At 50.9% G+C, this 60678-nt stretch overlaps 2 protein-coding genes across 6 annotated transcripts; one reads left to right on the plus strand and one right to left on the minus strand.

Annotated features, from left to right (window-relative positions):
• Window positions 1–651: 651 nt before the first annotated feature.
• Window positions 652–13053, plus strand: Pcif1 (phosphorylated CTD interacting factor 1). Of its 3 annotated transcripts, XM_051143791.1 has the most exons (17): window positions 652–774; window positions 3829–4000; window positions 5074–5216; window positions 5303–5427; window positions 6529–6666; window positions 7000–7127; window positions 7239–7393; window positions 7970–8117; window positions 8199–8282; window positions 8487–8586; window positions 9927–10089; window positions 10711–10883; window positions 11001–11087; window positions 11167–11351; window positions 11988–12081; window positions 12174–12349; window positions 12451–13053. In XM_051143791.1, the coding sequence occupies exons 3-17, from the start codon at window positions 5093–5095 to the stop codon at window positions 12677–12679; spliced, it is 2109 nt and encodes a 702-aa protein (XP_050999748.1). In that variant the 5' UTR covers window positions 652–774; window positions 3829–4000; window positions 5074–5092; the 3' UTR covers window positions 12680–13053. The 3 variants fall into 3 exon arrangements, with proteins under 3 accessions (XP_050999748.1, XP_050999746.1, XP_050999747.1); XM_051143789.1 differs by having other exon boundaries at window positions 3829–5216; XM_051143790.1 differs by lacking the exon at window positions 652–774 and adding an exon at window positions 1244–1400 and having other exon boundaries at window positions 3829–5216.
• Window positions 13054–13278: 225 nt separating this feature from the next.
• On the minus strand, window positions 13279–35725 carry Znf335 (zinc finger protein 335). 3 transcript variants are annotated; one of them, XM_051143793.1, is made up of 28 exons: window positions 35567–35725; window positions 34660–34910; window positions 33145–33382; window positions 32006–32083; window positions 31484–31789; window positions 31260–31403; window positions 29420–29566; window positions 26558–26807; window positions 26280–26457; window positions 25374–25486; window positions 24483–24501; window positions 24260–24376; window positions 24099–24175; window positions 23855–24015; window positions 23225–23442; window positions 22087–22180; window positions 21889–21983; window positions 19067–19323; window positions 16804–16915; window positions 16352–16726; window positions 15443–15585; window positions 15217–15359; window positions 14982–15085; window positions 14473–14550; window positions 14241–14324; window positions 14095–14160; window positions 13932–14013; window positions 13279–13842 (listed from the first exon to the last, which is right to left on the minus strand). In XM_051143793.1, the coding sequence occupies exons 2-28, from the start codon at window positions 34858–34860 to the stop codon at window positions 13715–13717; spliced, it is 4008 nt and encodes a 1335-aa protein (XP_050999750.1). In that variant the 5' UTR covers window positions 34861–34910; window positions 35567–35725; the 3' UTR covers window positions 13279–13714. The 3 variants fall into 3 exon arrangements, with proteins under 3 accessions (XP_050999750.1, XP_050999749.1, XP_050999752.1); XM_051143792.1 differs by having other exon boundaries at window positions 31260–31406; XM_051143795.1 differs by lacking the exon at window positions 14473–14550 and having other exon boundaries at window positions 31260–31406.
• Window positions 35726–60678: the final 24953 nt, after the last annotated feature.

Genomic DNA, 60678 nt, shown 5'->3' on the forward strand with positions numbered 1-60678 from the left:
TTAGGAGGCCACAAGTGGGTGGAGCTAGTAGCTGAATTCCGGCAGGGAGCATAGCAAGGGCCCCTGGCAGTTGTCTCCAGCTAAGCTAACTTGTGTAGCCATCACAACTTTGCAAACGCTCAAAGCCAACTCTACTGTACCAGCACTCCTCCGAGAGCTAGGATTATTCAAGAGCAATTTGTGATCAGGTTATTAACAGGAAAAGGGTTCGATTTGCACGTGATCTAGCTTCTAGGTAGAGAAAACATTCCAAGACCTTTATAGGACAGAGGCTCTGAGGGAGGGTAGGACCCAGGTGCCCACGACGTGCAGGACCTATGTCATTACTCCGCCTATGCGTCCGCAACTGAGCCAAGTGCCCCCAGAAAATTACAAACCAGTTTCATGTCTCCTAAATAGTCCGAGTAGACCCTCAGAGTTATGTCCGGCAGGGAAGTGCGTATAGATTCATTCCTTCCCGCCTACACGTCAAGAACAGTAAATTGCATCCCCCCACCCCTCGGGACCACACGGGACAACAGGGAAGGAGGGGAAAATGGGGAGGGGGGCCGAAAGCAATCAAGGGCTGGGGAGCCAGTCAACATTGCCACACTCAAGATGGCGGCGCCGCCGTGGCGAGGTCCCTCAGAGGCGGTACCAACGCATGCGCAGCGCGGAGTCCCGGCTCGGGACACAAGATGGCGGCAGCGGCGCTGGGGAGGGCGAGGCGGAGGCGGCAAAACGGGCGGTCGAGCAGAACGTGTGGCCGCATCCCCTCGAGTCCACTTCAGGCAGGTAAGAGCCCCAGGAAGCCATGGTCCCGCCGCGAGCCGCGCCAGGGTCCCGGAGTCCGAAGCAGAACGGTGGAGGCCCCTCCGGCGCTTCCCGCTCGGGGCTGCCGCTCGCCCGGTCTCCTTCGTCGCCGCCATCTTAGACCTGCGGGTGGGCAGCAGGGCCGCTGGCTGGGGTGAGTGCAGTGGGCCCGGAGAGCACGGGCGGAGCGGCCTCTAGGGTCCCTCCGCTGCTGCCGCTGCCGCCGTCGCCACCGCCTTTGTGTCGGGCTCCGACTCTGAGTCGCCTCAGCCCGGGGGCGGGAGCGCGCGGCAGGGCGGGGGGCGGAGCCCGGGAGATAGGCCTGCGCGCGCGCACGCCGAACATCCCGCCCCGCTGTGTTTGGGGGTGGGGTGCGCGGGAGCGCGCTGGGGGGGGGGGGAGTAGGTCCCGTGTGCACGCCTGCGCACTTCGCATGCCCCCAGTGGCTCCGCCTGCCAGAGCCGGAGCTTTACGATTGGTACACTGGGAAGTGCTCCCGCCCGAAGTTCCTCCAATCCCGGAATCGGATGCTTTTTCTTGCACGGGTTCCGCTCGTTACGCAGATACAGTTGTTTGTCCCCAGACTACGCTGCGCTTCTCCGACTTTGGTATGCGTGGGGGGTCCGGAAGGCACAGGCTGAGTGAAAACCTTAACGTACTGGGAGCAGCAAGGAGAGCGCACCGTGTGCCGGGGTCAAGTGGGTCTGTCTTAGAAATCGGGATGGAACTTGGGTCTGGCCAACTTCCGAGCTGATGTTTTGGACAGAGACCTGCTGCACGCACCATCTAAGAGAATTTATCTCGTTTTATTTTTAAGAGACAGGGTCTCTTTGTCTAGCCCTGGCTATCCTGTAGCTTACTATGTAGACCAGGCTAGCTTCGAACTCACAGAAATCCGTCTGTCTCTAGAGTACTGGGATTAAAGGCTTTGGCCATCATACTGGCTCGTTTAATATTTAAATTATTATTTGTGTGTGTGTGTATGTATGGGGTGCTGGGGCTATAACATATGCCGGGCAGTCACAGCATTACGTAGCTTCACAACCAGCCTTTAAAGTCTAAGTTGATAACATTTTCAAGCTGTGTAAAGTGAAAACAATTAGTCATCCTGCCTCTCACTCCCACCTGGCTGCGTTTAAAAATTACAAGGTCGTGTCCAGGGTGATGGCACAGACCTGATATTCTAGCACTTCCAGATGGAGGCAGGATGGGATGACCAAGGGCAGAAACCTTAACACTTGGAGATAATTGGTAGGATGATTGCAAGTTTAAGGCTAGTCCCAGCTATGGGAGAGCCTGTCCTAAAGTGACACTTCTTCTGTAGCTCCCCTTCCTGTTTCTGACTCCTAACAGGTGTAATGGGGTACAGCAATCTGCCCCACACGAATCTGGTGACAGCTGGTTTGGGATTGCTGCAGTGTCCTATTTGGGTGGCACTGGGCCAGGTTGCTTCTGCCTCCTCTAACAAATGCATCTACGAGGTGCATCCTTCACGTTTTCTGGGATACACAGTTTTCAATAAAGGTGAATGAGACGTGCTATACGTATTTGCATGTTTTAATTTTTTAAAGACATTATTCGAAGAATTGTGTCTTTTACTAGTTGGGGGTGGCTTGAGATAGTACCCCAAATCTTCCATATGTGTGCTGTTCTCTTTGGTCTATAGACACTTTGGTTGGCACAGCTGGCTGTGCAATGTATGGGGGCTCTAGAGTGCAAAATGAAGACATTGGCATGTGTCTATATCCCACCTAACGGAAAAGCTGAAATGGAAGGATCTTTTGACCCCAGTGGTTGAAGACTAAGCTAGGCAACACAGGAAGATCCAATTCAAAAAAGAAAGCTGATGATGGTGGCTTCTTACCTGTAATCCTAACACTTGGGAGGTCAAAGAAGACAGATTGGGAGGTCATGGCCATACTCAACTGCAAAGTGAGTCTGAGGCCAAACCTAGACTATTTGAGTCCCTATCTCAACCCAGCAACAATCAAAAAAGAAAAAGAAAAATGTCAGTAGGGTGTGGTGGTACATGCCTTTAATCCCAGCACTCAAGAGGCAGAGGCAGGTGGACCTCTGTAAGTTCGAGGCCAGCCTGGTCTACAAAGTGAGTCCAAGACAGCCAAGGCTGCAAAGAGAAACTCAGTCTTGAGAAGAAAAAGGGGGGGGGGGAGTGAGAGTGTTTGCGTGAGAGTCAATTCCAGGACCACAGGTGGGATTGCTTATTGGAGCACTTACTTATCCTCCTCAGATCTGACTTTGATCTCCAGTAAAGCAGTTTTGTTTTTTTCTTCTTCCAGTCCCTGTGGTACAGGCTGTAATCTCAGCTAATCCCAGAGACCAAAGCAAGAGGATCCTATATTCAAGGCCTTCTTGAACTACAGATTAAGTTCAACAACATTCTTGTCCATTTTTTGAGACCCTGTCTCAAAAGTTAGCGAGGTCTGGCTCAGTGGTGGAGCGCTTATCTAACATGAGCAAGGACCTAGCTTTATCCCTAGTCCCTCATGTAGGTATTTGTTGACCTATACATAGTGGTCTCAATCAAGGGCACTTGCCTGCCATGTAGGCTCTGGGTCCCTAGCACTATAAAAGCAGCCAACCAACTTCAAGGTGATAGGGAAGCATTAAGCCAAGCTCAGAGCTCTGTTGACGAACCAAGGTCAGGACCCAGGAAAGCAAACTTTGTTGGTTGAAAGCTTGAGAAGTACATAAAGCCAGAGATGGTGGTGAACATCTTTAATCCCAGAACTCTGGAGAAAGAGGCAGATGGATCTCTGAGTTTGAGGCCAATCTGGTCTACAGAGTGACTTCCAGGACAGCCAGGCTACCCAGAGAAAGCTTGTTTCAAAACATCAAACCAAAACCAACCAACCAACCAACCAAAGGGTCTGTTTTCAGCATGCTTATTTAGACAAGATCTTGAACTTTGGTTCCTTGAGCCTCTAACCCTCCCAGTGTGTCCTTGTCCCTCTGCTGTTGTCCTTGCCAGGCAAAGTTTCATAGGCCAATGACTCTTTTCTTATATTTGCTCTCCAGCTGCTGATGCACGGAGTCCCCTGGGTCCCTGTCAACTACACTGCTGACCAGCCCACCCACCTGTGCTGCGCCTTCCTGTGGGCCTCCCCCCTCTTCTGTGGGACCCCGTGACGTGGGTCCAGTCCAGTCAGAGAAGAAAACCCTCTCATGCTAGTGTTGCAGACCCCAGAGGGTGAGAGAAAAGGGAACCTTATTCAGCCTTGAAACCCATGGGCTCAGCCCCTCAAGAAGTCATTCCAAACCTTTCTGTAATCAAGGCCCTCCCTCGTGTTACATGTGTCCTGCTGCCCTGTGATTTTTATCTGCCAAACTGTGTAGATAAAGTAACTATTGACTTTTCCCTTTCCAAATTATCAGATGTCTCTTGAGTGTACAATAAAATAAACGTTCAATGATTCCTATGATGTTGTCAACAACCAGTCAGGGCTCCTGATCAGCTTGCGAAGAAAAATCTGTGAATCATCAGCCTTTGTGGTCTTACTGTGGGCAAGGGTTTCTTGTGGGATTTGTAACATACTAAAAACAATACACGCATCATCAGTCTGATCCCAGGCGGCCCCTTAGTGGTACCAGATCCAGACTGGGACACTTGTGGCTTCTGAGGCCTCTGCCGAGTGTGCTTCGGGAGTATTGGGGAATACAAATCTGAAGAAGCTGGCTTCCTGCTGGTGTGTTTACCTGGGACTTCTGAGGGACTGAATCAGACAGTGCTCCTCTGTTACACCGGTTCTTTTAGCAACAAATTGCAACCAGCTAAGAGTCCACACTTCCTCCCCAGCTGTGCTACTAGCTAGTGGAAGCAGTAAGTTTTCCCAAGAGAAGGCACTGAACCTTGTAGGAACAGCTTCTCAGGGGCTGACCCTGTTCTATTTTGTAAACATCTGCAGGATTAGTAGAGCTCTTGGGTCCAGGGGCCATTCTTAGCTCTGGAGAGCAATGCACTGGACTCAGTCTAAGGAGGCAGTCCCACTGTCTTGTCTAGGCATCTAAGCGCTACAATGTATTTTTTCTTGGTACTGGAAGAGCTTTGCCTTGCCCATCAAACCTGGGCAGGAGGGCCATAAAGGAAGGTTCCTGGAGGATGTGAGCCCATGGGCAAGCTAGGCTAATTAGGAGGAAATAGCCTGTGGGCACCTTACAGTTGAAAGGACAGCAACCTTAATCTCTATTGTTCCTCTGGCACCAGAGCCCTAGCTTGTAATTGGTGGGTGGAATGGAGCTGACACTCTTGGTCCTGTGTGGCAGGTCCCGTGTGGGTGCTGAGATGGCCAATGAGAATCACGGCAGCCCCCGGGAGGAAGCATCCCTTCTAAGCCACTCTCCAGGCACCTCTAATCAGAGCCAGCCCTGTTCTCCAAAGCCAGTTCGCCTGGTACAGGATCTCCCAGGTACTGGAGGGAGTGGTGTGGGCTGGCAAGATAGCAGGGGGTGCTATGCACAGCCCTGACTCTCTGGGTTATACTCTTGTTTGCAGAGGAGCTGGTACATGCAGGCTGGGAGAAGTGCTGGAGCCGGAGGGAGAGTCGTCCCTACTACTTCAACCGATTCACCAACCAGTCCCTGTGGGAGATGCCCGTGCTGGGCCAGCACGATGTACTTGTGAGTGCCAGCGTGGGGCAAGGGTCTCAGAGCGGGCCTCTAGCCTTCCACAAATGCTGTCCTGAACAGCTAGGTGTCTAGCCCTGTGCTGGTATCTGCAGGTAAAATGTCAAGCAAGATAGTCCCTAACCTCACAGAACCTTCAGTCAGGAGAGACTTGACAAGTGAGCAGATGGCTAGTTTAGCATACTAAGCAGGCACTGTGTGAAGGAGATGGCCACCAGCAAGACAGACATGTTCCTTGTCTTGGTCTCTTGTTTGTTCTGTGGCAGACAGATTCCAGGTGTGGGCTTAAAGAATGCTACTGAAGCTAGGCATGGTAGAGGCAGGTGGATCTCTGTGAGTTCAAGGCCAGCCTGGTCTACAAAGCAAGTCCAAGACAGCCAGGGCTACACAGAGAAACCCTGTCTCAAGCCCCCTCCTACCCCCAGCCCCCCAAAAAAGTGCTATTGAAATCCCCTGGGGAGCCTGGTCTGAGGAAGAAGAGTTTCCCTGAGAATCCAGGTTTAGGGTGAGGCTAAGTAGGAAAGGAAGAGTGTTCTAGGTTTCTTACCTTACCACAGTTGTCAGGTAGGAACCTCCACTCTTGGATCCCTTCCTCACTTGGAGCATCCCTCCCTACCTAGTTAAGCAGGGGCCTCTTTATTCTGCCAGTGAAAACACTGAGGTTCAAAAGGAGGTAACTGGCTCAAGGCCATATGGCTGCTTGTAGGCAGAGGGCATTTGCAGCAACTCTTGGTGTTACTAAGAGGTCTATGCAGAGCCTTGCTCTTCTGAAAATAATTCTCTTGATTGCTGACTTCTGTTTTGTTAAGGCACTGACCTAACACTAGACATCATGGCACTGACTTGTGTCATAATGTCATGGTGAGGTAGGGCTAACAAGGCCTTCCTGAAGGTAAGGGAACCAGGAAGCAGATCGCTCACCCCTGGCCACAGTGGCAGGTAGCAGGCACCAGTGAAGCCCAGGGTTCTCCATCTGCATCCCAGGCCTCTGGCTTCCTTGAAGAACCAGAGCTGGGTGGGAAGGCCAGAGGCTGAAGTGCTGGGGCTCCTAAGCCACTGGCCTTGTTTGCATTTCTGCCGTTTTCCCTCCTCTAGTCGGACCCTTTGGGGCTGAATGCAACCCCACTGCCCCAAGACTCAAGTTTGGTGGAGACTCCCCCAGTGGAGATCAAATCCAGAAAGCGGCAGCTCTCAGAAGAGCAGCCGAGTGGCAACGGTGTGAAGAAGCCCAAGGTTAGTGTCTGGGGTCCCAGGACATGGCTGCCAGTGGTTATCCTGGACATGTGGCCAGCTGTGCCCTGTAAGGGCTGGGTCAGGAGGGACTCCCAGGTTACAGCTGGACATGATCTGGGCCTGGCTGCTGACTTGATGTCTTGTGGTTTCTTTTTTCTTTTTTTTGGTTTTTCGAGACAGGGTTTCTCTGTGTAGCCTTGGCTGTCCTGGACTCACTTTGTAGACCAGGCTGGCCTTGAACTCACAGCGATACGCCTGCCTCTGCCTCCCGAGTGCTGGGATTAAAGGCATGCGCCACCATGCCCGGCTGTCTTGTGGTTTCTTTCCCTTCAGATTGAAATACCTGTGACACCCACAAGCCAGTCGGTGCCCAGTTCCCCCAGCATCCCAGGAACCCCAACACTAAAGATTTGGGGTGCATCCACTGAAGATAAACAGGCAGCTCTCCTCCGACCCACTGAGTGAGTCCCTGCTGATTGCCTTGGATCCCTCCATTGTTGATGGGCAGCTTGCCCAGGACTGTGTAGTGGTGGTGGGCAGGCCATCTTCACAACTGCTGTCTGTGCCCTTAGGGTGTACTGGGACCTGGACATTCAGACCAATGCTGTCATCAAGCACAGGGGTCCTTCAGAGGTCCTGCCCCCACACCCTGAGGTGGAGCTGCTCCGCTCTCAGCTCATCCTGAAGCTCCGCCAGCACTACCGGGAGCTGTGCCAACAGCGGGAGGGTGAGGGCCCTGCAGCCTCTCCTTGGCTCTACCGCTTGGGCTCGTGTGGGAAGGGGGCCTGGTGGGTCTCAGTGCGTGCTGGGGGAAAGCAGACCTGTCGGAGCCCAGTTTGCAATGCTGAGTGTATTGCTCGGCTCATCTGCAGTTTGCACACCTGTGAGCTGAAGACCCAGAGTCTTAGAGAAAGCATGCTTGGAGCCCACACCACCCAGCTCTGGGGAGGTTCAGGCAGGATTTTGAATTCTAAGCTAGTCTGGGATGCATCACCAGGCCCAGTCTTAAAATACAAAGCACTTGCTGCGCATGGTGGTACAGGCCTTTAATTCCAGCACTTGGGAGGCAGAGGCAGGCAGATCACTGTGAGTTCGAGGCCAGCCTGGTCAGAGTGAGTTCCAGGACAGCCAAGGCTACACAGAGAAACCCTGTCTCGAAAAACCAAATAAATAAAACAAAAAGCACTCATGATTCTCAGGATATAGTTTGGGAAATGAAGTCTAGGAAAGACGCAGCTGAAACACACTAAGGGCTGTGTGTTTTTGTGTCTCAGTGGACCCCTAGCAGTTCCTTGTCCCATAGGCATTGAGCCACCCCGGGAATCTTTCAACCGCTGGATGCTAGAGCGCAAAGTGGTGGACAAAGGATCTGATCCCCTGTTGCCAAGCAACTGTGAACCAGTTGTGTCACCATCCATGTTTCGTGAAATTATGAATGACATTCCCATCAGGTATGCCATAGCTCGGCTGCTTGGTCACTACGCCAAGTCTCCTGTAGTAGGGTTCTAATTCTTGCCTATTTTCTAATGCAGGTTATCCCGCATCAAGTTCCGAGAGGAAGCCAAACGCCTGCTCTTTAAATATGCAGAGGCTGCCAGGCGGCTGATTGAGTCCAGGTTTGGCTTTCTCTGCCCCACACAATCAAAATGGGGTGGGAGAGGGGTGCATCTGGCTAATGCTCATTTGTCTGTGTTGCCAAAGAGGGATGGGAGGTAAGTCTAGAGGCCAGTGCCTGCGATGGTAGAGAAGTGGAAAGAAGGGGCAGACAGCCACCAGCTGGGCTGTACACAGAGCAGTTTTCTTCTGCCATCAACCTGCAGGAGTGCATCCCCTGACAGCAGAAAAGTGGTCAAGTGGAACGTGGAGGATACCTTCAGCTGGCTTCGGAAGGACCACTCAGCCTCCAAGGAGGACTACATGGTGAGAGGGCCCCAGGGAGAGGTCAGTTGATAGGCCCTGCTTGTCAGGCTGGCTTCAGAACGGCCTGTTGTATAGTGTGGCCGACCTTGATGCCCATCAATTCCCAGAATCACAACTACTGAGATGCTCAGGCCCATGGCTTTCTCTCAAAGAACAATTCCATTAGCATTCTTTCTGTAATCTTAAGCTCAGATACATAAAACCTGGTAAGCATTTGACATGTCACCTAAGTAGATCTTTGAGAACAGATCTGCCTTTTCTTGTGTGTGTCCATATTACAAATAAAAGCTACCTTTAAAGCCAGGTGTGGTGAGGCACACCTTTAATCCCACCATTGGGGAGGCAGAGGCAGGCATATCATTGTGAGTTCGAGGCCATTGTGGTCCATTACAGAGAAACCCTGTCTCAAAAAACCAAAACAATAATAAGAACAAAAGCTACCTTTAGAGGGCTGGAGAGATGGCTCAGCAGTTAAGAGCACTAGCTGTTCTTCCAATGGATTGGGGTTCACTTCTAGCACTTACATGGTGCTTACAACTATAACTGCCATTACAAGGGATCTGATGCTCTCCGCTTCTGTGTGGTCACCAAACACGTTTGTGTTATACAAACATAAATGACAGTAAAACATTCATATATGCACACAAACAAAATAAATATTAAAAAACAGCCAGCCACCATCAGATTCATTCCCTACTCTTAGTATATCCACAGCCATGCTGTTCTCTGGCCCGTGCCTATCACTCAACCATCTCCATCAGCACCTCCAGTGGGCTTTCTTTTCAGGACTGTTTTTCACACATTACACCAGTAAGTGTACCTGACACTTGGTATCAAAGATAGGTACACTCACTATCCGGAGTTAACAGGTTCTCATGCTGCAGTTTCATGGGTATATTTCTCTTTAGAAGTACTTAAAGCACAGCCTTTAACTCTGCACAAGTTCCCAGAGCTGTAGCAGCCCTCCCTCCCAACAGACAGCAAATGCTATAAGGTGAGGCCTGCCTGGTTTGCCTCTTTCTCTACCAATTATCTTGGGTTCTGCCAATATAACTGCAACAAAAAGTGCAGCCATTAATTGGATGCTTACATGACAGGTTTTTGGTGGGTCAAGGGGAGTGACACTGACTATTCACAATGGCCTATGTGCTAGTTTGAATTGCCTTGTTAGGAGTAAGAGTCAGAGAAGCCAAGAGATCTGTCCAAGCAACATGCCTAGTAAACAGTGGAGCCACTTTCAAAACTGGGACATGTGGGATCCAACAGCCCCACAAGAGTTCCACCTGCCAGCCCCACAGAGGCCCTTTTGCCACCAATGTCTGACCAGGGCTTTTCTCCAGGACCGCCTGGAGCACCTGCGGAGGCAGTGTGGGCCCCACGTCTCTGCTGCAGCCAAGGACTCTGTGGAAGGCATCTGCAGCAAGATCTACCACATCTCCCTGGAGTATGTCAAACGGATCAGAGAGAAGCACCTTGCCATCCTCAAGGAAAACAACATCCCAGGTAGGGCAAGATGGAAGCCAGCTGGCATCTAGTCTGTGCCCTAGACCCTGGTTGAAAGAACACATGAGGCAGTACCTCAAGGCCAGTGACTGCACTGATTTGGGGAACCCTGTTTCTTGAAGTAGCATTGGGTAGAACCTGCTATTCCTCTGGCTCTGGGTTGTTAGTGCTCCCCTGGGAAATGTGGCGATGAGAATGGAAGAGCCAGAAGCTGATGAAAGATGGGCCAGTTACGTAGACCTGGAGTATTCCCTCAACCTTTGCTTTCCCCAGACCCAAGTGTACTGAGAACCTGTCATGGCAGCATGAGTGTTCTTAGCAAACAAACTGCACAGGCCCAGAGATCCGTACATAAACTAACTTAACTATGCAGGCAGAGCTGCCATCTTCATACTTCTGATTTGTCTGGCAGGCCTAAGGCATTGCAAAAGACTGCTTCAGAGCTAAGCACGCCGATACAAGCTACCAGCTAATGTCAGTTGACTGGTAGCATTTTTTAATGGCCTTGTTCCTTTTGTTATGGAAACTGTTTCAGTTTCCTGCTCCATGTAAGCGCTGGCACAATGGTTAGGAAAGGCTGTCCAGAGCTGGACAGCTTCTCACTGCTCTCCTTGCCCACAGAGGAGATGGAGGCCTCAGAGTTGGAGCCCCGTCTGGTGTACTGCTACCCCGTGCGCCTGGCTGTGTCTGCACCCCCTATGCCTACTGTGGAAATGCACATGGAGAATAGTGTGGTCTGCATCCGGTATAAGGGAGAGATGGTCAAGGTCAGCCGCAGCTACTTCAGCAAACTGGTAAGAGTTAGGGAGGCCCTTGCTGACGGCCTGAGTGGAGGCTTGGGATCTTCCTTGACCAGCACCAAGCCAACGATGAGGTCAGGAGATCACTGCTGAATCCCTCTCTGTCTACAGTGGCTCCTTTACCGCTACAGCTGTGTAGATGACTCTGCCTTTGAGAAGTTCCTGCCTCGAGTCTGGTGTCTTCTCCGTCGATATCAGGTACAACTCTGGGGTCAGGAAGGGCTCCCTTGGGAGGGAGCAAGGAGACAGGCTCACATTGACTAAGGCTAATCTGCAGATGATGTTTGGCGTTGGCCTCTATGAGGGGACTGGACTGCAGGGGTCACTGCCTGTGCACGTCTTTGAAGCCCTCCACCGACTCTTTGGCGTCAGCTTCGAGTGCTTCGCCTCACCCCTCAACTGCTACTTCCGCCAGTACTGTTCTGCCTTCCCTGACACAGATGGCTACTTTGGCTCCCGAGGGTGAGATCCAGGGGTTGCTGGGCCCTTCTACCGATATAGATGTCCTCTAGGGCACAGGTCCCACCTGAGCCAGTTACTTCTTAATGCTTAGGGCTTTGGGATAGGGCAATCTGGGAGGTAGCTCTCACACCTTTACTATTTACCAGCCGCGTGACCTCTGACATGCTACATAAGCTCTGGGAGCCTCAGTTTTCTGGCAGCATGGAGGCACATAATAGACACTGTCTAAGCTGACCTGTGGACTTCTTCATGAATTGGCCTAGGTTTGAAATAGGAATCCCTGGTTCCAGGCACTAAGGGGTAAGGACAGTAAGGCAGACCTCAAAAGTGGCAGGGTAAGGAGCACAGACACCAGACTGGCTATGTCCAGGAGGAGGAAAGTACTCAGAGGAAGAAGAGAGCCCCAGCCCCTTGCTGTGGTGGCTTTGGAGTCTAGATCCTAAACTTAGTGGACATAGGCACACACACCTAGCTTCTACTTAGCCTCTGTGTTCAGGTTACCTACACAAGGGACAAGGTCTTTTCCTGCCTGCCTGTGGTCATCTGTTCATTGTGGCTGCCTAGATGTGGGGACAGTATCCGTGTCAGTGTGAGGGACTGGGTGCTGGTGGGGCTACGATGCTCACCTTTCTGTAGGCCCTGCCTGGACTTCGCCCCGCTGAGTGGTTCCTTTGAGGCCAACCCTCCGTTCTGCGAGGAGCTCATGGATGCTATGGTCTCTCACTTCGAGGTGGGTATGCGGCCAACTGATGGGGCAGGCAAAATTGCAAGCCTCCTGGGGGGGCAGTACCTCATGTCCACCCCATACTTTCCCTCCCACAGAAACTACTGGAGAGTTCAACAGAGCCCCTGTCCTTCATTGTGTTTATCCCCGAGTGGCGGGAGCCCCCGACACCAGCGCTCACCCGTATGGAGCAGAGCCGCTTCAAACGCCACCAGCTGGTCTTGCCTGCCTTTGAGCACGAGTACCGCAGTGGCTCCCAGCACATCTGCAAGAAGTAGGTGCCCGGGCAGCAGGGGAAGGAAGCCAGGTCCAGCTGGCAGGCTGGGTGAACAGGCTGGCCCGTTCCCTGCCCTGAGCAGCTGCCTTTGCCCACAGGGAGGAAATGCACTACAAGGCCGTCCACAACACGGCCGTGCTCTTCTTGCAGAACGACCCGGGCTTCGCCAAGTGGGGTCCAACTCCGGAGCGGCTGCAGGAGCTCACCACTGCCTACAAGCAGTCGGGCCGCAGCCACAGCTCCAGCTCTTCCTCCTCCTCGTCAGAGGCCAAGGACCGGGACTCAGGCAGGGAGCAAGGTCCTAGTCGAGAGCCTCAACCCACTTAACATATCCTGCGGGGAGGAGGAGCCCCAGGGGTGCTGTTACAGACTGCTGGGATTCAGTCCTCAAGGCTGAGCAGGCCCTAGGCACCCCCACCCTGGGGTGGCAGCAGGACTTGAGCTGCCAGAAACATAGGAATATGATGGCTCTACCAGGGCTCCCCCTTCCTGCTCCCACATCTTCAGACTCACCAGGTCCCTTGTAAATAGTCCTATGCCTTCCCAGCCCCATACTGACCCTGTTGCTGCCTTGTTTCATTTGTAAAAGTTAATACAGAAACTTCCCAAGAGTGTCTGGGGGTCTTGGGGCGGCTGGCTCTCTGACCACTCCCTATCAAATCCAGGTGCCCCCTATCAAGATCCCTGGGCCTTCATACCCACCCCTGCTTGGATCCTTGCAAGACAATTCATAGAGGCTGCTATCTGAGCTCAGCAGGTGGAGCCATCGAGAGCACTACTGCTGTGCCTGCCTACATACCTCCAGTTCCTGCCTAAACCAGACTTTAGGCTGCTAAGTGTTTTATGTCTAGCTCAGGAGGTTTAGCCTCAATGTACAGTACCTACCCTCTGAGGCCCTAGAGACAGGGGGCCCGTGGAAAAGGCTCTCTAGCTCAGCCCTCTCCTGAGATAAGGCTGGTTTGGCCTGTATTGGGGCCACTGTTCATAAGAGGCAAGGTCAGCTGACTGTAGAGCTAGGTAGCCAGCCTCCACTTGTTGAGACTTCTGCCCTTACCTGGTTCAGGTTATTATTAGCACATGTACAAAGACAGCTGCAAGGGCTGGACTCTGGTCCCTTTATTGAGACTAAGGAGCCAGTGGGTCCATCAAAACAAAATAAACCTCTCCCAAAGCCTGCCAGCAGGCTAAGGCATCCAGCATGTCCTGGCTGGAGCCCATGTCTGCCCCCTACGAACACAAGTCTGGCTCCTTTGGAGTCAAGGGATACTGACTGCAGCATCTGGAGGCCCGAAGCAGGACAGGACGTCCCTGGTCTCAGGAGAGCTGGCCCGATAGCCATGATGAGTGTTGTGCCCTTGAGGCTCAGTCATCCGTGAGGGTAATGACGTCGTACTCGATGCCCTGGTGTTGCAGCTGTTGGATGTGTTCGGGCACTGCCTCCTCAGTGCCAAACAGGCCCTGGGCTTGGGCCATGGCAGCGTCAGCCACCGCTGCCAGGGGGAAGGAAAGGCAGAGTAAGCCTGAGATTCCAGGAGCTAGGCCTGGCATCGTTTCCTGGCCGTCAGGGTCAGTCCCATACCTGTAACAGCAGAATGTGCTGCAGCCTCTAGCTGAGCCTGGGTGACAAGCTGCTGGCCTGGGGACACAGGTACATACTGGATCTAGAGAAAGAAGCCGGTAAGAATACAGCCCTACAGGAGCCTCACTACCCGCAGCTCTGCCTGGTCCCCCAGGTACTCTACCTGGGACTCCTGCAGGAATGGAGTACCTTGCTCATACTGGATGTGTGTGATCTGGCCCTCCTGGACCTGGAGATAGGAAGCTGGCCAGTGATCCTACAAGGCTACAGCCTTCCTCCTAGCCCCACCCGGCCCCAGGCCTGGCCTACCTGGATATGATGGCCATCAGGGACCACAACGTACTCCTGAGGCAGTAGGTGCTGGACACCATCCTGAGAGATGATATACTGAACCTAAGAAAGGGAGAGGAGACAGGTACTAGGGGTCTACTAAGTGGAGCTGAGGTAAGAGCAAAGTAGAAGACAGCTATAGACAGTGGCCCTGGTGGTCTGAAAACTTCTGTTCAAAGTGAGTCTTGTGGGTAAGGGGACAGGAGTTTACCTGATTATCTGAGGTCACCAGGTGTTGTACTGTCTGGCCATCGGCTGTGGTGATTTCTTGGATATAAGCAGCTTCCTCCTGTCAAGGCCAAGCCAGCTCAGCCTCAGCTCTTTTATGTACTCATATGATCTGTGCTGTGTTAAGTGTTTTTGGTGTGTATGTGCCCCTGACTCCAAATGGAGACCAGGCGCTCACAACAGGGTGCCAAGTCAAGCATTGTTCTCCACTTGGTGCCTGTTCTGTTGAGGCAGGGTCTCTCCATGAACCTGGAGCTCCTGCTCAGCTGGAAGTCACACAAATCCTAGGGATCCTCTTGTCTCCACCTCCTTGGAACGGGGCTTACAGCAGTGCATGACACACCTGGCTTGTTAGGTAGTGGGAGCTGGGATCCAAACTCTGCTCCTCACAATTGTACAAGTGCTTCTAAGCCCAAGACACCTCTCTGGTCCCTCTAGCCTCAGTTCTGTCTGTCCCATCCTTTCAGCAGGGGCTCCAGACCTTGCTCCTACCTGATTGGTCACTGTCTGTTCCTGGGCTACAATGATGTGTTCCTGGTTCAGTGCTTGCTGTAGCCGGTCTGGACCCAGAACCCCATGATTGGACTGGAGGGCAGCTGGGCAGAGAGAAGGGGGCTCATTAGAGGATGCAAGGAAAACTTGACTGCCCTATCCCTGGGGCTCCCTTGGGCTGTGGTTCTCATCTTTGGACCCAAATGGTCCACCCTGTGGCCCAGGGGCAGCTCACTGTGCAGTGTGGCCAGTGTCTCTTCTTCACTGTTGAGGATGATGGTCTGGGCTGGGGGTCGGGCTGGAGAAGTCCCAGTCCTCCTCCCATCGCTGCTATGTAGCCGCTGGATGTGGAATTTGAGGTGCCCATTCCGGTTAAAACTGAGGAGAGGGAAGATTCAGCATGAAGTGGCTCTGCTGGGCGTGTGCATGGAAGTCCCCCTACTAGCCGTTTCCAGCCTCACCGCTGCCCACAGAGGTGGCACGAGAAAGGCTTCTCATTGGTGTGCGTTAGCATGTGCCGCCTCAGATCCTTCTTGTTCTTGGATGCGAAGCTACACTGGTTGCACTGGTGGGGCCTCAGGCTTGAGTGCTGTGCCATGTGAGCCTACACAGGGTAGAGACCGAGCACCAGTGGGCCAGCATGAAAGACAAGTCTTCACAAAAACCAAACCCATGACGTGTCAGTAACAAGCTGGACCAAAAGCATGGACTGATTGGGACTGGTCTACCACAGACAGAAGTGACAAGCCAGAGGCTGCGCCATTACACCACTTGGGCAATTCTGTCTCGGTCTGTAGTTCTGTATTACAACTTGGAGGTGCTGCCAAGGGAACTCCTGCATGTTAGGGCTTAGTCCTGCCTCACTGGGCCTCAGCGGTCCCATTGGAGGGTGGGGCTTGAAACTCTGGCCCCATAGAGAGCTAAGAGGATGAAGTACTGGGTTAGATCTGGAAACTAGGAACTCTCTGGCAAGTAGAAAGAGCTCAAGATATTGATCAGAAGCTATCTACTGTCTTCAACCATCCCACACTGGCCTTGAACTTCTGTGCCCTCTACTATCTGTAGTCACCACCCACACTCATGCTGTCACCCTATGTGCCTGTGCTCCACTGTTGTCTCCCTAGCCACAATGCCTTGCTGCCCCTGCTCTACTCTCCACCCTTCGCACTGGGAACATAGTCTGGCATTAGTCACTTCATATCTGGCTGGTTTCCTCACCAAGTGGCTCCCACAGTTGGGATCTTGCCGAGTCACCCTCTGGCTCTAGAGAGGACCAGAGGACCAGACTTGAGGAGATGCTCAACAAAGAGTTCTTATACCACTGAGTGGCCACAAGAACGAAGGCAGAAGCATGGTGGGGGAGTACCTACCCGGACCTCAGGCCATTGGCGAGCACTGAAGGGACAGTCCGGGCACTTGAAGGCAGCAGGCCCAGCATGGGCCCGCTTGTGACTCTCCATCTCTGCTCTGCCAGGGAAGGCCTCTGAGCACACCTTGCAGGAGAACTTCTTTGCTGATGAAGCTGCTGCAGATGGTGGAGATGGGGGTACTACCAGATCTATTGTGTGGCTGGCTGAAGGGGGTGGCGTGGAAGAGCCCTGGAGACCTCTCATGGGGTGGGTCTTCACTGGAGACAGAACCTCAGGACCACCTCTGGGTGGCCCTCCACACTGCAGCAGGGGCCATTTGGTTCCAGGGGCCAGAGTATCTGGGCTGGGGAAGGAGATGGAGCCATCTGCTGTCAACTATAGAAAAAACACAGCATGAGGTACTGAGGAGAGACAGGGAGGCAGGACATTAGTTAGGGTATCCCAAAACTCACCTCGATGTGGTGCAACTGGGTCCCATCAGCTGCCATGATGTAGTGGGTACCAGCCTCCTTGAGAGTGTCACTCACAACTACAGCCTGGGCTGCCTCCCCTGGAGGCTCTTCACTGAGGGAACAGAGTAGAGGGATGAGGAAGGGTTCCAGAAAAGCATCAAAGGCTACAAGAATCCCTCACGAAGCAACAGTTAAGCTGGAAGACCCTGAGTGAATGTAGGGCTCAAACCTGGGCCCCCCTATCTCTTCCATAAATGATTGCCAAGAGCTCAATGTTTCACCCGACTCAAGGGGTGCCCCTTACTTCCATTGGTAGGAAGAAAACAGCACCCCAGGAATTCAGTTCAGGTCTGGCCAAAAGGGACAGGAGGAGAGGGCCAAGCCAACAGGAGTGAACAAAATGGAACTAGTACCAGACACCCAGTAAGATACAGCCTAGACTAAGGCAGCCTGTCTAGATGCTGCCTCAGAGCTCCTGACCCTCATCATAGCACAGGCCAGAGCTCCTCAGATGGCACAAGAGTTTAGTGAGTGGAGAAACATGTCACAGATTTGCAGCAGAGAGAAGCCACACACAGACTCCTTCAGTCAGCAGGTTAACAAAGGAGGCACATGTACAAGCAGTCAGGACCTATGAGCTAATGGAGGCAGGGGATGGAGCGATGGTGCAGTGACTGAGAACACTGGCTGCTCTTGCAGAGGACCCAGGCTTGGTTCCCAGCACTTGCATGGTGGCTCACAAGCACTTGTATGGGATCCAATGCCTTCTGCCCTTTAAAGGTTCCTGGATGCACGTGCTGCACAAAAATTCCCACAGGCACTCACATTGAGAGAGAGAGAGAGAGAGAGAGAGAGAGAGAGAGAGAGAGAGAGAGAGAGAGAGAGAGAGAGAGAGTGTGTGTGTGTGTGTGTGTGTGTGTACACCAGGGGTTCAGAGCCTCACCTAAGTACCTGACCTCACTAGTAAAAGAAGAAAGAAGAAAGTGGTGTGTGTGTGTGTGTGTGTGTGTACACCAGGGGTTCAGAGCCTCACCTAAGTACCTGACCTCACTAGTAAAAGAAGAAACGTGCATCTTGGGAATCTTGTGGGAGTTAGTGAGGTAAATCCATTAGAGCTAAGTTCCCAGAATGGCAGCTTCCCACCCTGCACAGGACAGTCTCCTATTGTCCTGTCACCGTACAGACCAGGATCCTGCCTCCTGCTGACTGGATTGGAGTGAAGAGCCCTTTTTAAAGATCAAAAGCTGTGGGCTGGAGAGATGCTCAGAGGTTAAGAGCACTCCTGCTCTTCCAAAGGTCCTGAGCTCAATTCCCAGCAACCACATGGTGATTCACAACCATCTGTACTGAGATCTGTTGCCCTCTTCTAGAGTGCAGGCACACATGCAGGCAAAACACTGTACACTTAATAAATAAATCTTAAAAAGATCAAAAGCTGTAGTGAAGTTTTGGTTTTTTTTTTTTTGAAAACTCGGTTATGTTTTACTCTCAGGTGTATGGGCTGCTTTAGTTTGTCCACAGCTGCTAACTATGATATCTTGTGCTCTGCCAGGAGTGTAATCTTTGCTAGCTGCCCATAGTTTTGTTTTTTTGTTTTTGTTTTTCAAGACAGGATTTCTCTGTGTTAGCCTGGACTACCCTGGACTCGCTTTGTAGACCAGGCTGGCCTCGAACTCACAGCAATCTGCCTGCCTCTGCCTCCCGAGTGCTGGGATTTAAGGCGTGCGCCACCATGCCTGGCTCCATAGTTTAATTCTAAGGACTCTGAGAGGGTATAAATACCATAACTGGGAGACAGCCAGGGGACCCAAAAGAAGAGGCTGTTACTCCCCATGCTCCCGTGTTGTTGCTGGTTTGCTGAGTATCATGACTGAGATTGGTATTGCCCCAAAGAACCCAATGACTCTAATGAGCAGGAAGTAGTAAAGAGACCTCTGCCCTTTCTCCCCACTGACTTTCTTTTTCTCCTACCCTGTATTGGAGTGTTGTGATAAGGGATGGCAAAGGGAGGTAAAGGTATAAGGAACACAAATCAAATAGTTTTAAGAAAGCACTAATAGGGGCTGGAGAGATGGCTCAGAGGTTAAGAGCACTGGTTGCTCTTCCAAAGGTCCTGAGCTCAATTCCCAGCAACCACATGGTGATTCTCACAACCATCTATTATGAGACCTGATGTCCTCCTCTGGCATACATGCAGACAAAACATTGTATACATAACAAATGATTTTTTCTAAAAAGGCACTAATAGAAAGGGTCAAGTTACCTATAAGGTGTGCCAGCTGATGTTCTCTCCTCCATTGGGGGCGTTGTGATGACACTGTAGCTGGCCCCACCAAATGGCCCAGATGGCAAGGCAATCTGCTGTAGGTCAGAGGAGCCTAGCTGGCTCTCAGTTGCCACACTGCTCCCTGGCTCTGCCACATGAAGTGTCACCACCTGTGGGGTGGCGTCCTCGGAGGAAGACTGCCTACCAGTAGATGTCAACTCTGCCTCCATGCTTTCTGACTTCACCACAGCCACCTGCAATGACACCAGTGGGCACTTCTGGAAAAGAGCTGCTGTCCAAGGTTGTTCTTGGGGCCTTAAAGCTTAGCATCCTACCAGAGTCTCTGCTGTCACCACTCGTTCACACATCCCAAGTACTTCCTAAAACACCCTTGAAGCTAGGTGTGGTGGCTTGTATCAGGGATGCTGCAAAACAAAGTGCAGGGAGGCCTACACAACAAGGCTTATCTGGCTTAAAATAGCAGCAGTACTCTGACCAAGAAACCTTGGGGAGAAGGCCAAGTGTTAAACCATTAAAGCCACAGGCAGGTGTGGTGACACACATCTGGAATCCCAGCACACAGGCAGCAGCACTAAGATCAAAGTGCAAAGCCATTTGAGGCCATTTAAGGATACATGAAAAAGAAAAACAAAACAAAATGTATACAAATATTTTATAGGAGATTTTTGTAACCATGACTGAAAAAGAAAATCTACCAAAACAAACCATGAAATGAAATAAGACAACAGAATTGGAGGGGAATATCCGTCAACTACATGAAGGAAGAGGTAGCCGTCCTTCATACTCAAAGAGTTTTTGCAAAGCAATTAACAAAGGCCTAGCAACTAGATAAGAAAAGTACTAGGATTCTGACTGAAGGTACGGACAGATATCTAGCCTCTATGTATGTAACAGAATTATAAAGTAGTTCCATAAACTGTACCTCCATCAATTACTCTTCTTGAGAGACACAACATGATGACATCATAAAGAATGATACGTGTACACAGTGGCCAATCTGCACACCACCTTCTGCACAACAGATCACTGAGGAGCAGAGCAATGAGCCTATTCTTTATTATTATTTGTTTTCTCCAAACAGAGTTTCTCTGTGTAGTCCAGGCTGTCCTGGACTCACTTTGTAGACCAGGCTGGCCTCGAACTCACAGAGATCCGCCTGCCTCTGCCTCCCGGGTGTTGGGATGAAAAGTGTGCACCACCATGCCCAGCAATGAGCCTATTCTTAAAGGAGTATCTAGGTTTTAGTTTGCACCTGAATGAAATCCTGAAGAACCCTTGTCAGCCCATTAACTTGCTATCTGAGGGCAGGGAAGTCATGCTCCAGACTTTTCACTTTCAGAATTGAACTTTAAAATTTTTTTTATGTTAGGGGCTGGAGCGATGGCTCTATAAGGTGATCTGATGTCCTCTCTTCTGGCCTGCAGGTATACATGCAGATACAGCACTCACAGACATAAAATAAATACATCTATAAAAAAATTTTCTAATGTGGGGCTAGAGAGATGGTTCAGAGGTTAAGAACACTGGCTGTTCTTCCAGAGGTCCTGAGCTCAATTCCTAGCAACCACATGGTGGCTTACAACCATCTATAATGTGATCTGATGCCCTCTTCTGGTGTGTAGGTATACATACAAGCCAAACACTGTGTACATAATAAATAAGTAAATCTTTAAAAGTTTATGTGTACAGACGTGACTTCAGAGGCTAGAAGAGAATGCTGGATCTTTCCCTCGGGAAGAGCACCCAGTGCTCCTAACTGCTGAGCCAACTCTCCAGCCCTGTTGTTGAGACAGGGTCTCATGTATCCCAGGCTGGCCTCAAACTCTTTATATACTGAGACTGGCCTTTAACTCCTTAGGCTCCTGTCTGCTCTGCCCAAGGGCTGGGGTTACAGGTACATGTTATCCCAGTTCATGCTTTACCTTTCCAAGAGGCCAGGACACAAAGGTAGTGTGAGCTTCCTTGTGTTTTGAAGATGAGTTGGGTTGTAGAGATGGAGGAATGATGAGCCAGGGGAAAGAGAGAGAGAGAGAGAGAGAGAGAGAGAGAGAGAGAGAGAGAGAGAGAGAGAGAGAGAGAGAGTTATGAGATAGGGTAAAGGTGGCTCAGAAGTGAGAAAGAGCTGCTTCTGAGTGCCTTGGGAGTGCTCTGACTGCAAGCAGTGTATAGGAGGGTACTTGCACAGGAACAGTAGACATATTGAGAAACTAAGCAATAGCAGGGAACTACAGGCATAGGGCCCTCAGCACAATGGTGTGGTGATTTGAGTAAGAATGCTCCCTAGGCTCATATATTTGAATGCTTCCTCACCAGGGAGTGAAACTCTTTGAGAGGATTAGACAGATTAGGAGGTGTGGCCTCATTGGAGGAAGTGTGTCATTAGGAGTGGGCTTTAAGGGTTCAAAAGCCCAAGCTAGACCCAGTCTCTCTGACTCCCAGTTGGCAGATCAGGATATAGGTTTCAGGTATGCTCAGCCCATGCTCCCTGCCATGATGACAACAGAATTAGCCTCGCAAACTGTAAGCAAGCCTTCAATTAAATGTTTTCTTTTATGAGAGCTGCCCTGGTCATGGTGTCTCTTCACAGCAATACAACGGTGCCTACCTAAGACAAAGGGTCACTAGTATCTTGAGAGTGCCTGGGAAAGATGGCCCTCCTGGGCTCCTTAGAGCCAGATTCAAGTTTGCCCAGCAGGTTTAAGTTGATCTGTTCCTGACAGGGTAGGATGGAGTCATCTACTCCATGTCAGCAGAGCTGGCCTGTTCAGTAATTGGGCAGGGAAGTCCTGGGTGCTTACCTGCAGGGCTGTGGTCCCCAGCTCCCGCTGGGCGCTCATGTTCAACAGCAGATCCAAGGCTGTCTGAGTGGCCACTGCAGTGGACTCCTCAGCTCCTGAGAGGGACGGGACCTGGGCTTGAGAAGAGGCTGGGCACTTGGCACCTAACGCCACCCCTGCCATTTTCCTACCCTACTCCCTGCTTTCTTCAAGGCTCACCTGGCTGGTAGATGATTGTAGCAGCACCTAGGGCATCAGGACAGAGGAGTGGGGGGGTCTCAGGTGACTGGAAAGGTGCTGGCTGTTGAGGGGCCTGGGGAAGGGAATGGATCAAGCCTGAGAGGGGTGGCCAGAGTACATCTCCCAAGTACATCTGTTGCCATCACTCCCACCAGTCCCTGTTTATCTGACCTACTATTTTTAAAGTATTTAACAGCTCAGTGCTCAGTGGAATGGTGAGGCTCAGAAAAGTGGAAGGGCTGGGATTTGAACTCAAGACTACCAACTCCAGAGCCCATGCACTATCAGTGTGATTGTCCTACTAGGGCCACTGGGAGCTCCCATGATGGAACAATAGCTGCTTATCCCAACTCTGCTTACCCCAAATCCAACTCATCCTCCTCAATACTAAAATTACATTTGTGTGCGTGTATAGGCATGAGTGCTACAATGCACATAAAGGACAAGCTTGGGAGTCAGTTTTCCACTTCCACCATACAGGACCTTGGGGATCCAAATGAAGTCACCAGCTTGTTGACAAGCATCCTAACTCGCTGAGCCATCTCACGAGCACCTTCACCTTCTTTCTTGTCATCAGTATTCTTAGTTTCATTAGAGAAAGCAGCACACCTATCTACAAGACTACACTTCTCAGCATTTCATGACTCTGAGTGTGGCCACACTCAGGGACTTCCAGTAAGATTTGTAAGGAAGACATGGGTAAATGACTGCAAGCATCTTTTTTCATCATCTCCCACCCTTTCCTTTGCTTCTGGCCTGGAATGCAGCTGGGATTCTTGCAGCAGTGCTGGACTATGAGGGTAACCACAAAGACCAAAGTCAGATCCTGGGATGTGTGAAAATATTCAGAGAGTTTGGTGACGTGGCAGCTCAGGACTGCTGAGCTTTGCAATTATTTCACATGTAATGATAATAAACTGTTTATTACTTATTTATACCACATTGTTGTTGGTACTTATACTGTAGACCAGCACTAGTCCTCTTCTAAGTTTAGAGCTGCATCCATGACTTGGCTGGTGTCTCCCACTGCCATGGAGGCAGTTCATCTTCCTGGACCAGTGTGCAAATGAGACACGGCCTGTTCCCACTGTGTGTGCTGCCTCCCAGCAGGGCCTACCTCAGGTCCTGGTGAGCTGGGGGGAGCGATGTGCTGCTGTTTCAGCTCTTCTATCTGTTGCAGGGAGAAGAAGGGGCGGCGGCGGGAGGGGGGCTCCTCAGGGTGGCGCCGTCCCCACTCCTCAAAGCTGCTTGCATGTCGGCATCTCACGTGCAGGCGCAGGTTCTTCTTGTGGCGCGTGCTGAAGTGGCAGTACTCACAGGCAAAGGGCTTGGCCCCTGTGGGTACAGCGGATGCTTGCACCCAAACAGCCCTCAAGAAGGCCCTCCCTGGCCCCAGGGCCCTTAGGCTCACGACAGCAATTCATTTACCACGCTTGGCCAAACACTGCTGTCCACTCTGGTGGACTAGAGCAGACAGGACCAAGCTACCTCCATATTTAGCCTTCCTTCGAGGGGCCATTCTCAGGGTGACTTTCCTAACCATGACACAGTAGCTACCTCCCAATTTCCTTTTTCGTAACTATGGCAGAGAAAGCAAGCAACCGGTGCTGGGCTCAGGAAAGAGGGAATGCCACAGGAGTCCCTTTATAGCATAAGGAAACTCCTTATCTGTGGCTCCAGGCTTGTTGAGAGGGACAAAGAGGGCTGAGCTCTGATGCGGTGTAAGGCCTGCAAGGGCTGGCCTGACCTGTGTGCTTGACAGCTACATGAGACAGCAGGAAGTCTTCACGGAAGGTACGGTAGGGACAGAAGCTGCATTTGAAGGGCTTGTCGCTAACGTGGGACAGCTGGTGGTTCAGCAGCGCCTTCTTGTCCTCACAAACAAACTCACAGAACTCACACTTGAACCTGGAGGCAGTTTGAAAGGGGAGAGGAGGCTCAGGAACATGAAGGGTTCCTTCCTAACCCATGGACTTCTGGTAGTGACATACCTACGGTTGGCCACAGCCTGGATGTGCGTGAGCAGGTGCATTTTGAAGGTGTAGCGCTTCTTAAAGGACTTTCCACACTGAGGGCGGGGAAGGTGGAATTAGACGGGGATGGCCCAGAGAAGGCTCTGCCTCCAGCCACAGCTCTGCTCTGTCCCACCCACCTTGTCACACATGTGTGGCTTCTCAGTGCTGTGAGTCTTCATGTGCTGCGTTAGTCTCTTCTGCATGGGGTACACACGGCCACACACTGGGCAAGGGAAAGAGCTCAGCTTTGGGGTCTGGAACGGTATAATGAGACGTCAGGGGGAGAGAGGAGGGGAGGCAGCAGGCAGCTCTTGCCTCCTGTCCCACCACCCTATCAGCAGGCCAGAGTCCCACACTCACCGGATCCGGCCTCTTCTTTCTGGGAAAGAAGAAACCAAGTGTTATACCACAGCTTCCCTATGGCTGCCCAGTCTCAGTCCTGATCACCCTCATTACCCTCTTCCAAACCCTCAGAAAACCAGTGGGTGTCTACCTAGGAGTGCGCCAAGGCTCCACAGGTGGTGCTTTGTGCTGGTTAACCTGAGACATGGTCTTTCCCCTCTACTCACAGAATACATTTCTACACTAGAGGCTCAAAAAAGTCCCACATGAAAAAGCCCTAAGGAACAGGCTTCAGTCTGGGGACCAGAATCCGAGCTGGCTACACAGCTCCTTCGCTTTAAAACTATAAGATGTCCCATTTCCAGGACCTCAGGGATCTTGACCCACCTCTCACTGGTGCGGCTTGGACTCTGCACAGGCATTGGACGCACACCCTTCCCCCACCCCTAGATCTGATGGCGAGGGTGGTAGTGCAGACTCTGGAGGGGCTGCCGGGAAGACATGGCATGGCTCAAGAAGCCAACTCTTTGCTGAAGCCACAGGCCAAGCCTGAAAACATCTGATTTGCCCAGCCCTCATCTGTTCTCAGCACCAGGGGAGGGACTGGCAGCTAACCAATGTGACCTTCTGATCACATAAGAACTTCTGTAGTCACATAAACTCCTTGGCCCTTCAACAACTGTCTCCATTTCCCAGACGAGAAACTAAAGCTCCCACTTGAAGGAACCTCAAGGCCTTGGCCCTGAGGAGTCTGGAACAACTGATCGGGGCAGTTGATTTTGCATCCTGAATGTTTTTAACACAGTATGAATGACAGATCCAGAGTGTGTGTGCTACGTGAGGCCTCAAGTGCTTCTGGCCACGTGCTCTCCCTGTCTAGTCTCCCATGCCCCAGACCAACTCACTGACCGGTCCTGGCTGTGCACTGCCGCGTGTCGGATGACATCCTTCCGGTAGACACTGGTGTAGCTGCATTCCTCACACTTGTAGGGCTTGCTGCCCACATGGTTGAACATGTGCTCCTAGGAGAGACAGACAGGGCTGAAGGCTCAGCTTCCCCTCCCTCTCCCTCGCCTGTCAGAGTCTTGGGGTGAGAGTAGAGAGCAAAGCCTGTACCCTGGCTGGGAATTCTCCCCAAAGAGGACACGTGGTACGCCGGCTTACCATCTGACCAAAAAGGAAATGAAGGCTCAGAAAGAAGAGACCTTGCCAGAGCAGAGTTTGGAGCTAGGCAATGTGGCCCTATAGCCCATGCCTTTCCCACTGCACTATGGGACAGTTCCCTGAGGAGCCCAAAGAACAATTCCAGGTCTGTGTTCTGTGTGGGAGGAAGCAGCAGCACAAGGAGAAACAACAGGACTGTCCACCAGAGTCTGAAGGATGCACACAGCACTGATGTGGCCAAGCTGCCATGTTCTGCAGTAAATTGATACAGTCGATACCTGGAACCTCACTGGGGCACACAATGACAAAAAGCAGCTTGTACTGCTGTTGGCTCACACCCCTGGGGTAAGACTGGGAAACAAAACAAAACAAAACAAAACAAAAAAAAACAGAGTCCTTTCCTGAGACACACCACTGCCACCTGTTGGAACGACCCACCGGCCAGTCCTGCAGTGAGAATGAACACGCCTAATAGGAAGTGAACCTTGAAAGTGAGCTATCACTCACTGGACACCCTGTCAACGGCCTATGGTAGCCCTCCTCAGGCCCCATGTCCCAGCATTCTTCACAAGCTAGATGGCCAGAGTGCATAGGCAACTCCACACCCTCCTGGGTGATTCTTGGGGGCCTGTGACCTCCTGAACAGCACACCTTGAGCGAGGACCAGCGGCGAGAGCGGTAGTTGCATTGTAGGCACTTGAAGAGCTGTGGGTCACCAGCCTCGTGGGAGTTGACATGGAAGCGAAGGTCCTCGTGGGACAGGAAGCGTGAGCCACATATGCGGCACAGATAAGGCCTGAGCAGCGGCTTGGGCGACTTGTAGTAGTACCTGCCAGGAAGGGTGGAGGCAACTGGCTGGGTTGCAGGCCCAGGGAGGCCCCATGCCCACCCCGAGCCTGTCAAGCTCACTTCTGCTCCACTCTACTTACTTTCGGTATTTCTTCCCTAGGAACCGTCTGGAGGGCCGTCCTCGGCGTCGGGGTGGGGCATCAGGTTCATCTTGGCAAGAGGGGGCTGCATTCTCAGCATCTGACTGACTCACACCAGATTCCACCAGGCACCTCCCCACCTTGCCCAGGGCTCCTAGGCATCCTGGGCCTGAGGAGCTGGGGGCCTCGAGATCCTGCAGCTCTGGAGGGCTCTGTGTGCTTTGGGAGCTCACTAGAGGCTCTCCTACACCTGTCACAGACACAAAGACCACAGGCAGTCACACATGCAAGCCCCAAAGGCTAGTCAGCTCTCCGAGCTAACCACTGATGGATGGGTAGGTACACAGGCAGTGTAGATGCTACCCTGCTGCTGACCTGACCTACTTGGCATAGCAAGACAAATGCAGTAGTGTCTTAGTGACAGTCTTGCAGGTGAGGCTCTAGATTTAGCACCCTCACGGGGTGGCTGTGCATCCTCAGGCCCTCTCCTCCCGGAGTCTCATCTGCTGACTGGTCTAGTGACCCACAGGGACACTGTGAATTTTGTAGACAACAGTGGCTTTGATAACGGCACACCCTTGTGAGCCTGATGACCCAAGGAAGGGTCCACGGCAAGAGGACTTCCTTCCATGGACAGCTTACAAACTCTTTGAAGTCTAATCTGAATGTGGTATCTTTTCTTTTCTCTTTCTTTCTTTCGTTTTTCAAGACAGGTTGTTCTCTGTGTAGCCTTGGCTATCCTGGATTCATCTGTAGACCAGGCTGGCCTCCAACTTATAGAGATCCGCTTGCCTCTGCCTCCCAAGTGCTGGGACTAAAGGCAAAGGCATGTACCATCACACCCAACTTTTTTTTTTTTAAAGATTTATTTATGTGCCTTGGCTGTCTTGAACCCCTTTGTAGACTACACTAACTCAGCGATCCACCTGCCTCTGCCTCCAGTGCTGGGAGTAGATTAAAGGTGTGCGGTACCACACCCAGCTGCTGTATTTTGTTATTTCTACATGCTTGTGTGTTTTACCATGTGCATGCAGTGTCTATGGAGGCATCAGATCCCTGGAACTGGAGTTAAAGACAGCTGTAAGCTGCCATGTAGGTGCAGGGAATTGAATCTGGGCCCTCTGAAAGAGCAGCCAGTGCTCTTAACCACCAAGCCATCTCTTCAGCTCTTGAAATAGTATTTTTAAAAACACTGTTTGAAAAGCTATCACAATGGGCTGGAGAGATGGCTCAGAGGTTAAGGGCACTGTCTATTCTTACAGAGGGGCTGAGTTCAATTCCCAGCAACCACATGGTGACTCTCAACTATCTATAATATGATCTGATGCCCTCTTCTGGCATGCATGTGTATATATAGATAGAGCACTCATATACATAAATAAATATTTTTTGTTTGGTTGGTTTTGTTTTGTTTTTTGAGACAAGGTTTCTCTGTGTAGCCTTGCCTGTCCTGGACTCACTTTGTAGACCAGGCTGGACTGGAACTCAGTTATCCACCTGCCTCTGCCTCCCCAAGCGCTGGGATTAAAGGCGTGCGCCACCACACCTGGCAGGAAATACACTCTTAAAATCAACTGAGATGTAGCCCAGTTGACAGCATCAGGGGTAGTGGGGGTCAACTAGTGTGGTAATCATCTTTAATCCTGCAGGTGGGGGATCTTTCTACATAATGAGTTCCAGACCACCAGAACTACACAGTGAGACCCCGTCTCAAACAAAACACAACATAACACCCCACAACAAACCAAACAAACAGAAAGAACTGAGTTGGTATGATGGTTTAGTGACCAGACAAAGGCCTTTGCAACCAACCCTGAGCTCATGGGCTCAATGACCGGGGCCCAAACGGTGAAGGGGAGCACTAGCTCCCACAAGTTGTCCTCTGACCTGCACAGGCTGCATGTGGCATGCTTATTCTCTCTCTCTCTCTCTTACACACACACACACACACACACACACACACACACACACACACACACGCTAATTTTCTTTAACTTAAGCATGATACAGACTGGGAAAGAATGTCTCCTTTGTGTGCACTGTACAAGTGTGACGTATGTGGGTGGTACCTGTACCTATTCTTGTACCGGCAAAGGAGCCTCCTGCTCCTCCTTCTTTGCCTTATTCACTTAAGACAGGTCTCCCACTAAACCTGAAGCTTACATCTTGACTAGGCTGGATGGCTAATGAACTCTCAGGGCCAACCTGTTTCTGCAACCCAACACTGGGAGGGAGCACAGGCATACACGGCCATTGCAAGCTTTCCTTATGTGGGAGCAAACTCTCATCCACTGAGCCATTTTCCTGACTCCTTGAACCAATACCATTTATTCTCTTCACGAAACCACTGCCTACGTGGAGTCTATTACATTTCTGCAGTTTTTCTGAAAAGACTAGAGTTTACTTCTAAACTGCACATGCACAGCTGCCACCACACAAGCAAATGCTGCCACCCTTCCACTCATAAACAAGACATCCATGGGGCAAAGGGACATGCTCTAGGTCAGAGACAGTAGATGGCAGAGCTTGTCCTCATCCCACAAGTCATCCTGTGCCACTATAATGCTCAAACCACAGCTCAAAGGCCACAGCAGCCAACTGTTGGTCTCCTTTCCCTCTTCTCATTTCAGTTTCGTTATAAGCTTTTATTTGTTTGGTTATAATATATTGGTGTGACAATTTGTCACCAGAAGGTATCTTCTAAAGCTGGGGGTGGCGGTGGGGGCTCCTTTCTCAGGAAGACTGCAGCCAGTATTTGAGGCTGCTGCTTTGCAGGTACTCAGTCTCGAGTACTCCAGAAGCATCAGGCAACAGAGCCAAGTGCTACCCCCACACGAAGCCTGCCCCATAACGGAGTCTTACCATCATGGAGGTCTGAGGTCTCTAGGCGAGGCAGCTTTCTAGGCCGGCCAGGCCTTCGTCGAAGTCGTGGGGTACTGGGGGTGGGACGCTGGAGCCGTAGCTGCCGGCCCCGGGGCTCATCCTCAGCTGGATTGTAATCGCTGTCCTCTGTGGAGATAGTAAAGGACAGTGTCTAGACCCACACTCTAGTCCTGACTCCTTACCATACTGACAAATCCAATTCCCCGTCCCTGCTTGCTTCCCTCTGCACCTTTCCCCACAGAGCACTGACTATTCTTCCTTTCCGGCACTTTTCCTGGAACCTGCCAATAGCTCCCCTCAGTCAGAAGCACAGAGAGGTACCTGGTTCTCAAGCCACTTAAGTCACTGATAGAAAACAGGCAAAAAGCCTTTGAATTCCTAGGCTGAACTGTCCCACAAGGTGGACAATAGCTGTGCATGACCGCTGAATAGTAAAATGAGCCTGGTCCAACTCAAAAAAACTTAGTTATAAGATCCATACCAGGAAGCTGGGCATGGTAGCACACGCCTTTTAATCCCAGCACCTGGAAGGCAGAGTCAGGCAGATCACTTGAGTTTGAGGCCAGCCTGATCTACAAAGTGAGTCCAGGACAGCCAAGGCTACACAGAGAAACCCTGTCTCAAAAAGATGGGGGTGGGGGGGAGTTCCATACTAGGGGTTGGAGAGACGGCTTAACGGTTAAGAGCACTGTCTGCTCTTCCAGAGGTCCTGAGTTCAATTCCCAGCAACTACATGGTGGCTCACAACCATCTATGAGATCTGGTGCCCTCTTCTGGTGTGCAGGCATACATGTAGGCACAACATTGTATATGTAATAAATAAATCTTTAAAAAAAATCTGTACCAGATCTAAGAAAGTACAGGGGAAATAGTGAGTCAGTTATGTTGGCACACACTTATAATCTCAACCTTCAGAAGGAGCAAGAGTCTGAGGCCACCACAGGCTATAAACAGAGAAACTCCATCTCAAAAAAATTATGGGGGAAAAAAAAAAGACTGCTTTTGCAGAGGACCCTTGTGGGTGCTTTTTCCTAACACCTACATGGAACAGCTCACAACTGCCTGTAACTCCAGCTCTAAGGGGACACAACACCTTCTTCTGGCCTCCAGAGGCACTGCACTCAATATGCACATACCCACACACAGGCACACACATAAATAAAGCAACAAAAAACTTTGGAGAAAAACAAGAGGTGGGGGAAGTGGCTCTGCCAATGAAGTACTTGCTGTTAAACACAAGGATCTGGGTTCGATCTCCCAGAATTCATGTCAAAAAGCCATGCATGGGAGCATATGCCAACTGCAGAGACAGAGACTGGTGGAGCATCTCTGGGGCTTCCTAGCTAGGCAGTCTAGCAGAATCAGCAAGCTCTGGCTTCAGTGAGAGACCCTGTCTCGAAAACTGAGGGAGAGAGCAACTGAGGAAGACACCTGCTATCAACTCTGGCTGCATATGCATCTAGACAAACATGCACACATGGGGGGCGGGGCACACAAAAAATGTGAAATGTTTTTGGTTGGAGTCTCATGTAGCCCATGTTAGCCTTAAATTACTTAGTGATAGTGGCCATGAACTCCTGACCTTCCTGCCTCTACCCGCCCCCCACCCCGTGCTGGGATTATAGGCATGTGCCACCATGCTCCATTTTACTAATAGGTTTTAGTTTTCTTTCTTTTTTTTTTTTTTTTCCAAGACAGGGTTTCTCTATATAGATTTTGCTGTCCTGAATTCTCTCTGTAGACCAGGCTGGCCTCAAACAAAACAAACAAACAAGAAAACCCACAAAACAAAACAATGAAAAGAAGTACACTGGCTTACCCTCCAGATCGTCAATGGCTCCAGCATCCACAATGTCATCTTCCTCCTCCTCCTCTGGCCCTTCTTCCTCTGTGGTCTTGGTAGAAGTGCCCCACTTGCGTAGACGCCCCCTTTTACCAGGTGCTGCTGCTATTGCCGCTGTTGCTGCTGCAAGAATGAAACAAACTGCCATGTGTGGCTCTGTGTCCGGCTTCCATCAGGCCTCCTGGCTCCCACAGACATACCTGGGCGGAAGTGCCTCTCCCGCATGTGGCGGAGCAGTGTTGCCTTGGTGCTGCTCCGGTACTGGCACATCTTGCACTTGAACTGCTGCACAACCACCACCTCCATCATGGCCTCCAAGCTCTGCAAGTCCAGCTCCTCAGTGCCAGGGGCCGGGGGTGGCTGTGATAGAGGGCTGGGCTCTCCCCGGGGCTCTTCAGGAGGCTCTAGGCATGTAGATGTGGATGTGGGGCCATCGGCCAAGGCTTCAATGGCTGCGAGACTGTTTGCCATGGTGGAAGTAGACATTGGTGATGTCATGGGAGCACCTGAGGACAGGAAAGAAAATAGAAGGCAGGACTGGCCATGAGCCTCAGCTGCTCTTCCCAGGCAGGTCCAAATGTCCCGTCCCGTCCCGTCCCGTCCCCCCCCCCCAGAGGCCACCCTGTCAAAGACCAGGGCAATGGCTAACCCTCTAGAGAGTCCTGTCTTCTTCTACTCTCATCCGTTATAGGGGTCCCTGGGACTGGCAACAGAGTTCATACCATCATCCGGGCCCTGCAGGATCAAGTACTGTGTGGTCTCAGCTCCTCCCTCCTCAGCACTGGTCACAGTGATGCAGCCTGGCAGAAAAGGCAGAGAGTGACAGTTCTCAGAGGAATCCTGGCTGTAGGCCCACACCCTTGGGCTCTACTTGGAACAGGAGATCAGCTGTATCACCCCCTTGAGCTTTGGGTATGTCCACTGCAGGCTGGTGGGAGCTCTGGAGTAGATGCTTTGCTAGCCCAGTCACCAGGATGCCAGAGCTACCCCAGCTGCCCAGTCTTTCTCTGTTCTTTCCAGACTTCCTGATACAGGTCCTGAAGGCACTCTCTTTCTCAGACCATGACAGCTCTTTGTGGGATGCTGAACTCTGTGCTTGTCACTAGCCATAAAAGATGCAGCATAGTACTAAGCACCTTTGAACTCAGGGGTCACCTATCCGGGCTTACTGCCCAGGACCACCCTCCATTTACCAGTGTCACCAGCTAAGTCATTTTTGTGTTTCCTGTGCCTTATAATTCTCATATGGACCAAGTTAACAGCAGCCATTTCCTCTGGGGGTCACTGGAAGATCTGTGGCCTATAGGCCGAGTATTTATAATTGCCCCCAAGCACAAAGCCAGATACAACTGCATTAATTTATTTGTTTGCTTGTTTTCAAGACAGGGTTTCTTTGTGCAGCCTTGGCTGTCCTGGACTCACTTTGTAGACTCACAGAGATCCGCCTGCCTCTGCCTCCCTAGTGCTGGGATTAAAGGTGCACACCCACGCCTGGCTTGCCTTTTTAGAAAAATTAGTTACTACTGCATGCACATCACGCGTGTGGAAGTCAGATGACACCATTTTGGAGTTGGTTCTCTCCTCCTACTGTTATGTCCAGGGTGGTCACCAGGCAAGCCCTTTTGCCAGTTGAACCATCTTACTGGTCCCAGCTACAACTATCTCTAATACTGAGCACTGTGACGTCCAGGCATCATACTAAGGACTTAAATGTGACACCTTGTTTGATCCTTGTGTTATTTACCAGTAGGAGAAAGGTGTCAGTTCGTTCCCCTCACACACTCCACAGTAAGGTGCGTAACACTTTCACCCACATAGCTGGCTGTGGGATTCTGCGGAGCCACACCCTCTCCCTACTCACTCTGGATGAGGTCCGGGCCAATGGTAGACTCAATGATCTTGTCAATGGCAGAGCCTAGGTCTGAAGAGGAAGCTGCGCAGTCCGACACCAGCATGCTGGGGCCTGGGAGAGCACTGGAATGCACCAGGGCTGGGGGGCCACCTTGCACCTCTCCCGCTGGTCTCCGGGACACAGAAGATGAATCAGGGAGGTAGCCATGAGGCAAGGGGTCTGTTGAAATGCTCTCGGATACATCCTCCTAGGAGCAGGAAAGAGGGCAGTTCAGGAGCCAGGGGCAGAGTAGGGCAGGACAGAGCAGCTTTGGATTCCCAAGAACAAAGCAAATAAAGCCACCTACACTTCTACCCCACAGAAGACTAAAAGAACTCTCCAGTCCCTGGGAGCCCCAGAGCCCACAGATGTAGTCTGGTACTACCCAGGGTTAAAAGAAGGACCTCTCTAGCCCACACACCACAGCCGGAGGGACAACTGTCACTGGGCTTTTGCATCAATTGCTCTCGCAGCCTCAAACTCTTCCACCACAACCCCACCAACAGTCTACACCCAACCTTCCCATAACCACCCAGGCACTACCTCCTCTAAGAAGCCAAGATGGACAATACCTAGGACCTTTCTCCTTCTGCAGTGACACTGTCACCTCCACTACACTGCTCTGATGACAGGTTGGGCCTACACTCCGAGCTTTCCAATAAGGGCCCAATTCCTCAACCCAATCCCATCCCATCCCTGCACCTCAGTGTTTCCCACACCAGGCTGGTGTTCTCTGCAGGGACCTGGACCACACCTGTCCTGTCCCTAGCCGTGACCCCGTAATTTAGCACGGTAGACTCAGAGTAGGCCCGATTTTGCTGACATAATGAGACCCTAAACTGTGTACCAAGGGCCAATGGCTTAGTATCTCCATTAAGTGGTGTTCGGATACAACCACTACCTTGCTAAATTACTCATGAAGCTCCAGAGATAAATACGTTTGTTTTGTTTTGTTTTGTTTTGAGGCAGGGTCTCTCTATGCAGCCTTGACTGTCCTGGACTCCCTTTGTAGACCAGGCTGGTCTCGAACTCACAGAGATCCACCTGCCTCTGCCTCCCGAGTACTGGTGCCACCACACCCAGTGATACATTTCTAATTCTCACTTGTCAGAGGAGTGAGGTGAGGGCTAGAAGCTGGGTAGCTTGCTCAAGATCACAAGGTACTGGGTCAGGAAATAAATGGCTCACAGCCTAGCACCCATAAAACCGAGCATTTCCATTCCATTAGACAGACAGGTAACTGGGACGATCAGCATTGAACCAGGAAAGGTTCAGAGAGGATCAGGTAGGACAATGGATATTGAATTCTGGTTTTGTCGGCGTGCTCTGCCTCAGTTTCCCTTTCTGGAGAATCTGAAACAAGTAGTTTAGTATGGCCCTTAACTATGGGGCATGGCATCTGTCTCGGGAACAACAAATATTTCTACAAGTAAGCTTTGCTGGATGGTCCTCCTGCCCTCGCCATCGAGCCTGCTACATACGTACCACAGTGCGGCTGCCACGGTCTGAGCTCTGCCCCACGCCAGAGTCGTCGGCCTCCGTTAATGCTGGGGCGGTCGCCGCGTCACTGCTGTCCGCGGACACCGCTTCCGAAGTGCCCACACCCAGGCCGCTCTCAGAGGGCTCCTCTGGCTGGCCAGGCCGAGGGGCCGCGTCGCTACTACTTTCCACCTCGTTCTCCTCCATTTGTTCGGGGGACCGACCGACAGCGAAGCGCAGGGTATGAGGCTTTCACTCTGCCAGAAGATACAACCATGGCTGCAACAAGTGGTCCACCTTTCGGGCCCGGCCATGCTGGACCCACCCAGATGCAACGGTGTGCCCATTCCGCAGATGCAAAGACTGAGCATCCGACCAGACGGGCGGGGTTTCCTCGAGTTCTGGAAAAGGAAGCTTCCAGAAAAGGACAGCGACGCCTCGCCTCTCAGGCTACGGCGCCTCAGGAAAGGGTGGTCGCGGCGGGTGATCACCGCTTTTTGCTCCTCCCAGAGGCGTGGATCGCCCTCCAACCCCGGGCCGGCACAGAGGTCCAACCCTCCGGACCCCACGTCCCCTCGGATGAGGAGCCAGTGGTACAGCCCGCAGGCCCCCGGGGTCAGTGGTTCGCTCCCCCTCCTCCGGCTCCCCTGCGGAGGGGGCTGACAGCGACGGTCTCGGGGCCTGGTGACTCGGGGCTGTCCCCGGCGCTGCCTGAGCTCCAGGTCCGACGCCATCTTGTGGCGGTGCCGGGTTTCCGCTCAGGCAAATGCGAGAGCGGCCAAAGGGCCTGGGACCCCGGGGCCCTGTCCGGACAGCCCCGCCGGCCCGGGAGCTCGCCGCCCGGCAGCCCCGCGGTAGGACCCCAGTGCACGGCAGTGTGCAGTGGGGCGGCTCGACTCCGGCTGTCACTAACCTGAGCCTCTGGCTGCTGCGTCACTCTCCGACTCCGGCATCGACGAGGTCGCCATCCTCTCACCCCCGTCGCGGAGGAACCCATCAGGCGCCCTCGAACCGGAACTACTTCCTCCGCCGCCCCCCGGGGAAAGACAGATTTGCGGAGTTTCAGAAGGGCTATCAGAGGTCTCAGAGCCGTTGCCTTTCCTGAAGGACGCTAGGAGTTTACATGCTGCCTGGTGTGTGTCCGTGTGCGGTGAGGTCAGTTGGGGCGGGGGACTACCTTTTCTCGTGGCGGATGGCTACACGGGAAGTGAAGTGACGTCACGCAGGTCCCAGCCGAGGCTCGCTGGACGAGGCACTGGGCTCTTGTGGGTGTGGCTTCCAGAGTCTAGCCACACCTCCTGGGGTCGCCTAGGGAAACGTCGCCTTGAATGGCTTGGCGGTGTGTAGAGGGGAGGACACACCAATCATTTTCCTGGCTTTTCACCTATAGCTTAAAGCTCTTCAGGTTTGTTATGCCTAGGGCAGGGGAGTGTATACTGATGGGGAAACCGAGATTTAAGAACAGGAAAGTTGCCGGGCGTGGTGGTGCACGCCTTTAATCCCAGCACTGGGGAGGCAGAGGCAGGCGGTTCTCGTAGTTCGAGGCCAGCCTGGTCTACAGAGCGAGTCCAGGACAGGCAAGGCTGCAGAGGACCTCTGTCTCGAAAAACAAAACAAACCGAAAATCAGGAAAGCCTGGTCCGAAATCACAACTAAGAGGAACTGGGCGATGAGATGATGGGGGGGGGGGGAGTTATGGGATTTTGGAGAAGAGTTAATGTTTGGCCCTTGGTGCCCTTCACAGCTGGTTTTCTTTCTTTTTTTCTTTTTTTCCTGAGACAGGGTTTCTCTATGTAACAGTCCTGCCTGTCCTAGACTTGCTTTCTAGACCAGGCTGGCTTGAAACTTGCTGCCTCTACCTCCAGGGTGCTGGGATCAAAGGTGTGGGCTACCACGCCCAGCGCAGCTGTATTTTTTTTAACATTATTTGGACTGGAGGTCAAGACATTGCAGCTGTTCTCTGGTCATTGTGTAAGTGTGTTTAGAAGTTGGAGAATTAAGCTGGGTGGTGGTGGAGGCCAACGTGGTGGCAGCGACACACACCTTTAATCCCAGCACTCAGAGGCAGAGGCAGGCAGATCTTTGAGTTTGAGGCCAACTGGTCTACAGAGAGTGTTCCAGGACAGCCAGAGTAATACAGAGAAACCCTGTCTTGAAAAAAAGAAAAAAAAATGGTGAATTAGCTCAGAGGCCCTGGGTTGGATCTCTAGCATACACACGTGCTTGACCACACACAAGCAGTGTTAGGTATTTATACAAGTTAGGTATTATGGAAGTCGAGGACTGTAAACTGGGCGTGGTGGTGCTGTGAGTTCAAGTCCAGCCTGGTCTACAGAGAAACCCTGTCTCAAAAAACTCAAAATAAATAAATAAATAAATAAATAAAAATTAAGTCTGCGGTCCTTGGACCTGGTTTGACGACCCACACTTTTAGTCGGTTAGGAGAGGGAGATGAATCTCTGAGCTCACACAGACCAGCTGGGACTGCAGTGTTATTCCCAGAATCCACGTGGTGAATGGAGAGAACAGACTCTTCAGGGCTGTCCTCCGACCTCCACAAGCTTTCCGGGGCGTGTGTGCATGCACACGCAGACATACAATGAATAAATGCTTAAAAGAAAGAAACTCTAAAGCAGCGTGGTGGCGGCACAGGCCTCTAAACCCAGCACTCTGGAGGCAGAAGGAGGCCTGCTCTACAGAAAAGAAAAGTTTAGTAAAAGGACAGAGCTGCTTTGAGTCAATTGCTAGAACCGGGACGCGAGGACTCTTACTTTCTTATAGAAAGTTCTTCATTCCTCTTTGGTAGAAGGAACAGAGCAGGAGGTCTGTGGAGGGATTCCATCTTCACTCCCTTTTCCCCTCTAACATTACCAGGCCTCCAGAGCAATCCTTGAGACCTACCTACCTTTAGGCTAGTTTCAAGGCAGGTTGGTTTTAACACTTCCTGTATCCTTCAGGGATCCTATTGGATGGATGCCTTTTGCCTCTGACCAAATCACCTAGGTCAGGACACCCACAGAGCTCATAGCCATCCCTAGCCCAGCTGAACTCCAACCCTAACCAAATGACAGGATTGCAGGATGTCCTGCCACGGAAGGTAGCAGCCTTACCACAGAACGAAAAGACCAGGGCCAAGAGAGGCCAAGATGGCTCAAGGGCTCACTGCACCTGCTGTTTTTGTTTGTTCATATCTGCTTCCTTGCTCTGTTGTTTTGGATTTGGGGAGCAGGATCTGGAGTGGTGGCTAGGCTATTAATGGCATGTACTGTTCTTGCGGGACAAGGGTCAAGTTTAGTTCCCAGCAGCCACTTCTGGTGGCTCACAGATGCCAAAAACTTCAGCTCCAGGGGGATCCTCTTCTGGCCTTCTTGGACAAATGCATTCACTTGTACATACCTCTACACAGACACACATGCAAATGCATAATTTTAAATTTAAAGAATGGAGATTAACCAAGTTAGAAAGATACACATAAACTGGATCTTCTGAGTCTTAGGCTGGCCTTGAACTTACTGTGTAGCCAAGGCTGACCGTGAACTCCTTATGCTCCTGTCTCTACCTCCCAAGGGCCTAGATTATAGGCATGAACCACTAAGCCCAGTTGAAGCCCTGGTTTCCTGACTACCATCAAGGGCCCTTCCCATCAGAGCATGTTGTTGGAAAGAATTCTGGAAGCGGTGAAGACAGCTGCTCTCATTCAGAGGACGTTGACGTGGACAGTTGAGAAGAACAGAAGCCAAGAAGGAAAAGTAGGAACTGAACCAGGCACTGTATGGGTGTTTTAAACAGTCTCATTGGGGCTGGAGAGATGGCTCAGTGGTTAAGAGCACTGCCTGCTCTTCCAAAGGACCCGGGTTCAATTCCCAGCACCCACATGGCAACTCACAACTGTCTGTAACTTCACGATCTGACACCTCTACACCACGGCACATAAATTAAAAAATATTAAATAAAATATTAAAAAAAAAAAAAAACAAACAGTCTCATTATGTAACCCAGGCTGGCCTGGGACTCCTGGGTGATCATCCTGCTTCTGCCTTCTGAGCGTTAGAAATACAGACACATCTCACCATGCACAGCACATCATAGTATCTAAAGCATGAAAGTGCCCCCCAAAGGTGTGTCATTGGGGGGTGGGCTTTGAGGTTTCAAAGGCTCATCCCATTTCCAGTTAGCCCTCTTTGTGGATCAGGACGTCAGTTCCTAGCTGCTGGGCCAGCTTCATGCTTTCCTGCCTGCCGCCGTGCTCCTGGTCACGGTGTCTCTTCACGGCAATAGACATGTACCTAAGACAGTGGGGTGGTTTTGTTGTTGTATTTTGGTTCTGTTCTGTTTTTGTAACTGGCAAAATGCCTGAGGTAGCCAAACAGTTTGGGACTGCTGTCCCTCAGTGCCCCTGCCATATTGCTGTCTGCCTGTCTACTCATTAATATCCCTTCTAATAAGTTTCTTGTACAAAGAACAGTTTCAGTAGAGCCTTTGAATCCTGTTTTGGGATGTCTTTGCTGCGATGAAGCATCCTAACCAAAAGTAAGTTGGGAAGGAGAGGGTTTATTTGTTACACTTCCACATCACGTTCCTCCTCAAAGGCATTCAGGACAGGACCTCAAGCAGGGAGGGGCTGATGATGGAGAGGCCATGGTGGCTGCTGCTTACTGCCTGACTCCTAGTAGCTTCTCAGCCAATTCCTTACAGAACCCAGGACCACCAGCCCAGGGGAGGGCAGCACCCACAGTTAATCACAGTTAATGTGGCCTCCCACTCAGGGAGGCAGAGGCAGGAGGATCGCTGTGAGTTGGAGGCCAGCCTGGTCTACAAAGCAAGTCCAGGGCAGCCATGGCTACACAGAGAAACCATGTCTCAAAAAACAAAACAAAAGAGGAAAATGGCTTCCCTACCGCCCAGTCATATGGAGGTGTTTTTTCTATTGAGGCTCCCTTCTCTCTGATTATAGTGTTTCTCAGGTTGACAAAACTAGCCAGCCCGCAGCCCAAATCTGAAGCCTTTCCATACGGCCAAAGGGGAGGGTGATTACTTGGTATAGTTATGTCAGAGGTTTTCAGTTCACAAATGTCTCTGTTTTGGGGCCCGTGACAAGTCCTAAATGTAGAGAGCCAATCACAGAAAGGTGGTGGAAAGGAGAGGTGGGACAAAATAATACTAGTGCCTTCAAAGGCAAGCCTCCAGTGACCTTCTTTCAAGGAGGTGCCACATAGTAGCCACCCAGCTGTTAACCCACTGACACAGTTAGCAACTCACAATCCATCACTTCTCAGTTGCACCACCAACTGGGGACCACGCCGCCTCGATGCAAACCATTTGGGGAGATGCTTCACTAGTAGCTAAAGCTTATCTTCCGTGTAGAGAGAAGAAACGAGGCTAAAGAGACATTTCTCCAAGGTCACAGGATGGAGAAGGGGAGCTGTGCTGGTTTGAATGAAAATTATCCCCGTGGCTCATATATTCTAAGTCACTGGGCAGTGGAACTGTTTGAGAATTAGAGGGATTAGGAAGTGTGTTGTGGCCTTGCCGGCCCTGGTGGCACACACCTTTAATCCCAGCACTGGGGAGGCAGAGGCAGGTGGATCGAGGCCAGCCTGGTCACAGAAGTGAATGCAGGAGAGCTAAGGCTACACAGAGAAACTCTGTCTCTAAACGCCAAAGGGGGCAAAGTGTGGCCTTGTTGGAAGAAGTATGTTGCTGTGGGGTGGGCTTTGAGATTTCAAAAGTCCATGCCAGGCTCCGTGTCTCTCTGCCTCTCTGAGGATAAGGATACTCTCTGCCCACCGTGTTGCTAGCCTCTGAAGCTGTAAGCATGCCCTCAGTGAGATGCTTCCTCTTGTAATAGTTGCCTGGGTCATGATGTCTCTAAATAGCAAGAGAACAGTGCTAAGACATATGATGAGCAAACAACATTAGCCTCTGATGGGGCAGGAAAAGTGCTAAGAGAGGAGGCAGAGGTGTCCATTTCCTCTAGGACAGGATTTAAGGGAAAGAACACAAATTAAGTCTTCTCCCTCTGAACTTTGTGAATTGGGGAAGCTTTTAAAGCAAGAGCTGAAAGAGCCTCTCGGGCTGGCAGATGAGGCTGTAGGTTTGGGGAGTCAGCCTTCAGAGCCCCTGCCTGCCCAGTGTGAAACGAGTTCAGCGCACAGTGCTAACTCTGAGTATCTTACGGATCTGGGGGATGTCTGGAAGGACAGTGTCCACGGACATGGAAGAGTTTGGATGCAGGCACCCTGCATGGCTTGGAAAAGACACCCCAAGAAGCCAGAACGCCCTTGAGTCAAAATCCCAGGGCTAGGGGGTTCTGGACAGGGAGCTCCCTGAGGCCCCCAAATCATAAAGTTACTGTCATTTGCTAGTTTTTTGTTAACTTGACACAAGCTAAAGTCATCTGAGAGGAGCCAACCTCAAGAAAATACCTCTAAGCCAGGTGTTGGCGTAACTCAAATGCTGATTTCTGTATCCCGCATATCTGGTTGCAAGCCTTGTTCTCCTGTCTCAATTTTGTATAAACTCTTCTCCCATATTGTCTCCTTGTATGCCAATAAAGCAGCTTACAGCCAGTTGCTGAGCAGGGAAGAGAATAGGGCTGGGCTTCCTGGTAGGTGGGGGAGGAGGACTTAGAAGAGGAAGTAGTGGATTCAGCCACAGGAGAGATGAAGACTATTCAGCTAGAGCAAAGAAAGAATTAAAAAAGCAGCCAGGCATGGTGGCGCACGCCTTTAGTCCCAGCACTCGGGAGGCAAAGGCAGGTGGATTGCTGTGAGTTCGAGACCAGCCTGGTTTACAAACTACAAAGTGAGTTGAGGACAGCCAAGGCTAACACAGAGAGACCCTGTCTCGAAAAGCCAAAAAAAAAAAAAAAAAAAAGCAAGTAATTTGGCAAATATGGAGTCAGGATAACATAGAGAGTTAAGAATAGATTTAAACAGCTCAAGATTATGTTGTAAAGCCCTATAAACAAATATAAAAGAGTCTCAACTATTTGTGTGGTAGCTCAGTTAAGAAAGAAACAAACACAATTACATAAAAATAACCATAACAACCTGGCAATGGTGCTCCACACCTTTAATCCCAGCACTTTGGAGGCAGAGGCAGGCAGTTCTCGGTTAGTTCGAGGCCAGCCTGGTTTACAGGTGGTTACACAGAGAAACTCTGTCTCAAAAAACCACACACACACACACACACACACACACACACACACACACACACACAGAAGAAAGAAAGAAAAAGAAAAAATGCCCCCATAACTTTGACCTGTAGGCAAGCCTTTAAGGCATTTTCTTTTTTGTTGTTTTGTTTTTTGAGCCTTGGATGTCCTGGACTTCCTTTGTAGACCAGGCTGGCTTTGAACTCAGAGATCTGCCTGCCTTTGCCTCCCTGAGTGCTAGGATTAAATGTGTGTGCCACCATGCCCTGCTTGTAGGGCATTTTCTTAACCGGTGATTGATGAGGGACGGTCCAGCCCATTGTGGGCAAATTGAGTAAACTAGAGCAAGCCAGAATGAGGCATCCCTGTGCGGCCTCTGCATCACCTCCTACCTCCAGATTCCTGTCCTGGCTTTCTTTGATGATGACCAGTGATATGAAAGTGTAAGCCAAATAACCCTTTCCTCTCCAACTTGCTTTTTTGGTCACGGTGTTCATTGCAGGGTTAGACATTCTAACTAACACAGGACTGCCATCTACACATGCCTGAATTAGATGTTAAGACTCTATTCTTGGGGGCTGCAGAGATGACTCAGAGGTTAAGAGCACTGGCTGCTCTCCCAGAGGTCCTGAGTTCAGTTCCCAGCAACCACGTACCATCTAGAATGAGATCTGCTGTCGTCTTCTGGCATGCAGGCACACATGCGGGCAGAGTACTGTACAAATAAAATAAATTTTTAAAAAAATGTGAAGCAGCAACAACCCACCCAGCAGGGGCCAAAAAGTAAAAAAAATAAAAAAATAATAAAAAATAAAAGGACTCTATTACTGAAGACACCTCTTGTTTTGGATACAAGCCATTGAGAAGTTAGCAAGTGGAACTTACAAGGCTCAGGAAATAGAAATCATAAGATCCAGCAAGCTCAAAGTCACAAGACCCATGAGACCCCCCTACTAAGATTATATTAACCCTGAGTACTTGCTGGGGAGAGAAGGGTCTTCGGTGGGGCTGCCTGCAAGTTGGGTGGGAGCTCCAGGGACTCAGCTCTTGTGAATCATCCATACTGGAGTGCACTTTTGGGGATACAACTGCCTTTGAGTTACCAATAGTAACCCCAATAAGCTCCATTAATAAACCCGGTTCACCAGGCTAGACTTGAGTAGAGCCCGTTCCTTTGGTCTGCTGTCCATATCTGGGGTGTTGGTTCATGTCTCACAAAAAGACGCACATCATCTGGTCTAGTGGACGTGGCTGCAACTCCATGCCAGATGTGCAGGAGCTGCTTGTGCTGTCACAACGGGTGTCTACTGAGCACTCGCCAGGTTCCAGGGGCTGCACATGCCCTCTGAGCTGCAATCACAGGTGGGTCACTAGATGCTCCTAACTTCGCCATGGCCCCTAAGGAAATTGGCTCAAGGGTTGCAAAGTGCCCAAAGTCATGCGCTTGAGAGTTCGCCTGACTGGAGTCCAGGTCACTTCCTCAGTCCTACTTTGACATTCCTTCCATTTCCCTAGATACCACAGAGCTGAGGCCAGGCTGGCAGCAGGTGGGTGCTCTGTAGCTAGTTGCTACCTTCTCTCGAGGCAGCTGACATCTAGACTCTAGCTAAACCTGTTGTTAAGGACCCATTAAGAGCCCCAACCTATCCCCCTACTTGGGATAATGAGGCCCTAAGTTGACACCCGTGGTGTAAAATGAAGGCTTCCTTTTGTTTGTCCTGAGTCTTTCCACACTGGAGGCAGGCAGGGCTGTGGGGGAAGGGCCTTAGGATCGCAACACTTGGACGCAGAAAATAGGCTGAAGTTGAACAGTTTTTGTTTTGTTTATGGTGGCAATTTGTGAAGGCAGCAGGTGACACACAAACATTTCGCCTGATGGTAAGACAATAGGTGACAGAGGCATGCCCTGAATTTTTTTGTCTCTTTATTTTGCCTCTTCCTATGGTGTCCTCAACAGTTAGTGAAGTTTGTAGGCTCAGGAGATACTAGGCATCTGTTTCTATGAATGGACAAATAATTACTCATAATAATAATAACAACATAACACACACACACACATTTGAGACACTGCCTCACTATGTAGCCCTGCCTGGCCTGCAACTCTGTGTAGAACAAGCTGGCCTGGAACTGGGATTTCTCGTAGTGGATGTAACTATAATAGGTGGATTATAAATTCCAGTGACGCCTTCCACATGCCTCTGTCTATTATAGTTTGTGTCGTACTGTGACACTGCCAGTGACCCCCAGTGCCTCCAGCTGTCTGAGTTAGACCTGGGTCTGCTTTAGTTCTCTGTTGCCAGTGTTTTGATGTTGTTGTTGTTGAGACATGAAGCCTAGGCTGGTCTTGAACTCCTTATATAGCCAAGGATGACCTTAAACTCCTGACCATCTTACCTGTGCCTTCTGAGTCCTGGCCTTGCAAGGCTGTGCCATGACACTTGGCTTTATGCGGTGCTAGCACCTGACTAAACCTGAGCTGCCTGAGGCCTAGGCAAGCACTTTGAGCTACACATCCTCAGTCTAGAAACTGATTGTTGTCTGCATCAGTAGGTTGGTAGGGTGACTTGGCACAGAGAACGCCAAGAAAGTCACACCAAACCAAGGGCCCAAATAGCCCAGAAATTACATGTACACACCACCAGACCTGGGACAGCCCTCACTCCAGAGGAGCTTGTGTGTCCACATCTCGGCATGGAAACAGCACATGCAACCCTGAGGAGTGGAAGGCAGGAACGTGGCAGCTAAGAGCTAAGTCCCAGGCTTGGATCAGACTGTGGTTGAGCCAGGCTCTACACTGGGGTGGGGTGAGGGTCTCCTGACTGTCTCCTTTGCCCCCCACTTCTAACCTTGGGATGACGTTAATGTGTCACATGGCAACGTACACATTTCCGCTGTGAGTATGCTGAGTGCTGGTACGCAGGTGACCGGGGAAGCCTGGATTGTGTCTGTTTTTGCAGGGGCTGTACTACAGAGCACAGACACCGGCATGGTGAGCGCCCAACCCTGAGTCACCAAACAAGGGCTGAGTTCGTGACGCGATGGCACTATTCTGCCTAGATGCCCCACATTCGGGGACCACCCCTGCAGTGCTCGACCATTCAGGAGATCACCTCGGAAGTGAAGGCGGACATGCGCTGTGGGGTCTGGAGCAGCCACTGTGTGCCGAGCACACTGCACTGCTTTTTATCCTTGAAGTAGTCTCCAAGGTGCAGAACACTGCCTGTGTTGGAGGTGACGAATGAACAATTCTGGGCAGAACTGAAGAAGCACATCTGGATTTGCACTCTGGACCCATTCCTCTGACTCCTGAGTCCTCCTGTACAAGCGGCCTCCAGACGCCAGCTGTGATGTGATAGCAATTTGACAGGCTCAAGATGTAGGAGCCAGCTGTCTTGTCAGGAACTCTGGCCATGCTTGTGAGGGATTATCTTGAACTTCACCGGGAGGAGGAGGGTGGCTGATCAAAGGCATCCGCTGCTTGCTTCTTCCTGACTGTGCATGCAACGTGACCAGCTGCTCCAAGCTACTGCTGCCTTGGACACCCCCCCCCCCATGATCAACTGTACCTCAAACTGCGAGCCATAATAGAACCCGAGTTGCCTTTCTCAGAGTGTTTTATCACAGCTATAGAAAAGCTAATATAAGCCGGGCGTGGTGGCGCACACCTTTAATCCCAGCACTCGGGAGGCAGAGGCAGGCGAATCGCTGTGAGTTCGAGGCCAGCCTGGTCTACAAAGTGAGTCCAGGATGGCCAAGGCTACACAGAGAGACCCTGTCTCGAAAAACCAAAAAAAAAAAAAAAAAAAAAAAAGAAAAGCTAATATGCCAGGGGAATGGAAGATGCGGCCGGGCTTGGGTTGAGTGGCAGCTTGGCATGGCGCCTTTAACAGCTGCGCCCTGGCCTGGAGGCAGGTGGCATTACCTTGGAGCCTGGGAAGATGGTCACAAAGATGGGACAAGGACTGCGAGCTGCAGCAAGGCACCAAGAAGGCACTGGGCCTCAACTCCAAACAAAAAGCTCCCTGCTCACTTGTTCTGTGACTTAGAGCAGGTCAACCCATCTCAGTGCAGTGTCCTGCAGTGTCCTCGCTTGTCACACACAGGGTCATCACTCCTGCTAGGTTGTCACAGTATTTCACGAGACAATGTGGGGAGACAGAACTGGGCCAAGTTCGGGCCAGACTCCAGTGCTAATTAGCTATATGACCTGAGTCATGTCAACTCTCAGAGCCTTTGTCTCCCCATTCAGATATTAGGGCCAGCACCTGTCTCATGAGCACTCAGAGCTACTGTACATTTTTTGCCTGGCCTCAAGGCAGGCCCCATCACTTTGATTTGCTTAGTCTCTCTGTGCCTGTTTCCTCTCCTGTAAAGTAGGGCTTAACACAAGTCCGTCTGCCTCACTGAGCTGTGACATTAGATAACCAAGAGAGACTGTTGACTAGGGGGCTTGAGAGATGGCTCGGTGGTTAAGAGCACTGGCTGCTCTTTTGGGTTCAATTCCTCACACCCACCTGGCCACCTCACTACCATCTCTAACTTTAGTTCCAGGGGATCTGATGCCGCCTCCTGGCCTCAGGGGGCCCCAGGCACCCCCATGGTGTGCAGACATGCATATAGGTAAAATATTCATACACACAAGATTTTTTTTCCCTTAAGCTAAATAAATAAAAAGAATTCAGCCTCTGTGGCTGAACACTCATTAGCTCTAGGTCTGGTACCTCGTGGGGACTAATCGTGGCTGCATGCTGGGCACCACTTTCAATGGTTTACACTTTGACCCTCCTCCTCAAAGCAGGCCTCTGAGCTGGGTGATAGACTGTCTCTATTTTGTTCCCGAAATTGAGTCACCCAGAGGGCCAGTGCTTCACCAGAGGTCATAGAGTGATTAGTGGACAGTCTGAACCGAGCAGACTCCCAGCCACCCTAATAAGGGATCCTGAAATGGGAGCCATTAGAATATCTGTGTCACGTTTCTGGAACCAGGAGGGAAGGCAATTATTCATGTCTCTGTGGAGTAAGTAGGGCTTAAATGAGCCCCAGAGGCAGCTCTCGTGGAGGGATGCCAGGTATGTCAGCTCACTTCCTGTGCCTGACAGCAGGGGGAGCCCGCTGACTCTGCCTGGGTCAGGTCCCTGGGCTGGAGGTCTGGTGTAGGTTACGTCTAGCTTGTGGGTCCTATGAGCCTAGCTGACAGTACGTAGCCAGCGCCAAGCCCAATGATACAGGCTTGGATCTAAGTCGAAGGCATCTGAAAAGGGTTCTTGCGAACCAGGGCAAGAGACTGAGCCAGGAGTTCATGGTTAGAAATAGAAATAAAGCTGTTTATTAGGAAAAAAAGGGGGCGGGGCGACAGGCTTAGTAGTTGAATGCATAGGGATTTCACAGAGGGCTGTCTTAGATGTCAAACGGCTCACAACAGGCTCCTGGGGACCTGACGCCCCCTTCTGGCTGTCACAGGCACTGCACCTATGTGCACAAACTCAGACACAAACATATATGCATAATTTTTATTTTTAAAAAACCTGCTGGCAGATATTGTTTTAAAAAGAGAGGTTCTCGAGAACGGAAGTAGCTGAGCTAGAGAGCTGAAGAAGCATATGCTCAAAAATGCTGGGCTGTGAGTCTGCTCACTTGTATGTGGCCCAGGTTAGGCAAGATTCCACTCTTCCTATGCCAAATGACTTCTTTAATGTATTGCTTTTTTTTTTTTTTATTACTACACTTTTTTCCCCAAGCATGGTTGCAAATGCCTTTAATCCCAGCACTCGGGAGGCAGAGGCAGACAGATCTCTGTGAGTTCGAGGCTAGCCTGGTCTACAAAACTAGTTCCAGGACAGCCAAGACTACACAGAGAAACTTTGTCTCAAAGTGCACTGCCAGCTACCCCCTTCCCTGTTGATATTGGAGAGCTGGATCAGTGGTTAAGAGGACTGGCTGTTCTTTCAGATGGTCCTGAGTTCAAGTTCCAGCAACCACATGGTGGCTCACAGCCATCTACAATGAGATCTGGTGCCCTCTTCTGGAGTGCAGGTATAAATGCAGGCAAAGCACTGTATACATAATAAATAATTTTTTTTAATGCACTATTGCTTGGGAGGCAGAGGCAAGTGGTTTTCTGTGAGTCCAAGGCCAGCCTGGTCTACAGAGTGAGTTCCAGGACAGCTAGAACTGTTACACAGAGAAACCCTGTTTTCCAAAGGGGGGTAAAAAGTAATATTGCACTTGCAACAGCAAGTTTCAAGTGTTAGTGTTACTGTTGCTATGATGAAACACCATGACCAAAGCAATTGGAGAGGAAAGGGTTTATTTGATTTATACTTTGCAGATGAAAAGGAAGTCAGGACAGGAACTCAAACAGGGCAGGAACCTTGAGGCAGGATTTGATGCAGAGGCCATGGAGGGGTGCTGCTTCCTGGCTTACTCTAACTTGCTCAGTATGCGATCTTATAGAACCCAGGTCCCCATCTGCAATGGGCTGAGCCCTCCCACATCAATCACTAATTAAGAAAATGCCCCACGAGTTTGCCGACAGCCGATCTTATAGAGGCATTTTTTTTTTTCAACGAAGGCTCCTTTCTCTCTGATGTCGAGCTTGTGTCAAGTTGACATAAAACTAGCCAGCACCTGCCCAGAATTTAAGAGAGGAGGGGGGAAAGGCAAGGTTGTAAAGAGAGCACCCTGGCCCCCTCTGTGTGTAAACACTGTACAACTTCATCTCTGTGGCCACCGGGTCACTCCTGCACACTCAAGAAGACAGACCCTGGAAAGTATCCTGTGTGATGCTAGAGGCGAACCTGGGGCCGTTAGGGCTGGGCCTTCGGGGGTTCCAAGTCTCCTGAGTGTGACGTCTAGGAGTGTGAGGCTCCAGCTGTGCACTTTTCTTGGCCACGGAGAGGGCAGAGATGGCAGAGAGCCAGGGGGAGGCTCTGTTAAAGGTTGAACCTGCCAGCGTCTAAGCTCCGCTGCAGAGCAGCGCTGTTTACATAACGTGTACTGAATCGTGTCCTGTTTGCTGCCACATAGGGAGGTACAGCAATGAAAACACGCGTGTTTGAGCACATCGGATGGGGAGAGAGGAGAGGGGGGACTGCACGGAGCAGAAAACTGCACAGTCGTCTTTCATTTGTGACTTCCAGATACAAAAGGATCTCCGAGGCTTTCTGGTCTAGTCTAGAAAAGAAAGCTCAAGGTCCAGGCAAATATAGGGTAAACTACCTCAAAGGAACAGAGAGCCACAGAGGACACCCAGTTCCCTCCTCTGGCCTCTGCGCGTGCGCGCGCGCGCACGCACACACACACACACACACACACACACACACACACACACACACACACACCAAAAACATGAAAGAAAAGCTTATGTTTATATAGCAGCACTCCCCCGCCCCTCACCCCTCCCCACCTCCCGCCCACCCCCGGCTATGTTAGTGGGACAGGGGCTGCTGAGAGGGATTCAATCCAGGCAGGGCCTTTTGCAGCACAAGGGAATCTCTTTCCCTCCGGGCTGCAGTCAGCTCTTGTTTGTTTGTCTTGTTGCTGTTGTTGTTGTTATTGTCGTTTTGTTTTTGAGACAGGCTTTCCCAAGTAGCCCAGGCAGGCCTGTAACTCTTGATTCTGCTGCCTGGGACTTCCAAGCCGGAGGGTTACAGGTGTGCAGCCCTAGGCCACGAGTTCCTGCTTCTGTTTTGAGCCCTTTGGTTACTTTCTTTTAGCAGTCGTGAGGTTTTATACTGGCCGTTTGAGAGGTTTTATACTGGCCGTTTGAGTGCCCTACCCATCCACGATGATTAAAGAGCAAAGGATTTTTAAATTATTTCTAAGGGTCAAAGCAAAGTGTTGAGGCAGGGTCTTACTGTGTAGCCCAGGCTGCTCTGGAATACGCAGCACTCCTCTTTTCCTCGCTCTCCTGAGGGCTGGGAAGGCAGGCATGAGCCACCACACCTGGTTGGTCAAAGCAGTCTTAAAAATGGAAAACCGGTATTCTAGGTCAGTGCTCTCAGAACATTAGTGAATCCCTGGGGGGCCAGGGGGCCGCCAATGGCCTCACCCGCATGCTCAGCACAGAGTCCAGAGACGGTGAGGGCGCAGAAAGCGGGGCTTAAAGGCAGTTCCCACCCCGAGATTATAGAAGAAAAGCAATTCGTACTTTGTGTTTTTTGAGGATTTCCCCCCAAAATAAGGCTTCCTGTTGAGGTGATTGTTTCTTCCAAGTGGCTGGCTGACCACCTGGCCTACAGCAAAGATCTGTAGTCCCCTCTGCCTCCCTCCCAGGTGTGGCCAGCCTACTCTCTCCTGGTGACTCTGCCTGGTGACTTTTCCATCTCTGTGATGAGATAGTATTGTGGGTTTTTAGCACAGAATGGGGGGAAAAAAGTAACTGTTGAATTTCCTTCCCAGGGCACACCTTTACTCTGCACTGAGAGATTTACTACACTCTCTCTGGAAAAACAACAACAACAACAAAAAACCTTAAATACATTAATGTTTTATGGTGGTTCAGATGAGAATGGGCCCCCATGGGCTCATTCATTTGAGTGCTTGGTCACCAGGGAAAGGAAGGGAATGAGCTCTGAGGACTTAAAAGCCCTCATCAAGCCCAGTATCTCTCGCTCCATCTTTTGCTGCCTGAGGATCTGGGTGTAAAACTCTTAGCTCCTTCTCTTGCACCCGCCATGGCTTCCTGCATGCTCCCCACCATGATGATAATGAACTAACATCTGAAACTTGAGCAAGTCCCAGCTAAATGCTTTCTAAGAGTTACTGTGGCCCTGGGTGATGTCTCTTCACAGCAATAGAACATTGACTAAGACAAGTTACTAGCAGAAGGTCATTTTGGTTATTTTTAGTGGTTTTTTTTTTTTTTTTTCCTGGCTCATATATTGAGAAATGTGCACAAGCCCTCATTCTGTCAATCCAGTGGTCAGTGAGCACTAACTGAACACATTCGTGGTAACTTCCTGGTGCTGCCGTAGCTAAAACACTAAACACCATGAACTCAGTGGCTTAAAGGGCCAGGCCAGGCCCTGGGGCTGTCGAGATGGCCACAGGTAAAGCAGGGGACTTACATAAACAGTCAGTCCTTGGATTTAAGGTTCAGCCTAGCCCAGGATAATCTCATCTTGAAGGAACTCTTGTGCCAAATAAGGGCCCACTCACAAGTCCTGGGCAGCCATCCCTGTGAACACAGAGCTAGGAATTAGGCAGGACAGGAATGAGGTTAAGTGATACTTACCAGCCCGCAACCTCTGTCAGGTCACCAACATCCCTCAGTAAGAAACAGGACCTAGGAGCCGGGCGTGGTGGCGCACGCCTTTAATCCCAGCACTCGGGAGGCAGAGGCAGGTGGATCGCTGTGAGTTCGAGGCCGACCTGGTCTACAAAAGCGAGTCCAGGACAGTCAAGGCTACATAGAGAAACCCTGTCTCGAAAAACCAAAAAAAAAACAAAAAAAAAAAAAAAAAAAAAAAAAGAAACAGGACCTACTGCTGGGGGCTGTAGCTCAGAGCACTTGATCAGCCATTCATTTGTGAGGTTCTAGGTTCAATCCCCAGTAGTGGCAGAACAGCAACAATAACAGTGGCAATGTAATAACAACAGACAACATAGAAGAGTTCCTCGCAGCCTGTCTCCACCCTCATGGCTTGATTTCCTTCCAAGTTTTATTTTATTTTATGTGCATTGATGTTTTGCCTGCATGTGTGTCTGTGGGTGTCAGATCTTGGAGCTATAGACAGTTGTGAGCTGCCATGTGGGTGATGGGAATCGAACCCGGGTCCTCTGGAAGAGCAGTCAGTGCTCTTAACTGCTGAGCCATCTCTCCAGCCCTCCTTCCAAGTTTTTGTCTTGAAAACCTCAGCTCTTCAGAGAAATTGCAGACACACTACAGTGGGCACGCGTGACCCTCCCCTGCACACAGCTGTGAACACACAGCCCACATGCCGCCCCTCCTCTCTGTGCGTATTTATACATATGGTTTTTTTGTTACTGTTATTCTTGGTTTTGAGACAGGGTTTCTTTGTGTAGCTGTGACTGTTCTGGAACTTGACTGTGTAGTCTAGGCTGGCCTCAAACTCACAGAGGTCTGCCTGCCTCTGCCTCTGCCTCCTGAGTGCTGGGATTAAAGGCATGCGCCACCCCCGCCCAGCTTCTTTGCCACACCACCCCCCTTAAACCCAGAGCCCAATGATAGTGGAATCAAGCATGGTGTTGAACTCCCTTGCTCCCAGAAGTCTGGGAGGTAGAGGCAGGTGAATCTCTGAGTTCAAGGCCAGCTTGGTCTACAGAGTAAGTACCAGGCTATCTGTGGTGATCTAGTGAGACCCTCGCCTCAAAACAAAACAAAACAAAACAAAAGCTGCGTCAGGAAGTAAAGGCAACAGGAGCTTAAAGCATCTGGTCCCATCCTGTCCATAGTCACGAGCACAGAGAAATGAATGGCGCATGCTGGCCAGCGCTCAGCTCACTGTCTCCTTCCCTCAGTTCAGGGCCCGGCCCCAGGGAATGGCGTAACCTACTTTTAGGCCGGGCCTTCCCCTACTGATGGATGTAATCCGACATGCCCACAGGCCGACCTGATCTAGACAGTTTATTCTAGACTGTATCAAGCTGACAATTTGAAATCACCATCACAAGGAATATATCTCGCGGGCTTTTGGAAATCGAGGATACAGTTGGTCCTGGATTCAACATCTGGGCATCACTGTGCGGGTAGCTCAGCGGCACTGTTCGGACAGAAATACTCAGCCACTCCCGAAACGTTTCTGGAGCACCGCTAGCTGTGGGTGACTTCTGAATACGTGAAATGTGTCTGATCACACTAAAACTGGCGTCACTTCTAATTTTACTGAATTTTCGATTTGCCCTGGATCTCAAGGCCACTGAGTCAGCACCCACCCCACCCCTGCTGTCTTGCTCATTATGAACACACAGCTGGGAGTTCTGGCAGAGACAAGAGCTGTGTCCTGGTTCCCTGGGCTTCTTCCTAGAGGGGTTCTTTGTTCTGGAAGAAGGGGAGGGCCCCACAGCAGCTGTGGCTCCCCTGCCTTTTCCTCATACTATCCCTCGCCACTCCTTCCTTCGAGGCTCCCATGCGTACTTACTGAGCACCTCCTAACCACTTAGCTGTGGTACTACAGTGATAAACAAAACGGATGTGGTCTCAGCCTCGGCTCTGGCAGAGGGCATTGTCAATGTCTGTGACTGTCTCTGTGCTGTATATCGGTTTATCATCCTCTGAGGTCAGAGGCTTGGCTCTGTGCCTCATAGTCAGAAAGAGCTTGGTAAAGGCTTTTCTGAGGCCTGGCCTGTGGTGGTCATCCCAGCTACTCAACAGAGCGAGGCAGGAAGGTTGCACGTTCAAGGCCCATCTGTGTTACATAAGGGGTTGTAGGCCAACCAGGAAGTTCAGAGAGAGCCTCTCTCAAAATAAAAGTTGAAAAAAAGCATCCAAGAAAGCCTGCTGTGATACAAATACCTGCAATTCCAGCGCTTAGACGATGGAGGCAGGGAGATCAGGAGTTCAAGGTTATTTTCACCTTGCCCAGTGAATTGGAGGAGGCCAGCCTATGCTACATGAGACCCCTACACACACACACACACACACACACACACACACACACACACACACACACACACACTAAAAAGGTGTGCATGATGATGATAATACATCTCAGTGGCAGAATCTTCGGCTACTGTGCCTGAGGCCCAGAGGTCACCCCTTAACAAGTATCAGCAAACAGCAAATAAACAGTTTCAGAGTGAAGAGTGGGGAGGCAGGAGAGTTTGAGGGTTGCCTGGTCAATGGCCAGACAGAGGAGCCGGGAGAGCAGCCTTGGGGCCTGGATATGGCTGGAGTGGGCCCCCTTGAGAGAGCCCTGCCTAGGTACTGGCCATGCTTGTAGGTTCGTAGAAGATGCTGTTCTTCCTCAGAGCCTTTCCCAGTAGTAAGTCAAGGAGGCTGAACTCGATCAGTGTCAGGGCCCCAGGAAGGCATAGGTGGTGGGTGTAGCCCCTATTCCTGATGTGATTTATACACGGCACAGGGTCCCCCTCAGATTCAGCTTCCAGGGGATGTGGGGAGTGTCAAGATAAGCCTGATGGAGGACCCTAGAGAATTGCGAGAGAGGCCCCCCTCCCCCAATACAGGGTTTCTCTGTGTAGCCTTTACTGTCCTGGACTCATTTTGTAGACCAGGCTGGCCTCAAACTCACAGCGATCCCCCTGCCTCTGCCTCCCAAGTGCTGGGGTTAAAAAGATGTGCCACCACGGCAGGTGCTTCCTCCTTCTTTATGGAAGTCTCCTGATTCTGACCTTGCCCCCCCCCCCCCATATTTCCTTATACTTATACCAACCCGATTGGTTGCTATTGGCGCTGTAGGCTAGCATGGAATGATCTGATTGGCCCTGCAATCACATGAAGGCATATTTAGATCTTCACCTTTTGAATCTGTGGTCTCTGGAATCTGATTCCTGGGGTTCTGCGTAGGATCCATCGCCACTCCTCCCCATTCCCCGTTCCCTGATCCCCACAAGGGGAAGATTAGGTGCTCCCTAAGACCCCAGGGTCAAGATGACAAAGAAAGCCTGAGTGATTATGGCTTGGAGAGCCACAGGATATCACAGGGAATTCCTCGAAGGCTCCAGGTCAGCTGTGGACACATGCCTGCCTGCAGGTGCCCCTGGCAGAGGGAGCAGTGTACCCTGGAGGAAGGAGGCTCGCCTCTGAGTGAGCCTGACCCTTAGGGCAAGAGGAACGCTGCGCCTCCACTCCTGCATGTGTAGCCTGCCCTGTCTTGCCCTGCTCATGGGTGACTCAAGCTGAAACTGGACCAGGTTTTCCTTTTGGCCTGAAGCATTTGCCCTGTCTGAGTCTGGGCTGCCAGTGACTGAGGTGTGGCCAGCTGCCTCTCACCTGCCCTGCATGGATGGCTGCGGCAATGACGGATGGAGCCAAACTGGAGATTGCCAAGGTTATCCATTCCTGCTCCTTCTTTCCCATGCAGCAAACTCCTATTCAATCCTCAAAACCCACTGAAGAAGGCATTTTTTTTTTTCCTGTGGAAGACTTCCCTAACCTCTGACTTCACACAGAGCTCACCACCTCTTCTTGCAATAGACACTTGGGTTTGAATCTTTCTCTGCCATTTATTAGCTGTGTGACCTTGGGCAACTTACCTAACTTTTCCCTGCCTATGTTTCTATGTCTGGAAAATGGGGTCGGGGTAGGGGAATAACAGCACCTAGGTCACTGGTTTGGGGATTAAATGAGTTATTAAATAAAAATAATACCCGGCATATTAGATGACCTTAAAAAAGAGGATGCTGTCAAGATAGCTTAGTGGCAAGGGTGCCTGCTGCAAAGAGCGATCTGATTAGCCTCTGGGAGCCACATGCTAGAGGCAGGAGCTGACTTCTGAGGGTTGACTTCTGGCCTCCATGATCGTACCAGGGCATGCATGCATGCACTGTCTCACACACACACACACACACACACACACACACACACACCTTTGTAACAACACATGAACACTCTAAACAGATAAGTAAATACAATTTAAAAAAAGTAGGCTGCTATTACTATTTTTTTTTTAAATTTAAGAAATATCTGTAAATGCCATGAACACAGCAAACACAACCTGTATCCTGGCAGTGTTGAGAGAGGCAAACAGGAAATTCATTCTGAATTATGAAAAAAAAAAAGCCACAATAAGGGAAGTGGTGGGCTGAGGGGAGTCATGAGAGTAGGGAAAAGGTCTCCTTCCCAGGTTGGGGTGGTCAGCGGGAATTTTCCTGGAAGAACGCTGACTCAGTTGAAATCTAAGAAATGAAAAAACAGCAGCTGGACAAAATGGGGAGGGTGAGGGAGGTGTGGGAAGGCCCGTAGGAAGGAGTAGAGCTCCGGCACCCAGCAGCTGGGGGCCTCAGCATGTTCTGGGGGGAGTAGGGTGCTGGTGGTGGGTGCCCTTGGCTTGTAGACTGGTGTATTAATCCATCACCTTGCTCTGTCTCCCTTCCTGGTTTTTAGTCTCCTCTAGGGCAAAGCTAACTGCTCCTTCCATTCTCTGCACCACCGGCCCCCTGCTTGGCCCATAGCCTGGCACTGGGCTGAGGTACAGTGAGTGTTATTGATAGTTTGCCATGCCTGTAATTTTTTTTTTTTTTTTTTGAGACAGAGTTTCTCTGTTTTGACAGCCTTGGTTGTCCCAGAACTCACTCTGTAGACCAGGCTGGCCTCGAACTCAGAGATCCACCTGCCTCTGCCTCCCAAGTTCTGGGATTAAAGGCATATATGCCACCACCACCTGGCCAAGTTTGAGCTCTTAAGAGCTTCATAGGAAGCTAAGTTCATTTGCTCACTCAGTGTTGGGTTTGGAGTACATCTCAACTCCTGGAATTAGTGATTCTCCTGAAGAACGCAAACCCCCTGCCTCACACATGCTAGCAAGCTCTCTAACACTGAGCTACATCCCAGGTCCCCTGCATCATCCCAGCTTCCTAGGGCATTTGTGTAGGTGAGGCAGGTCCTGGACAGGAGCTCTGGGGTTAGCGTGGGCCTCTGCACTTCTAACAGACTCTAAGACAACAAAGACGCTGTAGGCCCATAAGGTACAGGTGGAGCAGGAAGGCCAGCCTAGTGGCAGCATGGCTTTTGACCCGCCCCCCCCCCCCCCCCCGGTCCATAATTGTGAGAATGACTGCAAAAGCAGGTCAGAGCCAGATGTTGCGCCTTGGATAGCAGCCTACGGGGTCCCAGAATTTAATTTCGAGGCTCTAGGGAGCTATGGAAGCTCTCAGGGTGTGACCAAGAATTACTGACCATGACCGAGGACGCGAACCTGGGAAGATGGGTGCTGAGGGGCCAGGGACTGAAGCTCAGGGAGAAGCCGTGAGCATAGAGGAAGAAGGTGCCATGGGTTAGCCCAAGTCCACTCCAAATGTGTATGTTAGGTACTTAACCCTCAGCACCTTCAAATGGATCGCACTTGGAGGCAGGGTCTTTAAAAAGGTAATTAAGTTGCAATGAGGTCACTAGGCCACTCACTAATCCACTATGACCAATGTCCTTAAGAAGAGGAAATTAGGGTGCATTCACAGAGGAGGAGCACAGGAAGACACAGAAAGAAAAGCCACCTGGAAACCAGACGGGAGGCTTAAAAAAAAAAAAAAAAAAAAAAAAAAAAGCCACCAACCCAGTCAGCGCCTTGATCTTGGTCTTCTTGCCTCCAGGACTGTGAAAAGTATGACCTTTCTGCTGTTTAAGTCCCTCAGGCTGTGGTGGGGTTGTGTTACAACATCCCCAGCGAATGTACAAGATTAGAGAGGATGGGTTGGGAGGCTCGTTCAGGTTGTTAATTGTTTGAGGGACACGAAGAGGGAGAAGGCCTGTGGGATAAGACACAGAAGCTTTAGGAAGACCCAGAATGAGAAAGTGCAGTGACTACAAGGTAGGAGGGAGCTGAAGGGACCAGTTCACATTAGAAACACCAGGAGAACTCTGGAGGATTCTCCAGGAGGCAGGAGAAGTGAGGCCTGTGGGACCAAAAGCCGGACACTTGGGTTGGACAGGAAGAAGAGAATGGCTCTTACCTCAGCTAGGACTTTGAGGGGCGCTCACCAAATCTCAGCTCAAGCAAGCAAGGATGTAATGGAAAGGCTTCCAGAGGCTCATGGCAGTGAGGCGAAGGCTCGAGGGCCAAGGCTGGCAAGTGAGCCGAGACTCTTGTCACCAGAGAGTGTGGTTAGCGCATGTGGAGGACCCTGCATGCGAGTGTCCAGTGGAAGCCAGGATTGAGCACACTGGCGGAAGCATCCTATGATACTAGTCCTGTCACATGTCTGCATCCTAGAAACACTTGGGCAGTGTCTAGTGGGAAGCTGCCTGTCCTCCCCTGGAAGATCAAAGATGGCTGAAGCTCTAGGGCACTGGTTCTCAATGTGGGTCACAATGACACCCCCACAGGGATCGAATATCAGACATCCTGCATCTCAGATGTTTACATTGCCATTCATAACAGTAGCGAAATTACAATTATGAAGTAGCAACAAGGGGCTGGAGAGATGGCTCAGAGGTTAAGAGCACTGGCTGTTCTTCCAGAGGTCCTGAGTTCAATTCCCACATGGTGAAACCACATGGTGGCTCACAAGCATCAATAACGAGATCTGGTGCCCTCTTCTGGCATGCAGGTGTATGTGCAGGCAGAATATTGTATAAATAAGAAGTAAATTTAAAAAAAAAATGACGTAGCAACAAAAATAAATGCATAGTTGGGGGTCACCACAACATGAGGAGCTATATTAGAGGGTGGCAGCATTAGGGAGATTGAGAGCCACTGCACTAGGATCCTCTTCCCATGAAAAGCTACTTCCTGTTCCTTGTGACTGCCTGCCTTAGTCAAAGGCCTAGAGTAGAAGTGGCATTGTGCCAGCTCCAGGCCCAGACTCTAAGGAGACTGGAAGCTTCTGCCTGAGACTAGGAACCCACTGAGAGCCTGTGGAGAGGGCCACATTGGCCCCGTCAAGAACCCAGGTTCTTAGTCGTTGGTTGTAGTGCACACCTTTAATTCTAGCACTAAAAAGGCAGAGGCAGGCAAATCTCTTGAGTTTGAGGCTAGCCTGGTCTACAGAAGGAGTTCCAGGACAGCCAGGACGATACAGAGAAACAGGAAAACAAACAACAACAACAATACAAGGTCTTAAAAGTGAACCCAGGACCCAGTATTTTGGGTTTAATGGTAGTGGTGAGGCCAATTGAAAACAGAGTTTGCTATGTTGGGTGTAGTGGCATGCACCTTTAATCCTGACATTTGGGAAGCAGAGACTGGCAGATCTTTTATGAATTTGAGGCCAGCCTGGTCTACATAAAGAGTTACCAGCCAGCAAGGACTACACGGTGAGAGCCTATCTTTTTAAAAATTAAAAATTAAAAAATAAAAGGGAAAAAAGAAGGGGCCACCCTGGGGGGCCAAAGCTGGTTTAACTATCCACAGTACCACTGTCTAGCCAAAGCTGGTTTAAACTTTCTTGGCAACCCTCCTGCCTCAGCTTCCCAAGTGCTGGGATTAAAGGATCGAACTAACACAGTGGCTGTGGTGTGTGCTTGGGGTGGGGGTGTGTGAAGAGGAGGAAACCGTGCTGGGGATTGAACCCAGGGCACTCTAACCAGTGAGCTACTCTGTAGCCCACGGCTGGCTAGTTTGAATAATTCCACTGAGGCGTGGTTTCCAGGGTTAGCCTGATTACCCAGTGCCTGAGTCCAGGTGACTTATGATGAGTCTAGAACGCCGCACTGCTGGGGTCAGAAGCTAACGCAGGAGGCTTAAGGGGTGTGTACTGCCTGGGTTGGCTTACACATTCATTCACAGGGTGCTTATGGGCCATTGATCCCTCTGGGAGCCAGCAAATCCCGGGAGGGGCAGTCCTACTCTAGGCCTAGAAGCCCAGATGTAGAGGCATCATAAAATAGAGAATACAAAAGGCATGGTTAACACGTCCGTCCAGTGGTGACCTCACTGCGCCTCCCAGTCTGTCTTCAGTCACCAGCTGACTACTCAACAGTGTCATCGAACCCTCTGACGTCTATCCAAATTTCTCACCCACAAGCTAGTGAGATACAATCAGACATTGAAACATACCTGTTTTTGTGTGTTTGGCTTTCGAGTGGGAGGGGGGGTGTGGGGGGGGATGGTTGGAGGGGAAGGGGTTGGGGGGGGGGGTAGTGGGGTGTCTCCATTCGTTACTCCAGCTGGTTTTGAGTCCCTACCACCAGCCTGATCTTCATCAGCTTCCCTAGTGCTGGGATTTCCAAGCAGGTGACATCACTCAGTTTGGAGGGCACTTTTCACAAGACTGTCCCATGAGCAGTTCCTTCCCAACCTCAGAAAGGCCTGAGGAAGACAGGATTCCTCTCAACACACACACACACACACACACACACACACACACACACACACACACACACTGGATTTTACTGGGGGAGGCAGGGTCTTCTATAGCCCAGGCTGGCCTTGAATTCTGTGTGTATACAAGTTTGACCTTGAACTCCTGATCCTCCTGCCTCCACTTCCCAGGTGCTGGCATAATAGATGTGTCTCCACACCCAGCTCGACTTTTATTTATGTTTTGGCTTGTTTGTTTTTGAGGCAGGGTTTCTCTGTGTAGCCCTGGCTGTCCTGGACTCCCTTTGTAGACCAGGCTGGCCTCGAACTCACAGAGATCCACCTGTCTCTGCCTCCGGAGTGCTGGGACTAAATAAAGGCGTGTGCCACCTTATGTATTTATTTAGTGTATGTGTGGTTTGCATGGGGGAGCACACCACAACACACATGTGCAGGTCAGAAGCAATTTGCTATAAGTCGGTTCTCTGTGGGGTGGAGTGGAGGATAGGGAAGTGGGGTGGTGAGGGGTGGGAGTGGCACAGCCTTCAAACCCAGCACTCCGGAAGCAGAGGTGGGCAGATCGTTTGTGAGTTCCAGGATAGTCAGGGCTATATAGAGAGACTCTGTCTCAAGATTTAAAAAAAAAAAAAAGTCATTTCTCTCCTTGGTGTGGAGGATTGATTTGCTTGACTCTGGCTATCCGGCATGGAGGCGGCAAGTGATTAAGAAACTCAAGTCCGTGGAGAGAAAATTATTATTAATTCAAGGTCACACAGTTCAACTCCAGGGCTGCCAGATCACGCGCCACCCCCCCTCCACCTTCCCTCACCACCACCCCCAACTCCCGCTGTCATCTAACTGGCCTCCACCTGTTGCCCAGCACAGAAGGGGGAGAACCTTCTGGATGGTCTCCAAGCCAGGACCCTCAGTCTGGCCCTGGAAGGCGGAAGCCCCTCCCGAGTGTTTCCTCACTGGATAAATTCCGCGTGGTCC

The sequence above is a fragment of the Acomys russatus genome, chromosome 4, assembly GCF_903995435.1.
Source record: "Acomys russatus chromosome 4, mAcoRus1.1, whole genome shotgun sequence".
Classification (NCBI taxonomy): domain Eukaryota; kingdom Metazoa; phylum Chordata; class Mammalia; order Rodentia; family Muridae; genus Acomys; species Acomys russatus.

What these genes read in the sequence shown, in the direction of transcription:
- Znf335 (XM_051143792.1), bottom strand. Translation starts at nt 34,860, where the DNA reads ATGGAGGAGAACGAGGTGGAAAGTAGTAGCGACGCGGCCCCTCGGCCT. An exon ending in CTAGGGAAGAAATACCGAAA is followed by an intron (nt 26,458 to 26,557) that starts GTAAGTAGAGTG and finishes CCTTCCTGGCAG; the next exon opens with GTACTACTACAAGTCGCCCA. An exon ending in GCCAATGGCCTGAGGTCCGG is followed by an intron (nt 15,586 to 16,351) that starts GTAGGTACTCCC and finishes TACCCTGTGTAG; the next exon opens with GCTCACATGGCACAGCACTC.
- Pcif1 (XM_051143789.1), top strand. Translation starts at nt 5,042, where the DNA reads ATGGAGCTGACACTCTTGGTCCTGTGTGGCAGGTCCCGTGTGGGTGCT. An exon ending in AGGCGGCTGATTGAGTCCAG is followed by an intron (nt 8,283 to 8,486) that starts GTTTGGCTTTCT and finishes ATCAACCTGCAG; the next exon opens with GAGTGCATCCCCTGACAGCA. An exon ending in CCTCCAAGGAGGACTACATG is followed by an intron (nt 8,587 to 9,926) that starts GTGAGAGGGCCC and finishes GCTTTTCTCCAG; the next exon opens with GACCGCCTGGAGCACCTGCG.